Below are 72,089 nucleotides of genomic sequence, written 5' to 3'. Positions count from 1 at the left end.
GAGCAGATGCGACGATAATCTTGTTTCCACTTTGCTACTACTTGAAAGGAAGACGTACAATTATTTGTGACGTGATGTAATGGTATTTCTTTTATAAAATAGTTGATTGCTTTTGAATTTACTAAAATTTGCTTTATGATTCAATGGCTTATGAATAATTCTCAATGTTACTTAAATTTTGCCCCAAAATAAACTTTTTTTTATTTGTAAATTAAGTCTGAAGTATATTCCGCTAAGGGGCAAATTAAGTAACAATTTAAATTACTTTGAGTGCAAGTTAAAGCAATAATAAAATTAAGTTCCCAGTTATAAAATAATTAGCTATATATAGTACGCGGATAACTGATACGAATATTTTTGAATTAAAAAAAGAACGTTATTCACGAATAATTCAAAACGTGAACGTGCAATTTCAAAAAATGGTATACGTAGGTAATAACTGCACCGATTAGAAATGCCATGTCATGAAAAAGCGAGGAATCGAATGACGCTCTTTGAATTCTTACAATACGTCAAAGTGGACGCTGTCGAATAGATTCCATGTGTTACGTATCTACAGATACCTCATAATTTAATTAAACATACATTCATGTAATAATATAGAGAATTTTTCTAATTATTTCTATTCTACGGAAAGAAGGAAACTGTAAAAACACATATTCAAAACAAATTGTTGTCTTTGTTTTTCCAAATATAAAAAGAGGTATGACATTAAGATTTTGTACATGTTTCGTCAGTGAAACACACAGTAACTGTGCATTACGAAGTTCAGCTTTTATATCTCAACTTATAATTAAATCTGACTAAAGGGTACGTTGTGTTACACAGAACCGTCACCGCATCACTTATGTAGAGCCACCCTTACTTAAAAACAACTTCTTACAATATCTGAAGTGAGTACCTAAGTCATACGTTATATTCATTTATATACCTCATGTCTTTCTTGTTATCATACATTTCATTACAAGAAATAAGCATCAACAAAAGTTCTTAGTATTTTCTCGTACTGTGATTTATTGTTCTCTGTCAACTTCGGAGCTTAAACAATATTTTCGTGAAGACATACAAAGTTACAGATAGAATAAACTAGCTGTCGACCGCGACGCCGTTCGCGCGCAATAAAAAAACATAACAAGTAGCCTATGTGGTCTTCACGACTATGTTTTACATCTGTGCCAATTTTCGTCAACGTCCGTTGAGCCGTTTCGGAGATACCTTCAAACAAACATCCATACATCCATCCATCTAAACATTTGCATTTATATAATATTAGTGTAATTCATTGATAGTTAACATCACGCAGACGATTTTCCAATAATGTGTAGCTATCAAACAAAATAATAAATAAACATTATTTCGTATACTAGATGACAAAGCTTACTTTGTTTGATTTTTTATTATAGAAATGTCGTGAATATATTAGATTTTACTATAAAATTAAAAAAAAATCGTACACTAATTAACATTCTAAAGATCAATTCGAGAAACGTATTTAAATTACGGTTAATAAGTTTTCACCTTTTTATAAAATAACTGCGTACCTAGTCGATAATTGTATACTTATTCAAAGCAAAGTAAAACTAACAACGCGTCCGTATATAAATTTAACTTAACTATACAAATATTTAACATTAAAACTAGAACTAAACTTGTAAGTTATTTAACAAGTTACAACGGCGTTACTGTGTGTTAAACGTAGTTCCGTTAAAGCAATATTTCAAATTAGTAAAGTTAGTGATTCTGTAAGTTGTCCAACTTCACAGCATCCGTTTGAATTGGGATAACCCGGGGACGTGTTTGTATCGCTTCGTTATAAACTAAAAGGGGTCGCGTGGTCATTCGAATTATACTAGTCGACCGCCCGGCGTTGCACAAAACAAAAACAACATAGTATAAAGCCGGTTACACATCTACAGTTTTAACTGCACTATGTAAACTAAACAGTTTGACTGTTCAATTAAAACGTATGTATGTAGGCAATTAATTGTCAGTTAAAATATACAATTCTCAGTTTTACCTTAACTGAATTAGTCTGATTGTTTAGTAACAACTGTTCATAAACTTCATAAATTTTAATTGTTTTAAACTGTTTGATTGTATTTAATCATTATGTCTCAACTTAATTGTAGTCTTAATAATAATTATTATTGTTTTCTTTCCTTTCTTTTTAGTTACTGTAGTTGTGAACAACGATGTTGGGTACATAATTACATTGTATCTGTTATATTTATATTATAGACATGTACCTATTATGTAGTCGTTAGTTGTTCCAAATAAATTAAAAAAAAAACTGCGATTAAAACGAAGTGTGTGTAACCAGCTTAATGCTAATTTTGAATTGTTAAAATAATATTTTAACTCTTCTTTCATTGAACAATGGATCATTATAAATGAAAATATGTTGGTACTTGTTTCGATATTTTTATTAAATTCATCCAAATATTTAATAAAAGAATATCCAATTTTTCGTAACAGCTAATTGGCTGTTAGGTAAATAAAAATTGTAATGCTGAAAAAATTGCTCGAAACAATATTAAATTGCAAATGTAACCTTGGATTTATGTATAATTCTGAAATTGTTATTACAATATATTGTGTAGGTAAAAAAGTATATTCATATCTATTTCGTGATAATCTATATATTAAAAAAATGGAGTGTCTGTATATAATACAGAAAAAAAAATCATACTTCGTACACATCTTTGCGTTGCTGAAAACGTAAAACCATTTTTTTTTCTGTCTGTCCGCAAGACCGCGTTTGTTCTGGGTAATCTCCGGAACGGCTGGACCGATTTTGACGCGACTTTGTCGGGAATGTAACTGGTACATGCGGGCATATTCGACGACAGACGAAGTCACTGGTCATCGCTAATTATATAAACACTCTAAAAACATTTAGGAGTCGAATACATTTTTAAATCCGATGCAAGTTAGCATTATACAACTAGTTTATAATCAAAACTAGCTTCCTACCGCAACTCCATTCGCGTAAAATTAAAAAAAAACTTAATAAGTTATGTGTTCTTCCAGACTATGTTCTACATCTGTGCCATCATCATCATCATCAACCTGCCCTTATCCCTATGGAGGGTCGGCACAGTATGTACTACTCCTCCATACATCTCTATCAGCCGTCATATCTGAATTTACCCCCTTCTTACGCATATCCTCTTTCACACAATCCATCCATACTTTCTTTGGTCTTCCTCTACCTTTATAGCCATCCACATTCAATCTCATTACTTTTTTATTTATATGATTATCATCCCTCCGCATAACATGTCCAAACCACGCTAACCTTCTGCTCCTCAATTTCTCGATAACTGGCGCTACTTTCAAACTTCCTCTGATATGCACATTCTTAACTTTATCTTTTCTTGTCACACCACACATCCATCTTAGCATACGCATCTCAGCTACATGCAATCTTCTTTCATCCGAAACCTTGGTGGCCCAACATTCAGATCCGTACAATAAGACAGGTCTTACGATTGACTTGTAGATCTGTCCCTTAAGCTTGGGTGGCATTCTTGGATCACAAGTCACACCGGTGACCTGTCGCCATTTCATCCAACCTGCATTTATTCGGCTTTTCACATCCCGGTCAACACCACCATCGTATTGGACGAGTGAACCGAGGTACTTAAAATCGGAGCAGGTTGGTAGGTCAACACCATTTAAAGCGATTGGAGAAAAGCTGGTCGGACCACCAAAATCGCAGAATAAATGTTCAGTTTTGGTTCTGCTGATTTTAAGACCAGCTCTCTCCAATTTATCTCGCCATTTTTCCAACCTGCTCTGCACCTCGCATTCATCCTCCCCGACAAGCACGATGTCATCAGCATAAAGCATACACCAGGGTGCTTCCTCCTGTATGTCTGACGTTAGCGCATCCATTACCAGGAGGAAGAGATACGGACTTAAAGCCGAACCCTGGTGTAGGCCTACCGAGACACCAAACCTGTCACTATCGCCAACAGCGGACTGGATGTGTGTATTGGCTCGACAATACATAGCACGAATAAGCTGCAGGTATTTCCCAGGCACTCCTTTCACTTTCAAAGCCCACCACAAAACCTTCCTCGGAACCCTATCGTATGCTTTTTCGAGGTCTACAAACACCATGTGCAGGTTTTTATGCACACGCCTATATTTATATTTAGTTTTTTTTTTTTATATTTTTTTTTTCAGTTCTACATCTGTGCCAAATTTCATAAAAGATCTGTTCACCCGTTACGGAGATATCTTCAAACAAACATCCATCCTTTTAAATTTTCGCATTTATAATATTAGTAAGGTAGAAACGAAACAAAAAGAGAAAAGTTTATATTCACATCTTATTAAATTAAAAATTCTTTGAAACACATTTTATAACAAAAGAATGAGGAAATCCTTTCTATTCACCCTTTCTCTTTATATTCACAGCTAACAGTAAAACAGAGTCGGAATACAAGAGTCAAAGGTTTGTCGTAACAAAATAAAGTACATAAGAGGCAGACAAAATATGCGGGGACATAAATTTAAGTTGAACTTGGCGTTTTTACGTAGGCACGTACAGAGAAAAGTTTTCGTTCGGGTTATAAACTGGTTTACACCCTGTTTCGTTTACGTTCCCTCCGTGCACAAAAAATAAACAGTACACAAAAATAATTAACATCGTACTTTAGTTTGTTTCTTGTTTAGTGCTTATGATTATTGGATTGTTTTAACAATAGTATTTTTAAAACCTTAAAATAATAAAGACATTTTCGTATCAGTTCTCTTTGTTTACTTTAAATTTAGTTACTTTTTTTGAGAAATTAATGTCAAAATATTAGGCCTTAAATATATTAAATCCTCGTTTTATTAAAACGAATATGTTGTACCTTCGCTAGTAATTAAATTACTAAAAATTTCATAGACATTGTATAAAATTAAACGTTTTGGTTCATCCTTAAAAAGGACCCCCGACGGGTTTAAATCTAGTCGGTACCTAGACCAAAATATACGTGAGTTAAGCTGTGATTTTTAGTTACTGCTTCCTTAGTAAGTTAGATAAGCGAAATACCTTTACAATTCAAATTACACTTAAAGTAAAAAAACTTAACAGCATTACAACATTGAAAACTATTTAGCGGTTTTAAAAATAAAGTTTTGCAAAACTAAAATACAACAATAGCGAAACTTTGCTTTACTTAGCGTTCGGATTTTATTTTATTTTTCAACTTTAATTCCGATATCAAGAAAATTTAACCTAAGCAAAGTTAAATGCACTTTTATTTGTTTGTTCCTATTGCGCTAAGTAAAGTTTTATGTTCCGCCTAATTTTATTTCAAACCCTACTATAGTAGTTTTAGTCGCAATTAGCCAAATAAAAATTGTGCTATCCACAAGCTGTAATAAATGTTATAGCTCAAAAAAAAATAATTAGTAAAAAATTTAGTTTATAGGAAACATAGTCTATTGAAAACATAAGGGAAAATCCTTTGTTGAATATAAATAAATAAATAAAATTTAGAACCATTTTATTTTTGCTGACCTTAGGTCGTTATTTCTAATACATTTGCTTCAAATTACGTTTCATTAATTCATTACAGTGTCCTAAAAACAAACAAAAAACGAATCTATAATTTACACGCACATTGACCGTTTTTTTATTTCCTTTCATACAAAATAATTATTTATTTGAATCTCTGATTTATTTGATTAATTATTTCATTGGGTGAGGGTTCGCTCGTTACTAAGAAGGTAATGAATAGATCACTGTAAGTTTTCAACTAAAACACTTTATTGGCAGTAGTATTAATATAAGCGTCTCATTTATTCTTGCCATTTCAATGAACATTCGTTCCGTCCATTTACTTCTATTGTCTTAGCCTTTCTTTTATTAAACAAAAACTTTTGTGGGTTAATTTAGCATTAATATTTCTCAGTATTACGAGTTTAATATGTCTATTACTTATTTTCCCTCACAATAATTCACTTTTCGTAATTATACCTAACCCAAATGTATGAGAGCCTTAACTTTTTTAAAATACTTGTAGTATTAAGAATAATTTTTGTCGTCCTCTGCAATACTAAAAAAAAACTAGTTTGAAGCGAATAACATTACCTTCTTTGAAATATGATAACGGCATCTTGCAATCTAAAGTCCAACCAATCCGCAATGCAGTTTGCAATTAAAATTCAATCTTGAATACTCCAGGTCCGGTATAAATCATCTTGCGAATTCAAAATGCTATGTAAACAAGTTATGCATCGTTACACTGTTACAGAATAATTTTCCCGTTGCCCAAGTCCATTGCTTTCGTAGTTATTATTCTCTTTACATCTCTTTTCATTACGTTTGCTATGAATTTCACTGAAAACTTCGCACTGCCGAATGAGTCACAAAAATATGCGATCTGCTTAAATTTTTTTCAAAGATTAGTAATGATTTTGTGTGTGTTTTTTTGGCTCGTTGAATGTGTTTCACACACATTATATTAGATGGGTTTTCACTGCGGAAACACGAGTATGAATTGATACATCACTTGTTTTTAAAGAGAGTGAAAACCCGCAGAAACATTCATCACTTTAATGTCACATAACTAAGATCAGGTTGATTTCCTTCATTACAAGAAACTTATTTTTAATTTCAAATAAATCTTGTGATCATATGAAATGTATCTCTGCAAATAAAATAAAAAAGATGAAAAGGCAATACAGGAAAGAACAAAAGCTACGAAATATATTACAATGCTCATGTAACCTTTACTTGACCTTTGCCTTTGCATCCCAAATTAGTTTATCTTTTTATAGGATGTGTCGGGTGAATTTTAAACGCAAAAGTAACTTAATTCTACTAATTTGTTCCTGGATTTTGTTACCGTTGTTTGTAGCTGGGGTTTACTTAAGTTGTTTTAAGTTTAAAGACAAAACAACAAAATAAATACTAGAGAATGGGTTTGCTTAATAAATACAAGGCTCTATTTTTTAAGTTAAATACTATATTTTACTAAAGTTTATTTTTGAAAATTTTTAACAAAGTATTTTATTTTTCAATTTAGTCTACTTTTATACACCAACCTCAAAAATAATATGAACACAAGTTAAAAAATTTATAGGAAAATATTTTTATTCCGAAGCTAATACCAAAGGGTGTATGAGGTTAAAAAGAAGAAAGGTGCTACTGCCTACCCTAAATAGAAGTATGTTTTATACAAATAAATATAGACAGAATTATGAGAGTAAAACAATTCTGGTATAGTTAATTTTACATAGAGATTTAACTAATATTGTTTCAAAATGTAGAACAAACTTTTATATTAAATGAACTTAAAGTTGGAACAGTTAACTAAGTATTCAAAGTTAGCTGCAGTTCTACAGTTGAACAAATTTCGACCAATCAACTTGTACTTTAACAAAGTTTTAAACAAGATTTCTTGTTATCACTCAAGCCGACCATTTCAAAGAAATGTCGAACCTCGACCGCTTTGGGCGTTATAATTAGAAAATATTAATCTGCATTTTACTATCAAAAAGATTTACTTATTTCAAAGAAATACTGACTAATATTTAGACAGTTAGTCAATTTACAACTTGAATACTTAAGTATCTAACTTGAACTTACAGTGTATTATGCAGGTTAGGTAAATCATCAATAGTTAATTTTTTTTAGCATCTTGATAATTGCCTAACATCACAAGTGCCACTTTAATAACCAGCAATAGGTTTACGTTAAGGAAAATCCCACAAAAATATCATAAAATAAAATATTAGTAAAATGTTATCCTTTCAATACATTATCAAGAATAATAGTAACCCGTAGAATGGAGGATATGCAAAAGTCAAAGGTTTTTGTCACAAAACATATGCGAGAACATAAATTCAACCTTAAAGTTGGCGTTTTTATGTCGGCGCACAGAGAAAACTTTTTGTTTGGGTAATAAACTGGTTTACGTCCCATGCCGTTTACAAGCTCGCTGCGAGATGTAACAAGATGGACGGAAAATATAAATATAAAAATAAACTTAAATTATCACATTAAAATAAGCAATATAACTATTGAATAAATTACTGAATAACTTTTTTATTTACATCAGTGTTCTACAAATGAAACTTTTTTTTTTATAATATTTGTACACTTGTATTTGAAATTATGGAAATAAACTTTCTGGTCAACGATTGTTGATAGTTGGCGCTTTATCATCCATGAAATTCAGTACCGTTTTTTCGTTTTGAATATTGCCACTGTAATTGCAATCATATGTTTTGTTACAGAAGATCCCATTTGCATTGTATTTAGTCTCAGCTTATGAGATTTGGTTTTACAATTCCACACCATGTGATCATCATTCTTTTAAATGGTGTATGTTTACTTGATTAATGTGAAGTCAAGAAGTTTGACGTCGTATGTAGAAAAAAATCTCCTCCAAGTTAAATATTCAATCCCCAAAATTTTGACGCCTTTCAGTATTTGTATAGCAAGAATCTTTTTAACGTGTATCCATGGATACCAAGCTATCGAAATTTACAATCCATTTTAAACTTTTTAAACCCGGTAACAGTAACCGTAACAAAAGAGTCGTGCAGAAAACTGCACTCGTTGAACTTTTGCACTTTTTTAAATATGCTTGAAAGCTCTCGTGTGCAGTGAAGGGAATAATTTAGTTAGCTACTTCTACCGTACGTGTTATGAGTGTACTCAGCTTATGATCTACTCTACAGTGCATAGATTTAAAAAAAGAGTTAGATTATTTTTAGCAATAACCTCTGCGATATTCGAAAAAGAAAAATATGTAACGTGAAATTCAAATGTGTCTCAGAATTCACCATTTAATAAACAAATGATATTAATAAATCAGAAAGTCGAATATAATTATTTTTTTTAAATTGGGCTTAGGAAAAACAATAAGTACTTTTATCAAAGTATGATCATTAATTTTGTGTATACGATTAATTTACACAGTATTTTAAAAAATCTACAACAATATTTTCTTTAAAGTTAAATAGAAAATTTGATAAACAAAAACACAAAAAAAAATCGGGAGAAAACGACTCTTATAAATTTTAACTACCTTTGTATTGAATTTATTTCTCTTGTCATAAGATAATATCTGCCACAGCGGGACTCACCGTATCCAGCGATTTCCTGATGTCAGTATTCGGTCATCAGTATACCTGGAAATTTATGCACACGCTTCCTATTTATTTTTCAAATTTTAATTAAACTTAATAAAAAAGTATTTTATAAATAAAACTACTTACAAAATAACAAATAAATTAGATAGCAATACCAATAAGAGAATAAGCCGGATATCAAATACAACCACGGACGGAAATTAAAATGTCTCGGATTATAGTTGTGTGGCAGAGAGGCGAAGATAAATAGTGTCCTTTGTCTTCGCAATAGTACTAACTGCTGCTTAATTATTTAATACAAAAATATACAAAATTAAATTACATTTAAAAATGAAAATCCGTTGTCTACTTAATCCTCTAAGTTATGGTAGTTGTGTTGTTGTTTGTTGTAGGTTCCATTTTGCAAGAATAAACCGGTTAGAACAGTTAGAAAGGAAAGACTTCTGTCATCAAAGCTGGGAATTTGTCAGTAGAAAGCCCTAATAAGAACAATGTCCTAGTTATGAAAGTCCAAACTTTGGTCAGAGTTACCATTAGACCCCTTCTATTTTTTGCTGGCTATGGTAGCGTCGGCTGAAAATCGACATTTTGGCCTTACAATATGCGTAGGAGCCATCGACTTGCAACAGATTGTAATAGTTAACCTTTCTAACATTTAAAAATGTAAATGTACTTGCCCCAGTTGATACTTAAGGAGCTGTTATAAACTGTATAAAACAAAAGTAGGTGCTTCCATTGTGAAGAGGCAATGGAGTCCACTCCGCATTGTACTCAGAATAAACCGCGGAGGTTTTCCGTGAGAAGGTTTATTAGCGCTTACGTTTCTATAGCAACAATAGTGAAAGAATATATTAGCGATGTTAAATAAAACTCATTCTTCGTTCATTTTTTAATGTAAAATAAAAGCTTGTAAAATGTTACCTTTCAAAAACGGAAGAAAGAATTCTAATTACGAATATTTTTAAAACTTATCAAAGCGTAATGAAACTTGAAAGCTTATATAATACTCGAGTCATTTTTTAAATAAGCTTAATATAGTTAGGAGTCAGTATGTCTCCAATAGTTAAAAAGAATTGACGCAAATCACTGAAGTAAAAATCTTTTTATTATTTAATTTCCTAATAAAACTGAACAAATATTCATAGTGACAATTTAAAGTTAATAAAGTTGAAAAGTGAATTGAAGTCATTTTGCAAGTTAATTAAACGTTCATTCACTGCCGGCAGATGGCGTTGGCCGCAAGACATAAATCCGTTTTGTCGCCGCGCCTCCGCTTTTGTAATCCACCATTTTATTTGAAACTTAAAGTTATGCTTCAAGCATTTAATATACAAAGGAATAACTGAACCAGAAATATTTCGCAAATATTTTAATATTTATTAACACTTAATGCTAACATTATTCTCTCTTTTCCCGTTTATTTCAAAAATAGGAATTTTTATTTGGTTCATATTGTATAAAAGAAAATGTAAGCTTTATTTTACTTGTTTTTCAGTGGAACCATTGATAACTTACAATTACATACAAAAACTTAAAAGTAACCATAGATAGTCAAAGGTGTCTCTCTCTGGTTTTTTTTTTTTATATTGAATATTTATATTATTTTCAATACATTGAATGTAGAATTCAATTGTTGTACGAAATTGCTAAAAGAAATAAGACCATTAACACGAATAAATGCACATGTTCCCATACATTTTATTACATTTTTTATTATTATTTTTGATCCTTTTGCATCTTTAAATATATAGCTAACAGACATTAGAATTATTTAAAGCGTTGTATTTTATGATAATATTTAAGGGCCGGTTGTTTTAACAATAAATCGAGAAGAGAAATAATTTATTTAATCGCTTCCGCGACTTAGCGTACAATTAATTCGAGCTGTCATCTCCACGCCCTCATTGTATGGAACTCTTTGGTGCGCGAATGAATTTCAATTATAAATGTAAGGATTAACTTGACTTGTATAATAAGTAATTTCCATTATATGAGTCAGCAGTTAGAGAAGTTTTTATTTTTTTTTTATAAAATTTTTAATTTAATAAAAATTGAAAAGGATTAGAACATGAACTGTATCAGTATTTTCGGACGTACGCGTCCTGTGCACCCGTGAGAATCACATATATTGATGTCCCAAATCTAGACAATGGCAAGTCTGCGAGCTATAAACTAATTGTTAAAACAATCGTAATAGTTTTTAACAACCATACAGCAATGGACATCTATAAATTATTCACTAAAGTCTGTAAATTGAAAGAAAAAAAAACTATTTTGACCAGCGTTATTAACCGTGGATTTCTGACACCAAAATCCCCGTTTAAAACATATTGTTACCTCTATTTTTCAAAGATAATAATAGGGACGACGATATGTTTTATACAAAGTTTTTGGTTACAGTAAACAACGGTTAACAATGTAAGCCTTAAATGAAGAACCGTGGACTAAATTAATGAGCCATTAAACGTCCAGTTTACTACGTTTTATCTCGTCTTCAGAAAACAAATAAGATATTAAAATAGACCAAAGAAAGTATTATACATATTACGATACATACGATTCTTTTCAAATATCCATATTACATAGCTTATGGATATTTGAAAAGAATCGTAGATTGTGAAACAATCTTGAATCTGTAATCTTCGAAGATGATTTTAAATAACATAAATTGCCTTCTTCATAATTTAAATTGATTTATCCGATATTTAATATATTTTTAATTGAATATAACTTATACTTATTTCAACTAAATAAATTGAAAATTAACTTTAAATAATTTGATATCTACTCACTAAAAACTTGTCATTGAAAGTTCAATGTTTTCGCGTGATTGAATTTTAGAGGGCGCTGATGTCAGGTGAATGAGCAGTTTTATGGCTTAAATGTGTTTTATTCAAAAACATTTTGTAAGGGATCGTTTTAAAGATGTAATAGAAGCCTCATTTTGAAATCCAATTTAATCTAATGCGCATCGTTGAATTTGTTCTCTATATCCTTTGATAAGTTTTTAGTAGAAAAATATTTTATATTGAACCATTTTGTAACTTATATAATGTTATTATTTAAACATTCTTGAGACATCATAAACTAATATATAAACGGCTAAATACTGACGTATTTGTCCAGTGTCGGCACCGACTAGTATCGAAACCATCAGGGTGAGTGGGACTGGTATTATTTCGAGGACGCGGCCCGTCTCTCACTCGTCGGTGCCGACACCGGACAAATATACGTGAGTGTTTATCCGTTTATATATTAGTTTATTATATGCTTAATAAATATTAATATTAAATCGCGCAAAGTATTTTTAATAAAATTTACGAGGATTATAAAATGTTTAGTTTTATTTCATTTAAAATTCATCGAAAAAAAAAATGATGAGATTTTCATTTGAACTTTGTAGTCGTTAAATTTGAGACCCAATAAATATCCACTATAATTACTTATAGTCCATACCAAAAAGAAAAGCAAAACAACATTTAAACTCGAATAGTTATAATAACACAGAGAACATCCAATATCCGATAGGGGAGCATCGCCTAGGGATATCAAATCAACTCAACTGACACCGATTGTATCTTTGTATCCATAAATAGTTAAAGAATTTAATTCGCTTCCCACTTACCATCGAATACTAAATCAAACTGTCATTCAAAGAACTATAATTTGTACACATATGTTGCTACATGTTTCCGTACTTCTTTCGTTATGTATATAAAATGACAGTTCACTGAAATGGGTAGGAAATAAACTTCCTCAGCTGTACCTTTTGTAGCGCCGTCGGATATCAAGTACAGACCGCGATCGGAAATGAAAACGTCTCGGATAATCTTCAAGCGAACTAATAACGATATAAACCTTATTTTGTTGTTGGATCAAATTGATATAAGCTATTGCTCAACTATATTTTTTTTTTTTGCAAAAAAGATATTTTTAAAAAAATAAACGGCGATGAATTGTATTATAACTGTAAATTGGACATACAAACAAAATAAGCATTCAATATTCTTACTTCTTACTTATGACTAAATTATAAATGAGAAAGTTTAGATGGATGCATGAATGTTTTTTAGAAAGAAGAAGGGCTCAACGGTTCCCATTGAAATTTGGCATAGATATAGAACATAATCTAGAAGGAGGTCCTAATTGAGTATTTTTTTAATTATGCAGACGGAGTCGTCATCGTCAGTTATTAGCAAGTAAACCGGAGATAAGAATATGATTTTTTTTTCCGGCAATGAAATATCATGTTTAAACATATCTCAGGTAACTTTATACAATACATCAAGTTATAACGTATTAAGTTATAAACGCGTTCCAATCTTAGCCATGTTGCATAAGACCTCGTTAATTAATCTAATAAACACAAAGGAAGATGTTTGAACTCCGAGTTCTAAACTCCTCTATATGTTAGGTTATAAACATATAAGGTGATTAGCTCAACGTCAAATACAAGTTCTGGCCATAAAAGAAATTTATAAGTTGGAAAACAAAAAAAAACTGTTTAAAGGGTAATAAGTAATTAATTAAGAAACGGCTTAACTCACGTTTGATCGTCCGGTGACGGCACCGACTAGTTTCGGACCCATCGGGTATCTTCAGGGCGAGTGTTTAATCCGAGGACTTCGCGGTCTCATTTAATTATTTAAAATTTCAAAAAAAATAAGTATTTTTAAATAATTAAATATAAATTTTCACTTTACATAAATTACAGTAAAATTCAATTAAATTTAAAATTTTCTTCAGCAAATGTTATTAGTCTAAGTTTGTAGACAACTTTATTAACAAACTTGACGTTAGGTCATTCAACTAGTAGACTAACGTATTCCTACTGAGGATTAGTATTACCTTTGAGAGCTTAGTTTTATAAAGTCGTGCTATAAGACAAGCTACTCGACTGCTTGTAATAATATATTCCAGTGGCGTAACTCTACAGTCTATACAAATGGGAGTAAATACAAGCGCAAAATACAAGCTGTTAGAACAACGCTCTGTGGATTTACTTTACAGGTGTTAACTTTTTTAAATTTTCAGTATCTTAATAACGCTCATAGTTACTTAACATGCTCAGTTCTACAGATTCATCTGGCGAGGTTATGTATGTATTACATTATCAACATAATCATCTGCTCTACATAAATTTTCACGGTGACTGCATACAAATATGTGGGAGAGCTTATGAAATTAGGTGGTTAGCTTTTTTGTATTTATATTAGTTTAGTTATTACATTGTAAATACTTTTCTCTGTCTAGATATACATTTTTTGTATCAAACTAGCTTTTACCCGCGACTCCGTTTGCGCGGAATAAAAAAAGCACACAAAATAAAAAAGTTCCTATGTCCGTCTCCTAGTTCTAAGCTACCTCCCCATAAATTTTCAGCTAAATCAGTTCGACCGATCTTGAGTTATAAATAGTGTAACTAACACGACTTTCTTTTATAAATATAGAAGTTGGCAAACGACAAACTGCCACCTGGATTCTACGAAATAGTATTGATGCCCATAGACATCCGCAAATGCAGATGCGTTGCCTATCTTTAATCAATGGAGAAAGGGACACATATAAAGAGGATATTTTCCCTTCCTATGTGTCCTCTCTTCCGCCAAAGCCACTTCCCCATCCCATCCTCTTCTAATAAGTAAGGGGTGGGAAGGGAAAGAAAACTAAAATTAGGTCTCACGCACCAAAAATGATTTTCAAGTTATCGAAATTGTATTTTATCGTTTACTAGCTTTTACCCGCGACTCCGTCCGCGCGGAATAAAAAATAGAAAACGGGGTAAAAATTATCCTATGTCCGTTTCCTGGTTCTAAGCTACCTGCCCACCAATTTTCAGTCAAATCGATTCAGCCGTTCTTGAGTTATAAATAGTGTAACTAACACGACTTTCTTTTATATGTATACTAGCTTTTACCCGCGACTCCGTCCGCGCGGAATAAAAAAAAAAAAAAAGAAAGAAAACGGGGTAAAAATTATCCTATGTCCTATTCCTGGTTCTAAGCTACCTGCCCACCAATTTTCAGTCAAATCGATTCAGCCGTTCTTGAGTTATAAATAGTGTAACTAACACGACTTTCTTTTGTATATATAGATATAGCATCGAATTGGAATTCACTCTGTAATTATGGTATATTTTTATTAATAAATATTTTTTTCTAGCTGTAAACAAATCTTGTTATACAATTTTCTTATATCAATCTACTTCTGCAGTCTGGCTTAATAGACGCCATGATGAAGCGTTGAAATTTTAGACATCATTCTTAATACACGTTAACAGTACTATTAAAGTCCCTAATCTTACATGTACTAGTATCTTAAGTCATTACTTTGTCGTATCTTTTACCTGTCTGTATTTAATTCAGTGTACGTAGCGTGCAATAACGAGTGCAGGCAACTCCGCAGTTACTGCAGGACAGCTCGGCAATACGTGCCCGCCTCAGGTGCAACCCCGCGCTACCAACTGCCAAATGCGTCTTGCCCACTCGGGGATTTTAAATTCAACAAACATTTGACTGTAGATATTTTTATAATGATTATAGTTATCAATATTATAAATATTTCTTGTATAATATGCTTATTCTTATTGTTACTTTTTGCCCGATTTATAATTGAGTAAAGTTTATATCGAGAGCATCGGTGGCTCAGAGGTTAAGCACTTGATTTGTACTCAGGTCCTGGGTTCAAATGCCACCAAAATGTGTATTTTGATATACATATGTACTCGTACATTTATCCGACGTTCTTACGGTAAAAGAAAACATCGTGATGCAACCTAAAAATATCTGCGAAGTTAAATAAACCTCACTGGGCCTGATTGACTAAGGCCTAGTCACCTCTAACTTAGGGTAGGCTCCAAGCCCCTTAGTACGGACGTATAGTCAGCTGATGATGAAAGTTTATATCGGGTGTTGGTTTTTTTTTGTTTTTAGTTGAATATTTAAACTAAAATATTTTTATTCAAAAGAATATTCAATAAAACAATTTATTAAGGTGATTATTATTTCAGAATGTGAGCTTATGTTAAAATACCAAAAATAATTAAATAGTCGCATTAAATCGTCACGTTCAATTGTTTTACGAGCTAAATTTAATATTAATATTGAAACAGATTGCTGTTAATGGATGTTTTATGAATTTATTTAATGGCACTGTATTGTTATATAAGTGATTATTAAATTAAACGTGAAAGCTTTCAGAATAAATTAAAATTATATCAAGTTATTCGTTTTATGTGATACGAGTATGTACCAAATATGTATATGTAAAAATGTTCTCACAATTAATACTAAAATTCATAAATTTCGGAATATTTTCTGAAATCAATTTTAAGTTAATACTAGCTATTGCTCGCGACTCCGTCCGCGTGTAGTTAATAAACAACTTAATTAGTAGCTTGTTTTCCAAGACCTTGTTCTATGTTTATGACAAATTCATTTTATATATTTTACTTCATGTAACAATTTTGTAAAAAACTACTTTTCCTTTTTTTTAAAAAAAGTGTGTCGCTTTTAAAAGTTAATGCTGTTTACTTGTTTAAAAACGTACTTGTTTAGAACGTTAGTTGGAATAAACTTTAATCTTTAGCATTAATCATTATAAAATTCGAATAAATACCAAGATCTATTTTATTGATACTGATTCTTTTTGCGTTCCATATTTACTATGAGAAAGATATATGCAACTGTTTGGAACAATTCAATGAGTTTCCCAGCTACTCAACACAACTCTAAATTCTCTGAACACAATTCACTTGTTCTGTTGTTGTTTAGTTTGCACTCCGAATGCACGTTTACAGCACACCTTATGTTTCCTTGGTAATATATCTTTTAGTATACGAGTATGAAACTTTAAATATAGTTCCAAATAGACTCTAAAACAGGTAAAATTAACATTATATATTAAAATACAATAATTCAACTTATTATAATAAAGATTTTTACTAATACTTCTTAGCGTAAATAGGCTTAGCTGATTTAAAAAAAGTTACCTGTAACTTAGAATGTACAATATAATTTATAAACGAAAATTGAACAATGCCTTGACGATAAAGCTTTGACGGCAAGGATTTACGCTTGCGGTCTCTACAGCCTGCTGTTAATTAGCAGCTAAACTGAACTAAACACCTAAATAATTCCGCGCACGATATATCGTGTATACGTGTATAATTAATACGTATACGTGTATACGTATACATTTCAAAACAGTTATGAATACAATCAATAATTTCAGAATCTAGTCAGAGTTTGTATTACATTTTGATATTTCGATTCCTATCAGATTAATCTAAAAGTTTTTTTGTTTACAAGCTGCTACTTTAGAGACTCACAATGATTTTCTAATGCCAAAAAATTTGTTTGTAATACTACAATTTTTTTTAACCATAGAGTGACAAGCGAGCGGTTATCTTGATTCGTAGAAAAAGCGAAGCACCAGCTGCCCAACATCCGCAATTTTAGATGCGTTGAACTCTAATCGACGGAGGAGGGGACGCACAGAAAGAGAATATGTCCCCTTAATATGCATTCCCTCATCCGTCAAATTCACATCCCATCCTCTATAAGAAAAAAGTGAGAAGGAAAAGAAGACTAAAATTAATCCTCCAGCACGCTCATCGGACGGTATGCAGATTGCTTCCATTTCACGCATGTCTTCTGTGTGGTCGTATTGCACCGGGGGTCCCGGCCAATTCGTGCAACATATGTTATCGCTGTTGTCTATCCCAGTTAAACCATCGCATTCTCTCTAAATTAATAGATAACATAAATTAAGAGATGCAAACTGAACCATACGTTCAATAAAACTCTTAAATATACTTAAAAATGAATTCGCGGAAAATAAGCTTGCGTAATATATTTTTGTAGTTGGATTATATTTCTTTGAACGTTAACTCGCGATGTTTTTACAAACAACTTTGTACACGAGAATAAAATAACAATAATTCAATAGATATGCAACAAAGGAATATGGAATTGAAAATAAAGGAAAGGAAATCGTAAGGCTCTCGGAGTTCATCTCGATAAGATATATATCTCCGCTTGTCGGAAAACGTCGGCCGACGTGTTTCCTCTTCTTAAAAGTTTCCTGAGCCTCACAGTTTATGGCCGAATTGTATTTGAGTACTCGTATTTATAAATATAAACGGTTCTTATAAAACGTATGTACGTACTCTTTGTTACGTAGATTTTACAGCATTAACAACTACATTTTATAATCTGTGTTTAAAAATGTAGCAATGGCTTTTACATCCATTACAGCCTCAGTCAGTCGGTTTTTTTTTTTTTTCATTTAAGGTTAAGTTACATACAACGTTTTTATTTTAAATTTAGAAAACTATTTGTACAAATTTATACAGTTTGGTGGGCGTTGCACCTTACAATTAGGAATTGAGCAAGCAAAGCAGAATGTAGCACAGCGTATGCCGACGAGGTACGAGACCAGCCTGGCTGAGACAGCGTAAAGCCGGTGCCAAGAATTTATACAACTAAGGCTAATGCATTAAAACTTAAATACCAGTACAGTCGAAGTGCACACAAGTCATAAATCAGGTGTTTAATGATCACTAATGGTCACCTTAATCCATAGAAGACGGCAACATTGCGTGGTCCGATGTTGCCATGTTTGTGAAGGCGCGAGGAATTTTTGTCCTGAAATTGTGCATAAGCATCTCACATAAACCCTTTCTTTCCCTCAAAAGGCAGGGTATCTGCGGAAGATTTACACTACCAAAAAAAATTTCACCCTTAGTTTAAATGCTACCTTTATTTGATATCAAATGTTGCAAATTATTTCAGAGATGTATTAAATTATATTTTACATAACTATATCCCTATTTAATAGTCTTAGCAACTGATATGTTACATATGCCACTGACAACGGTTTGCACACTTTATATATCGTTGTACAGTGTTCGTTGTTAACGCAGATGACGACTGGATGCGGTGGATGTTTGAACGTGTGGCGAATTAAATATATATCAAGAGACATCTGTTAGTTATATCTGTGCACTTAGTTTTTATATAACTACTATATATTAAAGGGTAAAGAACATAGGCGTAAGGTAAACTATTTGATGGATTACTCTCTTATTTAGTAGACCGAAGTAAGTATAGATTGATCGTAGATTTCTGACACCAAAATCTTTAAATGAAATACATATATCGTCATCCCTGTCATTATCTTTGACAAAATAGAGATAACAATATTTTTAAACGGAGGTTTTGGTTTCAGGAACCCACGGTTAGTGACAAGAAAGTAGTAAATATTGTACACGCAATACGTAGGGATGAGGGTAAGAAGATACTTCATTAAATCTATTTTAAAAACAAAAAAAAAACATGGGATGGAAAATATTCTACAATTTATGAACAAGATTTATTAACGTCCTGAATCATTATAAAGTTAGTGTGGTAAAGTTATAACGTAGTCTCAGTATTGAAGAAAACTCGAATTTGTCTTGAAGTATGTTAGTAACAAGGTAAGTTGGCAACCGCAGCTCAGTTCACAACTCAGCCTCCGCTACAGCAACGCCATCTCGATGAATAAAGAACAAAGTTTCATTGTTCAACTACCTTTTACATTATTATATTTATATAAATAAATAAATAATTAAAGAGAATAACTCTTAGGGACTTTCTCTTCGAAACTAATATTGTATCTTTGCGTTCGCAAATATCGCGTTTCATGCGCTCCGTACACACAACGTAGAGTCGTTGACACTAATCGCCTATGCAATGAGTACGGAGCAACTATATGTATACATCACCTGTATAAATTTGCTCAACTATCTTGAAAATGGCAGAGACACAGAGAGCGCACAGAGATAGAGATGTCGGTGACTAGTGCTGTGTACGAAATCCTACGATATTGTAAGTCACTTAACAAGTGAAATCAGCGGGTTTCTAAGACTTAAGTTGCCTTATATACGAAGGACCTAAGTAATTTAGAAAAATAAAAAGTTACTTTTATGTGATAATTGTTTAAAAGAATGCAAAATTTAGATGAAGAGTAGAACTTAAAGAATTAAAGGAAGGCGTTTGTTTCTGTGGCATATTGCCAATTTAGGGCACAGATGTTCAAAGTTTATTTTATAGCGGAAAGTTTTTACTCGTACTTTTATTTCGACTTGCGTAATATTTTATAAAAAGTATCTCTGAATCTTTACAAACGTCAAACTTTGGTCATAATAAATAAAAGTTTTATAATCCACCAGCCTTAATAGTATTACCAGTGAAGTAGCCTTAATTCTTATTTAGTTAAATTATTAAATATAATTAAGTATATTTTTCCCCATAACAAATTCTCTTGCATTAAAATCATAATATGAAAATTTACGGTTTCGCCTAACTTATAGCACGCTTACTCCCACACGAGTGCATTAGCGAAAGCGAGTAAGTTAAAAAAGATATTTTTCAAAGTACACCCATCGTGAAAGCAAGTCTGAGCAAGTTTGTAAAACTGTAAAATAAAATTTTATGAGGTCAACGGTTATCTCGCCCCCTAGCTACCGTTCGGTGCAGAAAGTTCCCGGCTGACGGAAGCTTCGAGCAAATTGTATTGGTTCAGTTATATTACAAGGAAATAGCTTATAAAGGAAATATAATTTATAATAAATATTTTTTTTTATAATACGTAACACGAAGGTTATAGGTCGACACTGAGATTAAGGTACGGAATTTAATAAGCCCACCTGTAGCGAATATATACGTCATTTGAAAATAATTCTTAAAAGTTATAAATTATAAAGCGTTGTCAACTTTTGTGTTTTAGATTGACATGGTTCATCAAAAAAGGCCTACCATACTCATAACCTTTGTGAGACTCTTCAAATAAAAGCTATTAAGTTTGTGTCGGAAACCGATTCAGAAATGCCTAGAACTATTTCATATTTACAAACAAAATTAATTTCTAATCAGAATACAATTTTAGATATTTAAATGCTGTATTCTGATACTCCTAAATCTCCATTCATAAACGCGCCAAAATATTTCTGTTGCCGGCATGAGGATTATAATGGGTCCCACAACAAAGCGGCGACAGCGCGGATTTATACGCGGTCGCATCGCCGCTGTCCGCCAATGAATTAACATTAAAATGACTCACAAATTACGTACTAACAACCTAACTGATTTAATAGCACAAATCCCCTGACATATCAGCATATTTTTGTATACCTTTTAACCCCATTTCTATTCCTTATTTTATGCGTTTTAATTTAAAATCGTAATATTTTCTGTAATGAAAAAAAAAAACAATTGAAACAATGTTTTGGCTATACAAATCTTTATTTAAAAAGAAATTAAAATTATAAATTTTGCATAAAAGTCGCACAATGAGGCAAAATTAATCGTTTTTCTTGATTGTAGGTAAAATGGTGTGGAAGTGGATTCACAGAAGACCAAGCAGAGATGTACGATAGCAGGAAATTAAATTAAGGTAAAACAAGTTGAAGAAGAGGTATCTATCGAAACCAGTAAAATTTTCAAAGGGCGACAAAAAAAATGGGTATCAGATCAATATTTTCACTGTCCACAATTATTAACATCTACGTTCTAAATGAACCCACGTTCCTCCTGCAGCTTTAAGATTGAAGTCACTAGGGTCCAAAGTAATCGGATCTGACGTCTTCTCACATTTTAATATATTGAAGTTCAACACTATGTCGTACATCAACACTTTAAGCTCCAATAGTGCAAATCTGGACCCTAAAACAAAAGTTCTACAGTTAAGATCAACAATTTTATGAGATTACTTGCTTATTTACTGTTGCATTTCTCATAATAGATCTACATTGAGGTGACCACAAAACCAATAGACGGTGGAAATTAGTCATTTATTTTTTTTGGAAATTTCTGGTTTTTACTTACCAATACAAAGACGAGGTCCAATACCAAATGGCATAAAAGTGAAAGGTTTGATTTCGTGCTTTCTTTCGTCACTAAATCTGTCGGGATCAAAGACTTCAGGATCAGGGTAGTGCTGTGGGTCTAGGTGAATGGAGTTCACCACGTTATACACTACGTCACCCGGATTTAACTGGAATATAATATGAAGTAGAAAATGAATAGAATGAACCATCGAGTATTTTGTTGTTGTTTTTTTCTCAAAATGCTCAAATTTGCTTATACAAGACACAAAGATTTTAAATCTTCACAGTTACATTTAGGTATTATTCCTGCCAATCTCATACCTTTGTGTTTTGATGTTAACCTTTATGGTTTTATCTTTTCATTTATAAAAAATATAAAGTACGTACTTTACAAGGTTTCCCTCCCTCATGCGGTGGCGGCAGCTCGTAAGCTTTCGTACATACTCTGTCCAGAATCAAAGCCGGCGCCCACCTCCGTAAACTCTCTGCAACGATAAACAACAAACATTTATACCAGTTAAAGAAATTATCCTGTTAGATAAACAAGCGACTATTAAAGAAATGTTAGCTTAAAAACCTCCAACTCTTTGGTGTTATTTTTAAAAAGTGTGTATGGTTGACTGTGGATTTTAAATTGATGATCTTCATGTCCTTATCTCTATCAGTTATCTCTATTTCCTCATGTGAGATTGGCGCAACAGGTTTTCGTCTTCAAGATCTATTTATCTTCCGCCATCTCAGTCGTCGCTCCCTCTTGTTCAAATCACCTTTCACGCAGTTCATCCAACTTCTCCTTGGCATACCGGTGGACTCCTCCACATTCATAAATAAAGTTCTGCTTGTCACATGAGATTCTTCCCTCCTCATAACATGTACATACCAAGCTCACTTTTTGCGTCTTAACTACTCAACCACTAATGCTGATTTCAGACTTCTTCTAATATAATTACCTTACAGATCTATATTTATATTCACATTTGAATAGAATAGAATGTACTCTCATTTCATCGTTCCCTTTAACAGCCTAAAACTTGGATCCATCAAGACAAGTCTTACGTTGGATTTGTAAATTCTCTTTATTCTAAGGGGAATTTGTGGGTCCCATGAACTGTCGCCATTTTTTTAATTCCTTTAAATTGGTATTAAAAAAGCAATATTACATAAAAATAAGAGTATTATAAAGTATTTACATTTTAACCAGTAATATAATAATCTCAAATATACAATCATACCGTTAATGACGCAATCCAAAAATTTCAAATCATTGATATTGTCGTATGTAAGTCGGTCGTGTTTTTCTTTGAATGATTTAATCTCTTCATACAATCTATCCTGGATTTTTGGATTGATCGCTAATTCATGTATACACATTGTTAAAGCGTTTGCTGATACTTCGAAGCCTGCTAGGAAGAAGAGAAACACCTGGCTGACTAATTCTCTTTGCGTCCATTCTGTAAAAGAAAACAAAACTAACAAAAAGTACAGGACATGTTTTCTCTATGTTCCAAACGAGCAAGTGATCACTTCGCTAAAACAGCGAAGTAACCTTTCCTCTTCTTACATATTTCCTGCCAAATTCACTATTGATTATTTTTTATAAGAAAAATGTGGGAAGAAAAGGAGGAATAAATTTTTGCATCCGGTACATGCACACATCAAACGAAACGCGGAAACACTTCCATTTCACGCCTGTCTTCTATGTGGTTGTGGTATTGCACCGAGAGAGCCGGTATGTAGCAGCTTATGTTGGTATGAACTGTATCACTATTATGTCTACCATGTCTTTCAGCATTACATCTTTCATCAAGGTGTGTCATAATTTTTAGATTTTATGGCGCGTAAAAATAATAAAAATATTTTATTTATTTACTAATAATGTTCAATTTCAACATTAAGTCATATTTTATGCTTATGTTTATCTGTTATTTCAAATATATACTCCTAAATGTATGAGTTAATTGGTTGTATTGTTCTATTGAAACAAAATAACATCACTTACGTTTATCAGAACTTTGATGGTTCAGTCTATCTGCTTCTATTATAACATCATCATTGCTATCAACATCCTCAGCTTTTAAACTTCCTAAAAAAAAAAAACATTTTTATTTTTCATTATATGGTGGCAAACGAACTACGTCACCTGAATTCATCAAAATAGCCGTGAGATCGCTACCTATAAACATCTGTTATTGTAGATGCGTTGCCTACCTTTAATCTATGTAGCCTTCGCCTTCCCATCCCTTTCTTCATTTCAACGCACTATAGTATAGAGTATTGAAAGATTGTAAGGAGATTTCGTTTAATTCAATTAATTAAGAATGGCTTAACTCACATGTGATCGTCCGGTGACGTGTTTATTTTGAGGACTTCGCGGTCCTCAAAATAAACATTCGCCCTGAAGACCCCGACGGGTCCGAAACTAGTTGGTGCCGTCACCGGACGATCACACGTGAGTTAAGCCGTTCTTAGTTAATTAATTATTATATCTCACGAAAGTTTAAACAATTTATTTAGAATTTGTTGGCGAGCAAAGATAATATTAAAGATTAAAAGTAAAGTACATACTACGTACCGTTATAAGCCTGCATTAGCAATTGTATCATGTCTGGTCGTTCTATATTGTTTTTATGTCTATGTTCCATAGTATTGGTAACTATGTTTTCGAAGAATGTCGTATACTTATCATCAAATATTTTTAAGTTCAATAACTGTAACAAAATAACATTTTTCAATACATTTTTTTCCTTTTACTTACTTTCCTTCATAGATAATCCATAGACTTTAGAATTTTATTGATGAATTAACTGAAACATGTGATGTACCTTGGAAAATGCTGGAAACTGATTCACGAAGAAGAACTTAAACCTTTGTAGCGGTGACATTTTGAACATCGATTGTCCTGTCTTGTAGAATTCATTATCTTTGTCTTGTAATGAATTCACTTGGATACCAAATGCAGTGGAAGCGATGACGTCATTCGTATAGCGTCTCATTACATCACACACATCAATGTCCTTGTTGGTGTGATCTGAAATTATTATATCACTAGTTACCGCCTGAAACTTCGTTAAGGGGTTCGATCGCAGCGTCAATTGTTGTCTCTGTGTTGTTCATAGACAATTTGCGGGATGACAATACAAGGCAGGCAGTTGCAACACACACTTACAACTTTAAAAATGTTTTAACAAGGTATACATCAGACATTACAAATTTAGACAAAAGACGTAAAATTTGAAAAAAATCGATTACCAGACACATTGCTTCCTCTTTTTTTTTGTTTCTTTTATAGGAGAAGGAAGCAAACTAGCAACGGACCGCCTAAAATTATTTGATCCGGCGCCCATGGACATCCGTAACGCCAGAGGAATCGCAGATCAGATCGCCTTTAAGGGACGTGTACGCTCTTTTTTTTTATTACATAAATTAACTGTTTATATGTTTGTAGATCAACTTACCTTTTAAGTAATTGACAATGTTATTGCTTATTTCAACCATGAACGGCAACATGTGTCTCATCTTGGACCCAGTGAAAGCGGGACTTAAAGTTGTTCGCATATCCCGCCATTTGTCACCTAAAAGGCGATATCTTTAAGAATAAATATCGTAAATAAGTTTCCACTGTGCAAAATAATTTTCTTTGTAAGAAAGAGACAGTAACATGGACAATTGAATTTTAAGGTAATTTTACATTGTCATAGTTATTAAAATTTATCTTTAATAAAGTATGCTAAGTCGTCTATGACTATTTTCATATATTCTTAGCTCACTATACATCCCCACTGAGGGGCTCGGAGACTACCCTAAATTAGGTGTGATTAATTTCTTCTCAGATATGTGCAGGTTGCATCATGATGATTTCCTTCACCGTAAAAACGTCGGATAAATGTTCAGATGTAAATTGAAAACCATATTGGTACATGGCGAGATTCGAATCTAGGACCTCTAGATTATAAGTCAGTTAATTCTGTTGTAGGTAATAATCATCTGCTTCTATAATTTGGTATACTGTTTCTCCCTATTCTTATCTTTTTAAATGTATCCTTCCATTAATTTCACTGTCACGGTATATCTAATATATAAAATTCTCGTGTCACAGTTTTCGTTCCAGTACTCCTCCGAAACGGCTTGACCGATTCTCATGAAATTTTGTGAGCATATTCAGTAGGTCTGAGAATCGGCCAAAATCTATTTTTCATACCCCCCCCCCATTTTTTAACTGCGCGCGGACGGAGTCGCGGGCAACAGCTAGTTTTTTTATAATATTGTTTATTCCATCATGCAGTCAAAACACTTCATGTGTCAGATAAGATAACATTTGAATACAAGTATATAAACAACGATGTTATCTTATTGTGTTTGGTCATTAAAGAGTTCACTACTATGTCAATGTACGTAAACGTAAAGATAACAGTTCAGTATTTATCATAACACTAGCGAGTGCCCGCGACTTCGTCAGCGTAAAAAAGCCAAGTTACTCTCGCACAAATCAGCTATCATCCAGTAAAAGTTCTATTAATATTGGTGCAGCCGTTTAAGATTCTCGTATTAAACATAGATTTGTAGACAGAGAGACAGATAACAAATTAAAAAATTAATTACTAATATTATAAATGCAAGTGTTTACATGGATGAATGTTTGAAGGTATCTCCGGAACAGCTCAACTGATCTTGGCTAAATTGAACACGGTTGTAAAACATAATCTGGAAGTTCACGTAGGCTAATTATTAAGTTTATTTTAAATTCCGCGCGGACGGAGTCGCAAGCGACAGCTAGTATATTTATGTACGGAATAGATTTTTTCGAAATTACATACAGTCGCTCCAATTTTATAAATTGTATAGATCTGCACTGGTAATATACGCAGTAGACATTACAAGTGTTAATAATAGTACAGTTTAAGTGGACAGAGATAAGACTATTTACCCAACTGAGTCAGAAATGTAATGTTTTATGTATGTACGTTTGTATGTGTTCTGTTTTTGTAAGTTCCTTTGTGAACACCTTGTACCTAAACAACTGAATCGATTTGCAGAGGAAAGATGTCATTCGATTTGTATTTTTTTCCCCGGCTTGTCAAAAAGACTAGCACAATACACATAACATATGGAATAAAATTCTATCTATCTTATATATATAAAAGAAAGTTGTGTTAGTTACACCATTTATAACTCAAGAACGGCTGCATCGATTTGACTGAAAATTGGTGGACAGGTAGCTTAGAACCAGGAAACGGACATAGGATAATTTTTACCCCGTTTTCTTTTTTTTTTTATTCCGCGCGGACGGAGTCGCGGGAAAAACCTGGTTTATATATAAAAACGAGTTGAAATCCAGCTCTACATAATTGGTTTTAAGCCAGTTCTTTTGTATTCATACTTTTTTCTACTGGTTGATATAAAAATTAAAAAACAAAATAGACATGATGAAAATGCTGAAGATGATGTTAAAATTAAACTTTACCTTTCATCAATAACAAACTGCTGCCAAACAAAGGTTCAATTTCCGAAGGAAAGAACTCCTTGTGATTAACAAAGTGATCGAAATCCTTAACTGTAATACGTTTTATAATCTCTGGATCTCTTATGAGTACAATAGGCGAAGTAGCTTCAATGTAGCCAACATATCTGGAAAAAAATAATAATCATTAGTGTTTTATTAAGGACTAACGTTCGCCAGCGACTTATAGTGCGGAATATAAAAGTATCCTATAAAATAGCTCCTCCTTCATCAGCTACAGTCATGAAAAAATCGGTCCAGCCGTTCCGAAGATTTGGCAAAAACCTCTGGAAAATGATTGAGAGAAACATTTTGAAGAATTGTTTTTTGTTAACAGCATACGAAATATGTTTTTTTCTCGTACATACGGATACTCTTATTTTATTATTATGTATAAGTTATTTCTGTTTTTGTCTAAAACTAGTACAAGAAAATTTGTTTAAAATTGTTTTTTTCATCTTTCAACTATTGTAACTAATAACTTCTTTTTTTTTCACAATATTTATAAAAAAATCAATAAAGTAATTAATATTTCACATCGAAAAATCATATAATAGAAAAATAAGTTGTGCTTAAATGCATGAATTTATTAAAGAAAATGTCTCACAACAAGAAAAAACTGTAAAAGAAGTAATTTGAAAGATTTCAAGGTTTCAACATTCATGTTACAATTCGTAAATTTTGAAGGAACACAAAAATTATTTTGATTACTTTACCCGATAGCTCAAGTATAATCAGTAAGCTTGCGTTCCCATTGCCGAAATACCTATACAAAAACATATTTGTATCCCTCTCATTAACTTTGAGAAAAATAAAAACAACAATAACGATAAGTTTTTGTAAAAATATCTCCGACTACGAGTACAGTGGAAAGTCACCGCTACTAACAGATTTATTTTTAGAACAAAATGATAGGGACTCGGTTGACCTCTAAAGTCATTGTAGTAACCGACTGCCTGTTATCAATGCTTGTGTGATTCAAAATAACTAACTCTTCAAAACATCACTTTATTGATATAAAGAATAACAAACAAAATATGTAAAAAAGATCTTTTCATATTAATTTATAAATATAAAGTTAAATGAATAAAAACATATTTCGTACACGTGTTGTACTTTCGTTGGTGATAATAAAAACCGATTTTTAAAATTAGGTAACTGATGCACGCCGGCATATTATTGAATACTTTTTCAAATCTGCGCTAACGAAGTCGCGGACGACTGCTAGTTAGAAATATAACAGCGTTTTTTTACAATTAAAAAACTTATAAAATACTTACATACTACATTATGTTTGTATATATACTAACTTTTGGCCGCGACTTCGTTAGCGCAGAATAAAAAAGGCCAAATGTAACTCTTGAAATTCGAGACTATCTGAATCAAATTTCTATAAGATATTTTGAACCGTTGCTTTGCGTTTTCGAGTAAAGATGTAATCAAAAGTGACCTAAGGTATCCTAGGTATTCTTCCAGACTGTGTACTACATTCATAACAAATTTCATCGAAATCCATGGAGCTGTTCTGGAGATTTTTTCTAACAAACATCCATCCATCCATTCATAAAAACTTCCAAACATTAGCATTTGTAATATTAGTAGTAGTAAGATTTGTTTATTGTGATCGTAACTTAAATGACTTGGCTGATTTTGGAGAATGAGGTGGCATTCTATTAGGTCCTTACATATGAAATTGGCGTTTTGTATGGGAGGAACAAGAAGTCGAATATTTTTTAATATATTATATTTAATTAATCAAAGTATGAACCATTATTTTCTATGCACTTTTGCCATCTCATAGGTAGTTCATTGATCCCTTTACTAAAAAAACCAGTCGGACGGGAATCAATAAAATCTTTGAAGACGATTTGGACTGCCCCATCGGAGTTGAATTTTTTCCCTTGCAAGAAGTTATCCAAATTTCGAAAAAAATGGTAATCTGTTGGAGCAAGGTCCGGGGAATATGGAGGATGTCTTAGACTTTCCAATTGAAGCTCTTCTAATTTAGTAGCCGTCTGTTGCGCAGTGTGTGGTCTAGCGTTGTCGTGAAGCAGCAGTGGCGTGGAGCGATTGACCAGCCTAGGTTGTTTAGCCGCTAGCTTTTCCATCATGGTTTGCAATTGCTGACAATAGACATCAGCCGTAATAGTCTGGCCAGATTTGAGAAAACTGTAATGAACAATACCGGCACTAGTCCACCAAACGCTTACAAGTAACTTTTTTGGGGTTAATTTTCGCTTGGGGCAGGATTTGGCTGGCTGGACAGGATCCAACCATTGCGCTGAGCGCTTCCGATTATCGTAAAGAACCCATTTCTCATCACAGGTAATGATTCGGTTTAAAATACCTTCATTATTGTGCCGGTTTAGTAATGTAACGCAACAGTCGACGCGCGTTTGCCGGTTTGCTTCAGTCAATTCGTGAGGTACCCACCTTTCAAGCTTTTTAATCTTCCCAATTTGCTTCAAGTGAATTAAAACAGTTTTATCACTAACATCGCAGCCTGCAGCTAACTCGGACGTGGTTTGCAATGGATCCGCTTCCACAATAGCCTTCAACTCTTCATTATCAACTTGAGTCTCAGGCCGTCCACGGGGCTTGTTCTGCAGATCGAAATTTCCAGAACGAAAACGTTGGAACCAAAAACGAACTGTGTTTTCTTTTGCAACACGACCGCCATACACATCATTCACCCTTCGAGTCGTTTCCGCAGCACTAGTGCCACGGCGGAACTCGTACTCGTAAATAATGCGATATTTTAAGTTTTCCATTTTGTAAAATGAGTGACGCAAACAGAAAAAAACAGAAGAAAAAAAAAACAAATGAATGACGGTCATCGAACCACAAATACATGAGTCTATAGCTGTACAAATTTGAATTTGGAATTCCTTACCAAAGAGGAGAAATTCGTGCTTAAAGTGGCCAGTACGAAAAACGCCAATTTCATATGTAAGGACCTAATATTTATGTTATACCCCGCTATGTTACAATTAAGTCAATCGAGTATGTTGTTATTTAATAGTCTAAGCTAAAAATAGTTTTGTTAGTTTGGTACACTTACTTTTCGTTCGGAAATTCTCTATACACCTTGTCAATGTCTTCAACAAAATGTTTCCTTAAGAACGTACTGCGTATTACATTGCCAAATATTGGCAAACCTGGATTATATTTCAAGCCTTTTTCTTCAAAATAGCGATGTAAACGTTTATGAGTGTATATAAAATACACTAGTATAGATGTTAAGATGAATATTAAAATCTCTACGATCATTTCGCTTGATTTACCGACGAACACTAACGTACTAAAACGAAGTCGTAGTATTGAATAAATAATTCTCGTATCACTCCCCCGAGTTGTGATAATGGATTACAATTTACAAGCGATAGCGGAAACAGGTTTATTTTGTAAACAGAAAGCATATGAGTAAGGTAAGCCCTTTCTGCTCCTCTCTGCTCGTCTGACACAATACCTACGAATTATAAATTGATTGGATTGATATTTACTTTGGCACTTTTACAAGATTATTTTGTGTTCTGATGTTACTGTTTTTATTCCTCTTTTCACTTGTACCACAACAATTCACTCTGATACAGTACGGTTATTAGTCAATTCATATAATGGCCGATCCACAATCCGACATTTGACTGTTACAGAGATGGAAAATTTTATATTTAATTCATTAAATGTCACGATTGATTAAGATTAAGATTTTAACAGTGGTAGACGCCAGCAACAACAACATCTGTTGCACGAATTGGCCGGCTCGCCTGGTGAAATACCACGACCACACAGAAGACACCCGTCAAGTGGAAGCATTTCCGCGTTTCGTCTGATGAGTGTGGTGCCGGAGGCCAAATTTTAGTCCTCTTTCCCTTCCCACCCTTTTCTTATAAGGAAAGGATGGGAAGGGGAGGTGGATTTGATGGAGGAGGAGATGCATAGGAAGGTTAAATATTCTCTGTTTGTGCGTCTCCTCCTTCGTCGATTAGGCAATGCATCTGCAATTGCGAATGTCTATGGGCAGCGGTCGCTTCGCCATTTCGGCGAATTCATGTGGCCGCTAGCTCGTTTGCCACCTTGTAATATAAAAAAAAATTGAAATCTTAAAATTATCGTAGCATTATATGCTTCTCTGTTTGATCGTTTATATATGTTATTAACTACCAGCAATTAACCCAGTTCAAGTTACTACATTAACAATTTACATTTAATAGTACAAATTATGAATTAGAGTTGGTTGTTAATAACAAAATAAAATAAAACACAGAGTTAGAGTTTTGTAACCTTTATTTATACTTCTAACAAGTTGCAAAAACAATGCAAGTTATCATTTATTTTATAATCATCGAATCATTAGCATCTTAAAATGTCAGGTTCTTCTAAAACATCATGTTCTTGTTTCCAATTTTACCCATGACCCTCCTAAGGCAAAAATATTAAGCTCGTGTGGTTTTAAAACTATTGGATCTGTAGTTTTTTCGCATTTTAATATCTTAAAGTTCAATATGAGATTATAAAGTAAAACCTTTATTTCCAACATAGCAAATCTAGTTCCTGAAACACAATGAAACAATTTTCTAACTTAAAGATAAACTCGCCGACCTACCGGCCGACCTAGATACCGCTGTAGAGCTAGACCTGCTGGAGCTACAAGCGATGGACTGGCAGGAGAAGGCACAGTATAGACAACTCTGGCGATCTCTTGTGTCAGAGGCCAAGACCCACTTTGGGTCGCTGCGCCAGCGGAGTAAGTAAGTAAGTAAAGATAAACTAGTTGTCGCCCGCAACTCCGATTGCGTGTCATCTATACAAAATTTCATCGAGATCCATGTCGCCGTTCTGGAGATACCACCTAACAAATATCCATCCATCCATCTAAACATTTGCATTTATAATATTAATTAAGATAACAAAATCATTTTGACAAGATTGCAGTCTCCTAGAAGCATTAGATGAAATGAGGTTTAGTTTAATTCCCCGAAATAATTTTAGTTTCAGTCTTAATGTAGTTGTTGTGTTTTGAACAAATAAAATAATCATTTATGTTTGCAAAATACTTACCAATACAAGTACGAGGACCGATACCAAAAGGCATAAACGTAAAGGGTTTGATTTCGTGTTTATTTTCCTCCGAAAATCTTTCGGGTTTGTAAACATCTGGTTCCGGATAATGTTTCGGATCAAGATGAATTGAGTTTACCATATTATAAACGAAATCGCCAGGATTTAACTGAAATTATTACAAAATACTATTAATTCTTCTAAAGATAATTAAAATCATTCAGAACTAAATATCGATGGCTCCTATGAATAAGGACCTCAAAGAGGATCTCAAAGTCTAAATTTTATGGTAAAATAGGCCGCATAGCCCCAATTACTGCAGCCAAAAAAAATTACATTTCACCTATAAATTTGTATTTTGTTTAGTGCATGTTGTTAATTGAATTAAGAGGTAGCTTTTAACACAAAAAAGTAAAAATCATCAATTTGGTACTTTTGCGTACGCAGGACCCATCGATATAATGCTGCTCAATATGATAGGCCTCTTGGATAAGGAACACATTAAGAAAATATGACAATACTTACTTTGGTCGGCTTACCCCCTTCACGCGGCGGTGGCAATTCATACGGCTTCGTACAAACTCTGTCCATTATTAAAGCTGGTGACCATTTTCGTAACGTTTCTAAAATCATTAAATAGTCATCAATATTTGATGATAGTTTCTAAAGAATTTTTAACTTTATTATAAAGTATTGAAAAGTCCAGATTTTTACCATTTATAACACAGTCTAAATACTTCAACTCATTTATGTTATCGTACAACAATTTGCCTTTAGTATCGTGAAATGTTTTAATTTCTGCATACAATTTTTCTTGCACCAGAGGGTTAACAGCCAATTCATGGATAGTTAGAATAAGAGTCGTTGCAGATGTTTCGAAACCGGCTATAAAGAATATAAAAACTTGTGCCACTAAATCTTGTTGACTCCATTCTGAAATATTATCACCATTATTATTAACATTCACTAAAATATCATTATCATCATCATCTTTATTCCCAAAATTATTTTACTCACCTCGTTTTATTTTCTCAGTTTTTATATCTGCTTCATCCGAGTTCAAATTACCTGCAACACCAGATATAAAATTATTGACGTTCCTTCTTTCATTTCAAGTGTGAAAGTTTAAACTCGTAATGACAACTTTACCATTAGATGCTTGTATCAGAAGTTGTATCATATCTGGTCTTTCAATTTTATTCTTTTCTCTATATTCCATAGTATCTTTTACTAGATTTTGAAAAAAACTTAGATCTTTTTCTTCAAAAACTTTAAGGCCGAAACTCTGGAAAATAAATTGGAATTTTAATTAAAATTAATGAAAAAATTTGCACCAGATTTTTGGCGTACTTTACGGCCGCTAAATACCTAAAATAAATCTTTACCTTTGCTATACTTGGGAAATACATTGCTAATATAAGCTTCGTTCTCTGTAAAGTTGACAATTCGAAAAGAGATTGGCCGGTTCTGTAGAATTCGTTCTCTTTATCTTTAACGGAATTCACTTGGCATCCAAAGGCACAGGAGGCGATCACATCGTTGGTGTAGCGATGCATCAAATCGCATACGTCAAGATCCTCTGATACGTGATCTACAAGTAAAAAATGTATTCGATCAAGTAAAACTTTTAGTTTTCTAATATGTCAATACATAATATGTTCAATGTACTAATTTCTTTAGACCTACTAACCTTTGCAATATTTTACAAAATATTTCTGATGCGTCTAAAGGAAAATTAGTACTGAGAAAAACATGCAATGATTTTTGTCGTTCTTATAGAGGTAGAAGATATTCACTGAAAATTATATTACCTTTTAAATATTCCACAATACTTTCGCTTATTTCTGTCATAAATGGCATCATGAGTCTCATCTTGGATCCAGTGAATGCAGGACTTAATGTGGTTCGCATGTCCTTCCATTTATCACCTGATAACAGTAATAAATTTACAATCGCAAAGGAAGTGGCTATATCCTATTTCTGTGCGTCCCCTCCTCTTTTGATTAAAAGTAGGCAACGCATCTAAAATTGCGGATGTCTATGGCCAGAGGTCGCTATTTAGGCGGACTCGGGTGACCGCTTGCTCGTTTGCCACCTTATGATATAAAAAAAATCGGGTCTTATTTAAAATATATTTCTAAATAGCTCGGTGTCAAACAGGATATTGAAAGTGATAAGTTATTACACGGAGTAAATATGCATCATTAATCTTCTAAATTTGGCTTCCAAATGAGATATTTACGAAAGAGGGCGTTGTAACCAAGTCACAATAGTCCATAATTGCATAAATCGGCTAATCGGTTATAATGGTCGCTTTCGGCTTTAGACGTTTCGTTTATGGATATCAAAAGGCTGACATACCTTTCATAAGGAAAAGGCTGGCACCGAGCAAAGGTTCTACATCTTCACTGATGAATTGTTTGCGATCGACGAAATGGTCGAAATCTTTCACAGTAATGCTCTTTATTATTTCGGGATCTCTGATGAGTATTATCGGTGTTGTCCCTTGAGTGTAACCAATGTACCTTAAATTGAAACTGAATTGAAAGCTTTATCATAATATAAATTCTGATGTATTGAAGAACGAAAAAAAAAATCATGCAACATATCTAATATATAAAATTCTCGTGTCACAGTTTTCGTTCCCGTACTCCTCCGAAACGGCTTGACCGATTCTCATGAAATTTTGTGAGATATTCAGTAGGTCTGAGAATCGGCCAACATCTATTTTTCATAACCCCCCCCCCCCATTTAGTTTTTTTTTTTAACTGCGCGCGGACGGAATCGCGGTCGACAGCTAGTAATAAATATAAGTGGCTTAAACACAGGGTACTTTTCGATAATCGCAGTCGTAAATAACACAATAATAAAATGTAGAAAACAACCATATTCACATATTAAACAGATTGTCTATGACTGATAGAAATAAGGAAATCTGACTCCAAATAATCGGATAAGGGAAGGAAAAGAGAATTTGAACAAATTCATAATGACAATATCATTTGTATTTGATCTAACCATTCCTAAATTGTGCTATGATTCGCATAAATTAAACCGTTCAATAATTTAGAGTTGTCATTCACAGTGAATGAACTAAATACGCCTTTCAATCAAGTAACGTGATGTAGATATAATAATTAAATACATTTTAATTAGTGATGCAACGGAAGTGTCTTACCGGAACCAGAAACGGAAATAGATGTCAAAAATAAATTTTAGCAGAAACGGAAACGGAAACAGATGCGGAAACGGAAGTGTAAATAATAAAAAAAAAACATATTTACAATTTTTTTTGTAAAATCAGTTTGTATTCGTTTTTAATTTTTTATTTAATTTATTAACAGAAGCAGACACGGATGTTGAAAAACGCGCGGAACTTCCGCACTTGCGGAAACGGAAACAGACATCCGTTGCATCACTAATTTTAATGACATTTTAATGATATTGATATGAAACAAATCGCTTGATAAAATAGTATAGTGTTTGTAATGTTACCTTATAAAATTTAATAAGTAAGTGTAACTCTTTGGTGGGAAACTAAAGAAAAAAACATAGTAGGAAAAGGGATAACTTACCTTTCATCAGGGAATTGTTTATAAACTGCATCGATATCTTCAACAAAATGTTTCTTTCTAAATGTACTATTTAAAGCGTTACCAAAAATTGGTACACCAGGGATGTATTTTATACCACGTTTTCTGTACCAATAATGTATACTTTTATGAACATAAATAGAATAAATAATTAATGATGTTACAAGAGTTATCAAAATCTCTACAATCATTTTTCGTGTGCTGTTTTTGGGCCGGTCCGTTATAAAATGTTACATCCAGACTGATATTGCGTAGGAGGTTAAAATAGATATAAGTCATAAGCGTAAGCGTTTTTTTTTATTTTTTTTAAAATGTTGTCTTTATGTTCGTTTTAAATTTTTACCAACTTTTTTTGTCCAACATGTTCTATTTTTTTTTAAATGTATTTGTAAAAGAGGATATGTGGAAGAAGGTGGATTGAAGGTGTAATCAGATATGACGGCTGATATAGATGTACGAAGGAGTAGTTCGGCAGGTTGATGCTGATCCATTTTTTAAAGGTAAAACAAGGAAAATGAAAATTAGATTACTATTAAAATTACCACATCTATTGGTAGACCTATCTAAGCTTTACAAAACACGATCACTTAATTTCAAAGGATCAAAATAAGCTTTATTCATAACGTAATGTATCTTGTAACATAGATCTTTATGCTCTAGTGTAAGTATACATTAGGTAGTTATTCAATTGATTACAGCCACTGTAACCTTGTTCGTGACCTCCGAAATAAATTGAGCGATATTGTCTTCAATTGTAAGTTAAATGAACTTGTTTTTCAGTAGCATTCGGTCTATAAATCGTTAAAAAAATCTAATGTTTTTAACGAGCGTTTCCACTGCTTGTACATATAGAAAAAGGATGACAATATAATTAAGTTGTGATACACTAGTGAAAACTGACTACAATTTCTTACCTAGTTTGCTAGTATAATTTCACATATATTCATTTATTAGATTTCCGTACATTATGAATGCATTTTCTTTGTAATGCGCAATATATTGTACGTTTGTGCAACGTGTAGTGAGTCCATTGTGTACATTTATTTATGTTAAGAGCTTTGTGTGCGCTAATCTGTTTCATCTAGATTGAAATAGAACTGATCTTACAGCTGTGATAATACTATGGTTTACAGACATTGTGGTACATAAAACACATCAAGTAGATGCAGAAACAGAGAACTATGAAAACATTTATATTTATACTAACAGCGCAGCAACCCAAAGTGGGCCTCCGACTCAAGAGATCGCCACCGCCGCCTATCATGCACCATTTCCTGCCAGTCGAATGCTATAGATGTTGCAGATCCAGATTTAGCAGCAATAGCTTTGTTCAATATGGAATAAAATACAGTACACTATTTTTTTTTTCATTTAAAAACACGAATATATATTTTATATAGCACAGGGTATTGCGTTTTGAATCTTGATTAATATCAGAATCAAATACTTAATCCACAAATAGCGTGAAACAGCTAATACCGAGAAAAAATCCTAAGCCTCCGGGCTGTAGATAGAAGTGCAATAATCCTCGTTCGCAAAACTTGATAAACATGAATAAGCGTCGTTAGTCTCGCGGGGCCGAGAACGATAAGGCAATTCTACAGCTTTGTTATGATACCCTGGTACCCGAGCCACAATATGTTACCTAAAATGTGGTCTTTAACAACTTCTAAATCTTATTTTGTGGTTTTGTCAATCAGAAGTAACGATTGAAGATAGAAAAAAATAAATAATAATAATAATGTATAATTAAAAAAATTATAACAAAGATAGTATGTATATTAAAAAAGCGTGAGAGTCAAAAGACATTACACCATTATTTTTTTAAAAAATGGAACCCAATCTGCAAGCACTTCCTTTCGATTAAAATATTTTTTATCAAAATCGGACCACCAGAGGAGGAGCATCGCGGTAACACACATAAAAAAATAGAGTCGACTTGATAACCTCCTTCTTTTTTAAGTCGGCTCTAATGAGTAAAACACGTACTCGAATGTACATATATTATTATAGAGTGATATTTCATAAGTATTTAAGCTTTGAAATTACAGCTCTGTCTCGCTACAATTCCAATGCATCGGAATTACTACACGTAGTCTATGAATATATACATGAGCTCTCTGCAACGTAACGCCGTTGTATTTCATTGTGCACGAAACTTCACAACTGCGAGTGTGGAATACAATGATACTATGGTTTTACGAAACGCGACGGCCACATTAAACTTTTAAAATATTTTATTTAGCAAAATTTTGTGAAATTATAAGTTCTACTTAGAGGTCCAATCTTTACAAGCTAGCCCATCTTTTTGAAAGATCATGGTTCTTCTTCTATTTTCGAAGGTCGGCGATGACAACGGCACCATGGTTAAAAAATGGAGAAGATTTCAGCCTTTTTAAACTTTTAAATTATTTAAACTTTCGTGAGATATAATAATTAATTAATTAAGAACGGCTTAACTCACGTGAAATCGTCCGGTGACGGCACCGACTAGTTTCGGACCCTTCGGGGGTCCCCATCTTCATCATGTTGATACTTTATTCTAAAAATAAAATAAAATAAGGGCAGTAAAGTAAGACAGTACCGAGAATTAGGGTGAATTATACGATTCATCGAATCTAATCCGTCTACAAAAGATTGTTGCATTAAGATAGGTTCTTCTATACTTTGCAAACAAACAGAAGAAAGGCTTACCTTTGGTCTTGTAATTTTCTGCTCGACGTAATGTTTTTTTTTTAACAAGAAAAATGAAAAGTTGATCTCTGTCACTCTTTGTCATCATTTATCTTATACTGAGACGTGCAAGTATTAGAAAGCAAGTCACGGGCTGACGGTGTCGCGGTTATGTGAGATTATATAGTGATTTATAGTTATGTCTCTTAACGTGATCCTATTAAATTATAGCCTCATATTTATATGTGGACTATAAAGGTGGATACAATTTCTTATAGCCGATGCTACTTACAACGCCATCTATCTGTATTATTTTATACTTCTGTAAAATATAATGTAGATTGTCTTTGTTCTTTTCTCCTACGTGTTTCCAGAAGTTTATTTTTTACTGATTTAAAATTCTGAATATATTCAAAATGTTTTCGAGATATGTATAAATAATGCTTAAAACTTAATTTATAAGTAAGGATTTGAATCGATTAATCGACGATAGAAAACAATCATCTCACTGAACTTATGTCGGCGGACAAATTTTTTATAAATCTTAAGATTTTGGCATAATTTTTACGGCCGTCCGCTTATCTGTCACCAACCCTACTTGAAAACACAAAAACAATGTCCCGTTAAATTATGTTTGGGTTCAAATGTCAAAACTATGTTACATATAGTTTCAAACTATGAGTTTAGCTTCAAATATCTCGATCCTAACACCGTTCTAGTTGAAATATTTTGATCGCAAGCTCACGCTCAGTTTGACAAATGTCCTGCAACCTGCGGCAGTCACAGATTACAATTTCATATTTTTGTAACCCGTTTCCCGTTTTTCTGTCATATGTCCGTCGCATCGGTAACTTTTGACGGATAAAATTTTATCAATAGATTTTTTATAAACGGCTTAAATACGTTTGCAGTTCACTGATGATGGATCAAATTCAAAAAGGAATGTTAGTTAATGTAAATATCAATAACTAACCTATCATCCCTTTACAACACAAGATTATCTATAACTAGCTTTTACCCGCGACTCCGTCCGCGCGGAATAAAAAATAGAAAACGGGGTAAAAATTATCCTATGTCCGTTTCCTGGTTCTAAGCTACCTGCCCACCAATTTTCAGTCAAATCGATTCAGCCGTTCTTGAGTTATAAATAGTGTAACTAACACGACTTTCTTTTATATATATAGATATATATAGATATCAAGGGATCTATCACTTTAGTTCATTGCTAGATGGAAAAATCTGTTATATGTACTTTCTGATTCGGTGCGCGTTTCGTTGCATAAATTTCTTAAAAAGTACAAATTAAAAATTTAACAAATTCAAACAAAGTAACCAAACTTAAAGCAAATCTGGGAAACGCTTTGCACTCTTTGGAAAACAGAAGCGGTGCGCCTGAATAGACCCGGATATTTTCATAGAAAAAACAAACCGAGCACCACGTTACGGTAGCAAACTCTATCGATGAACATTTTTCTTTTGTACCCAATATAACTTTCGTATTACTTGATAGAATATCATAATTGATTAATTCAATTGTTTTGTTTTAAAACAGAAAAGAAACATCATTGCAAATAATTATAATTACTACTAAACATTGAACCAGTCTTGTTAAAGTAACAAGACAGGCGCATCTTTTTACCTTTAAACAGCAAACCATCTCCATATTTCTGAATCTCAAGATAATTTTATTGATACTTTGCTGTTATATTATCCTGCAGATATATTTAAATTTGAATGAATTTCTTAACTCAATAGCTTTATAATTAAAATATAATCGCAACAAGTAAATTGTTTTATACCAACTCGTATTTGTACATCTCGAGTAACCACGACGAGGTAAAACTATTGTGACCGCATGAATTTTATAACTTTATCTAGGAGGCCTTCATAATTCACATGCGCTGAAAACAGATAAACTGTCACACTGCAAATGTTTAAAATGTTAATATTTTTTGTACTTTTAAAAGTGTAAAAATTTTAAATATTTTATACCTACATTACTAGTCTTTTGCCATCTTTCTATTAAAGATTAAGAGAGATAAATCCACACTAAGCGAACTAACATGCTCAAGTAATAATTATACTTCTCTATCTGGTAGTAAAGTATTTAAAATAAATAGCACTTGTTAATGTTAAAATATAAAAATCAATTTCTCATTAACTACTAACAAATAAACTGCAAACTATTAAACTAAAAACAATAAAAAAAATCTAAATGTAAACATAAGACTATTTAAAAATCTATGCTACCTAAAACTAAAAAAAAAAAAAATTTGCATAATTAATGTATTGAATGTCACACTGATGTTTCATATCTCGGTTAACTCAACAATGATTCAACTTATTTGTGTATAAGTTTTGTCACTACCTGCAATGTGTACAAAAACAGTGTACGCTTGCAATACTAATTATAGACGATTAATTACCTAAGTAAGTGATTTGTATTTTTTATTAAGGAAATAAAGATTTCTTAAACCATTTTTAATTTGAGTACACACACACATCGACACACATACATACACACGCGCGCGCTCTCATGCATACATATAAGATTAACTTAACAAAAATATATAATTGAAAGATTACCGCGTAATAATTCTACATAATACAAAAGCGAAAAAAAAAACGGTTATTAGAACTCTAACTTTACAACATAATTAATAACGTAAACATTTTCTAAAGCAGTAAAGCATAAAGTTTTATAAAATCCCGCTACATCTGCGAAGGGATGAACGAGCCGCATTCTGGTGGAAAAGTCGACGAGAAATTTCCAATACGCCGTGAAATGAATCCTTATTAATGAGCTCTGCATGATTCACTGGCAATGCACAATCACCTCGGAAAATTGCAAGCATGTCGAATTAAGCAGTATTAATTTTCGTTCATTATAATAAAGTTCGATTTGAACTTTTAGATTGTATAAATAGCTGTCGCCCGCGACTCCGTCCGCGCGCAGTTAAAAAAAAATGAAAAATAGATGTTGGCTGATTCTCAGACCTACTGAATATGCTCACAAAATTTCATGAGAATCGGTCAAGCCGTTTTGGAGGAGTACGGGCACGAAAACTGTGACACGAGAATTTTATATATAAGATATTACGTTGTAGGTTGGAACCGTATAAAGTATATCGAGAGATAAATACTTTCATGATCTTATAATAAACAATTGTTTAAAACATACTTGCATGTAAATTACGTTACATCTGTTAAGTAAAATTACGTCTCTCTGACAACATAGTTATGTTTTAAGAATTGGCCCTGATCTATATTTTACTGGACAGGCTTTAAATCGCGGTACATTGTACCATTTTAATTTTCACCATTTTGACACTGACAATAAGAATGACAGATAGAATTACCTGCCTGTAATTTTAATTGAATCTATAGAGATCATTGCTACTTGAAGATGTGTCGTAAAAAAGGCAAAAAGACGTCTTTTCGATGACAGTCGTATTCCCGTTTTGAACATTTGATATCGTATGAGAGGATCTACGAAATGCTTGAGTTTTAGGCTACGACTGACTTTACTTAGCAGTAAAATCGTATGTTATCCTATTTTAGAAATAACCGAAAAATCTTATAAGAAATTTATACTTTACTTCGTAAAGAATAACTTTTACAGAAATGATGCGTTAGTACCTCTACTTCATTTAATTAAAAAAATTACTTTGTTTATTTGTTTAATTATATAGTGATACAATTTTTACAAATTATAATGAATTTTTTTAGTTACTTGCCATTCTTAGTGATTATTACGTCATGTCAAGTCATAAAAAAGAAATTTTATAGTTAATAGTGCCATTGAAACATAGTTTTTCTATTTTATTGAATTCCTAGGTGATTTTGTTTATTATAGTAAAAGATGACAAACGAGCGAGCAGACACTGAAATACTAAAACAGCGAAGTGGTTGCAGAAGACAGATGATTTGCCTACCTATAAATATCAGAAGAGAGGATATCTATAAAGAACTAGCTGTCGCCCGCGACTCCGACCGCGCGCAGTTAAAAAATGAAATGGGTTATGAAAAATAGATGTTGGCCGATTCTCAGACCTACTGAATATGCTCACAAAATTTCATGAGAATCGGTCAAGCCGTTTCGGAGGAGTACGGTGACGAAAACTGTGACACGAGAATTTTATATATTAGATATACCAATTTCCTATATAACCCCTCCCTTTGTAAAACCATTTCCCCTAACTATAATTGACCTTGGCTCACATTAGTCAGACGAAATGCGGAATTATATCTCAAATATCTGAGAAAAACTAAGTAAAACTAGACGCAAAAATGTCAACCACCAAATGTAATTTGTAAGTAACGTTATTAAACTTTTGACAAGTCACGTTTTTTTGAGCGTTCTACATTGATATATCAATGATTTTTTCTCCTAACAAAATAAATCAGTATCAGAGACATTTTCAGAGTTCGGGAGCGTGACTCGACTGTTAATACTTTCACGTTAGGGGTAAAAGAAATTACAACAAATAGGTCGAGGAGAAGCGGGAAAGTAACGTGAGTCAATGATAAGATCAGTTATTTTATTTTTGTCAACTTTATTTATAGGACCGCGTAAAGAGGAAAAGTGTTTACACTTACAGAAGTGTTCACTTTGCACGTAAAAGTGTTTGTAATACAAGAGTTTTGTATATTTTTTATTTAAAACACGCATTAAATCGTGTATTTTTTTAAATATTATTAATTTTAAGATTGTAAATTAATTCGATAAATTATATTTACCAAATAAATAAATGAATAAAATAAAATAAAATAAAATAAATATTTCCGTCATCCACAAGAACAATCAAAACAAATTCCTTAGTAAGTAAACAGGATGACTTAATTAAAAACATTCATTAATTTACACTTTTACCTTAAACGTGAACATTTTAAATAAAAATATGATTTGGGTCTTCAAAGGAATCAATCAAAAAAACAATTCACGAAACGATTCACATTTTTATGAATTTATTAACCACAATGTTGGACCGTTTGCAAACAAAACAAAGACTAAATATAAATTCTCGCTTATTGTTTTATTTTGAATTCGGTCAATGGAATTAGAGCTATATCAAACTAGCTTTTACCCGCGACTCCGCCCGCGCGGCATAAAAAATAGAAAACGGGGTAAAAATTATCCTATGTCCGTTTCCTGGTTCTAAACTACCTGCCCGCCAATTTTCAATCAAATCGATTCAGCCGTTCTTGAGTTATAAATAGTGTAACTAACACGACTTTCTTTTATATATATAAGATACTCGTAGATAGATAACAGGCGTCTAATATTGAAAAGGGGGATTACAAAATGTTTAGAAATTTATATTTATTACTTTATTATTTAGCTACATAATTATAAGAGTATGTCACCTGTACATTTAACAACATTGCATTTTGTTCCTTGTCTCTTAATTTGAAATAGACAACCGTGCGTTTCCACTCCCTAAACACTGAGTAAAAATATCGCCGTCTTTATATTTTCAAACTAAATGTTTTTTTTTCATTTATGTACAAATATTTTACCAGTAAAAATCCTCGATAATAAATCGTTAAATTGGCGATGTAAACGTCAAAGTTTTGAAACAAATAAATATAGTGCGATAATGTGAGAGAGGCGTGCAATCCGTCATGCTGGCTTGGCCTATGAACGTCGCCTTTACATTTGAATAAGTTATTGCCTCCGGCAGCAACATATGATCGTGTAACCACAATATATATAACTCTTTATTTACATCCTTATTACTTCTCACGTCATAAAAATGTAAAATAAAATTACACTACTGTTACATAGATAGAGAACGAAGCTTTCCCACTTTAGTCACTTAAGAATAAACTTTTGAACAGTACGAGTTATAGAAAAAGCTTTAATACTTCATAAAATAAACGAATTTTATTTAAAAGGCAACTGTAAATTGGAAGGCATGGTGACAAAGCAAATCCGATTTCCGTCCGTTGTACAAAGTATTTTAATGATACCTTCCAATTCGCTCCGCAGATCAAAGCTCCAACTTTGCTACAATGGAAATTCCAAGAATGTTGTCAATAGCTATGGAAAGTTATTAAACGAAAAATCTTAAGTAAGTTAGATTGTTCTTGAATTTGTTTGGAAAAATTACGAAGCTCTATTTCTACGTTTAACACTATGTTTATAGCCTTTCGAACAAAAGCAACGTAAATCGTCAAAACTACTGTTGCGTGGTTGCGTCGCGAGAATCGCGTTGTGCGCGCTCCATACACACAATGTTGAATCAACGACGCGAGTTGTCTATTAGATCAGTACAGGCACAGCGTCAACTGTATCGATTCCACTATAATGAAAATTACAGCGATTTTGTCACGACAAACATGTTGCGAGCGACTGTCTAGGCGATGACAGAAAAATCTGCAACGCGAGCTCTGTAAAAACCTCTCTGAAATTATATTGCATAAGTCGCTTAACGACTAAAATAACCGGGTTTCGTAGAATTAAGTTGCATTGTGTAGGATTAACTCATGTTAAATAATTTTGACTTATCGTTCTAAGTTTCCGTAATGGTGCATAGAGTGTCCTCAGTTCGCCGCCATTTTGCTCTCGATGGGAGGATTATAGGAGTAACATACAAGTGTATAAATACTCGTAATATTGAAGAAAATAAATAACAAGAAAGGTGATGAAATTAATCAAGTCAATAGAGAACTAAGTTGCAAATATCAATTGTAAACATAATAATGGATAAATATGACTCTATGTGGGTTACAAGTAATTAAAACATATTGTGGGACTTTATCAATAGAAAACAAATCATTGCCTAATACATAAAACATTGCAATTTGCAATCTATTATTAAAAAATAAATAAGGCAACAAAAAAGCTTTTTATTCAGGCTACGTTTACAATTTTTCTAATCAGAATCTATTCATCGTATTGTATTTAAAAATGGTTGTGATTAGAAATAATTTAAATAATAACAGTCTTTGTTATAATTTAAAATCATGTATCATATTTTAAATGTGAATGTATTCGTAGAAATTCTAAAAAGAAAAAAAACTTGAGAGGTGTCAAGGGACACCCGGATGGAACGAAGTTCCTTTCGATTAATTAGTGAAGGGACCAATGTTTATTCTATGAATAAAAAACTTAAGTCTTCACAAGAAGTACATTTTATTTCTATGAATTTTCGTTATATATTGTCACGTCGTTGCCATGGTGAAGTAGCGCTCATTTGTCTATAGCAAAAAGTGTCGTGACAACTTTTCGTAAGAATTTTTTCCGTCTAGCCCCCTTTCACAACGCGCGATAAGGAACTTCGTTCCAAAAATATAACAATAAGTTAAAAAAAAAACAAATACCGTGTTGTTATAAAAACATATATTTTGTTTTTTTATAAACCCGGTTTTAAAAAATAATGGGTACTAAAAAATACACTGAAAACATTTTCCACGGCCGGTGTTTTAAACGTCAACTTGTGGCCAATTAGAGTTTTTAACAATTAGCTAGACGCCGTGACGTCTATTTCAACACTTCAGACACTCGTCGTTTTATTTAACGGGGTGTTTTTAAAGCTTTTAAGTTTTAATCTCAGTCCCGTCTCGGCATTCGTACGAGGTGAGCGTAAATAGTGTTTAATATTAAACAATAAATCCGTGAGTCATACCTTTTGTGTTGCGGGCGGTGGTGTTTTACATTCGCCGCTCGGTACGTTTAGAATGACAAGTAGTGTTTACTCCTTATATAATGGACGAAAATAACGACATGGCTGAAGATGGTATGTCCCTTGAGAGTTTAAGCGGGTCATTGAGCGAAAATAATATGTTTTTAAATAATTTCGAGGAGGAGGGGACTTCAGAATGTACTAAGAATTTAGAAAATGATATCAGAGCTGTTAAAAGAGTTACAGAAGTAGACTTAAATGCTTGGACTACGGTGAGTAAGAATGGAAAAAAGATGAAAGACAACAATACTCAATTCCAAGTTTACATATCCCACAAAGAAAAATTACCAAAACAGTTTGCTTTGGCCAAATTGTTTAAAGAATGTAAAATAGAAAATATAAACGCAGTTAAATATATAAGTCCATATAAAATACGTCTTAATTTTGAGGATGAGTTAAGTATAAAAGGATTATTTTCTTGTAAAAAAATATCTGACCTTGGATGGAAGTTACAACGGGCTATGGAAACTAACTTCTCATATGGCGTAATTAAAAATGTTGACTTAGATATATCCGAAGCAGAAATTCTGAAGAGTATTACCTGTCCCAATTCCGTTGAACTGGAATCATTGAATCGTCTGAACCGTCGTTGTGTGGAAAAGGAGGGTTGGTCTCCAAGCGAATCTGTTCGTTTGTGTTTTAAGGGTCCCTTTCTACCTGCCTATGTTATAGTTGATGGTTTAAAGTTTCGCGTTGATCCATATGTTTTTCCTGTATCGCAATGCTCACGTTGTTGGCGGATGGGCCATACTTTTAAGAGATGCCCTTCATCCAAAATTGTTTGTCCAAAATGCGGTGACAATCATGCAAATTGTGACAGAAAAATATTTAGATGCATAAATTGCCGAGGAATGCATATGGCCTTAGATAGAAGTTGCCCGGTTTTCATAAAGGAGAAAAAGATTAGGAAACTTATGGCGGAGTACAATATTCCATACAGGAAAGCCTTGATAATGTATGCCCCCAACGAAGAGGTTCCACAACCTAAAGAAAATGTGACTGATTTAAGCAACAACCCTACTCAACCGACACCGACAGCACCTGGGACTAGTGCAGGGATAACTTATGCTGAAGTGGCTAGGGCTAATACTAGCTCGAAGAACAAAAAAGGATACAAAAAGCAATCTACTACAAAAACAAAAAGAAAAGACGATATAATTTTTCATGCGGAGGTGGAATACCCGGATCAAACATACAACCTTGAAAATGAGACAGAAAGGAGGGAGGGGAACGATAGTTTCAGAGAGTTATTATCTAGACTAAAAGAGATAATTTTTTTGAAAAGTGATACTATTCAATCTAAAGTTAAAAATGCTTTGAAATGTTGCATTGAGTGGTTAATTTTATTTTTTGTTGATGATATTACTGCTTGGCCGTTGTTAAATGGCTAGAAACGCTTACAGTAATGTACGTCTGAATATTATACAATGGAATGCACAAAGTTTACAGCCCAAGATAGTGACACTCGCCCAAGTTTTAGACCAAGAACATATTCACATAGCGATAATCAGTGAAACGTGGTTGAACAGAAACAACAATCTTACTATATCTGGATACAACATTTTTAGGAAAGACAGGTCGGATTCTTATGGAGGTGTTGCCATTTTAGTTCATAAGTCTATTCAATGCCACCAAACTCCCATCACTTTAAATAATTCAGGTATAGAAATAATTTGCGTTAAATTATATAACTGCGGTGATATTGAAAATGTAGTGGGTGTCTACTGTCCATCCTCGGTTAGTACCCAAACGCCCGATTGGGATATTATATTTAGTAATTATTCTAAGTCGACTATAATTGGTGGTGACTTCAATGGACATCACACGAACTGGTCCAATAAAACTGACACGCGAGGCTTACAAATTTTTGACGCAGCTCTAGATAATTCATTTGTCTCGCTAAATAATGGCCTACCTACCCGAGTTAAATTAGTTAATCAAAATTTACAACAAACAGCACCAGATATTACATTTGCATCAACTGACATAGCTATTAAATTCAATTGGTCAGTATTAAATGAAAATTTAGGTAGTGATCACCTAATAATTAAAGCAATCATTAGTACCAGAAGTAGTGTCAAATCAATTAAGAAAAGAAATTTTAAAAAAGCTAATTGGATACAATACCGAGAAACATTATCAAAGAATATAATTTTCTACACAGAAGGCGATGTGCAAAATATGTATGATTTATTTCAAGATAAAATTAATGAGGCGGCCGATAAACACATTCCTTTTGTTAAGTGTTGTAAAAGAGTCGAAGCTAATTTTAAACCAAAAAATTATTGGACCCCTGAATTGTCTAAAGTTATAGCACAAAGGAGATTAGCCCTCTCAAAATTTAGACGAAACCCAACGCCAGACAATTTAAGTAATTTACAAAATAAAACAAAAGAATCAAAAATATTAATAAGAAAAGCAAAGTCCATATGTTGGCAAAATTTCTGTAATAATATCGATGAGGTAACTTCGGCACCTGAAATGTGGCGGAAGATGAAGTGGGTCAAAGGTATAAAACAATCACAAAATTGCGCATCATTCGATGACCTAAACAACTTATTGAATTCTCTCACCCCAGACCATACTACTAATAATATGCCCTCTTTTTCGTCAAGTAATGAAATACTTGAACGAGACTTTTCCTTACAAGAGCTAGAAAACTGTTTAAAATTTAGAGACACCGCACCTGGTGAAGATGACATTTCCTATTCCATGATATATAATTTACCATATGAATACAAAGTATTTTTATTACGTATGTACAACGATATTTACAAACTAAATATTGTCCCTCAGCAATGGCGAAACATCCAAATAGTTCCTATACAAAAAAATAATGATAATAGTGAGGTTACAAAATTAAGACCAATTTCTCTAATATCGTGTTTATGTAAAACACTCCACTTAATGTTATACAAAAGAGTTGAGTGGTATGTAGAAAAAAATAAAATACTTTCCTCCAATACCGTCGGTTTTAGGAAATCCTTTTCTTGTGTGGACTCTTTGGTACGTCTAGTTACTTATATACAAATTGGTTTTTCCGAAAACACTCCAACGCTCGCTTGTTTTTTAGATATTGAGAGTGCATACAACAATGTGTCAGTTGATGCAGGGGTAGGTATATTAGATGAACTCGAGTTGGGATCAAGGTTTTGTAGGTACATATGGTCTTTTCTCAGTGAAAGACATTTAGTTATAAGACCTCAGAATACTAATGATTTATGTATCAATAGATGGACTAATACAGGCTTAGCACAGGGAGATCCGTTGTCACCATTACTTTTTAATTTAATAACTTATAAGTTAAGTCAAGTCCCAGTAGGGGTAATGATTTCACAATATGCGGATGATTTTGTTATATTCATAAGAGATAAAGAGTTACGGAAATCTATTGACATAATACAAAATACACTAGAGAACTTCTGTGTACGTCTACATGAGATAGGTTTACAACTGTCGACTAGTAAAACCAGATATTGTGTATTTAGTCGCGGACATAAAAGAAATATTCCTGAATTGATAGTGAACAGTCGCCGTATACCTTATTCGACGTGCAATAAATATTTAGGCATATGGTTAGATGGTAGTCTGCGATGGGGACGTCACATAAATGAATTAATTGTGAAAAGTTCAAAACTTTTAAATATTCTAAAAATTCTTTCTGGCAAAACATGGGGAATACACCCAAAACATCTACGAATATTATATCTTTCCTTAATAAGAAGTAGATTAGATTATGCGTCATTTATATATGATTGCAGTGCTAAAAATCATACAAACAAACTTGACATAATACAGAATCGCGCTTTGAGAATAATTGGCGGATTCATTAAAACGACTCCAATTCATGTTATGGAATCAGAGTTAAGTATTGTACCCTTGACAGTTAGACGACTTTTCCTGGCTTTTAAGTATAGTTTGAAAGCTAATGCTTGGTCCGATAATTTTACTTGCGATCTTATTACTAAATTAAGCTCCTTGAGTAATATTAGATATTGGCAAAAAAAAAGAAAACCTTTACTGATCAAGACATTTAATGAAGTGAGCCAAATGAATATGATCAGATCTGACATTTTAAATATGTTTAATTTAGACTTATGGGTTACGGCATTAGACATTAAATCAATAACACGTTTTAATCTTAATTGTATAACTTCCTCTAAGACATCTTACGATCCTAATATAATTAAAAACATCGTTATTGCTGAATTGAACTTAATGTATAGTGGCTCACATAAAATATTTACAGACGGTTCTAAAAGTGATCAGGGTCTTGGAATAGGCATTTATGACCAAACTTTAAACCAGACATTTGGATACAAAATAAATTCGGAAGTGTCAATTATGACGCTTGAACTCATTGCAATATCACAGGCTTTGCATTATTCTATTCACTGTCATGTAAAGGATCTTGTCATTTTTACTGACAGCAAAAGTGCCTTACAACATTTGGCTCGTTGCGCCTCTGGTTACAGAGGATTAACGATAGCCTACGAAGTTTTAAAATCTATTATCACTCTGTTGAATAGTGGATCAGTTGTAAGACTGCAATGGGTTCCGGCTCATGTTGGTGTAAAAGGAAACGAGCTGGCAGATCGCATCGCCAAGCGAGCGGCTGACGGTGATAACGTTATCAATTTTGTTCCAGATCATAGTGAATACGTTTCTAAATTCAAAATTTCGTGTATCAAAATTTGGAATAACATGTTTCAAGAAACATCTAAAGAAAAGGGCATTTGGTATAGGATTTTACAAAGCGAGCCACTAAATTTGCCTTGGTTCACAGGCGGGTTGACCAGAAGACATATTAGATCAGCGCTGAGACTTCGGTCTGGCCACTACCCAACAGCAAGTTTTGGATATCTGATGAAAAAAACCACGTCTCCTAATTGTGAGACATGCAAGAAGCCAGAAGATGTCCAACACTTGCTGTTGGAGTGTGAGCGAAACAGACGGGATCGCGAGCTGTTGTTTGCAGAACTAAAAGTTAATCCCATTGATGTTGGTTTGATTTTTACAATTTTGTCAGACCCGACTTCAATTGCGGCGATGCGATTATGCCAGCTCGTTTATTAAAAAGAAAATAGGGACTATGGGATTGGCATGTCCTCAAAGGACAAAAATCCTAAAAAAAAAAAAAAAGATTAAAAAAAAAAAAAAAAAGTTTTAATCTTTTTTCGGATGAAAACCGTTTGATGAAAATTACAGATCGTGTTGTTTTATTTTTTATTTTATACATTTTGTATTGCTCAACAAATATACATAATATAAAACAATGACTATTAGATCATGATTGCAAGAGAAATATTCTGTTTGGCGATCCTTCAGAAGTCCCACATTAGAACAACTTCAAAGAATTAAAAAAATATATTAAAGTAAAATTTGATCTGGTTTAGAATTTTTAATTTATATAGGACTCTCTAAATAAGTAATTGCGACTCTGAATAGTCGAAAAATTAAAGTTCACTTATAATTCGAGATAATTGCATAATCTAGAACATTCCGCTCGTGTGGAACAAATTTCCAATATTGAGTGAAATAAACCGGCTAGCACTTTATTGCATGTCACTGATCTAGCATTTTCCGACCCTAAACTTTTCAAATAGAATTAAAAAAAAAACAATCTAAAGAACGTATGTGCTACTTACGATTCTTCATTGTGTGTGAAGTGATTGATTGATGGATGGATAGATGGTTCTGTTCTGTTCCGTTCCGTTCCGTTCCGTTCCGTTCCGCTTAGCTCCGCTCCAATCCGTTCCGTTCCGTTCCGTTTCGTTCCCTTCTCTTCTCTTCTCTTCTCTTCTCTTCTCTTTGTATGTTTGGGACGGACTCTGGAACGGATCAACGGATTTAGGTGAAATTTGTCAAACATGTAGAACATAGTCTGAAACGACACATGGGCTACTAATTTTTTTTTTAAATTCCGCGCGGATGGAGTCGCGAGCGACAACTAGTACGTATATAAATGTAACTTAGTTATTGTAATAAAGAGAGTGAAACTCGCAAATGACATCGTAACGCCCGCACATACAACTCATTCTGTCTCCGAGATAATTTGGTGACACATTATCGTGATATCCATTTCATTTGTTTTCATTACTGTTCATTGGTAGTCATCATTAACGGTGTATTTCATTTTTGTGTTCATTACAAGCTTAGCTAGATTACATACCTTTAATATATTTACTTGGGTAAATTGATAACAAGCGATTTGTGTTTGTAAAAGTTTCAAAAAGAAAGTTATTTAATCGTTCGTTAGTTATCGTTTGTAAACTGGTCACTGAGGGACACCTTTTTACTCGTAGTATAGATTTGTCGTACCAAATCTTTACTAAGGAACACTTAACGATTCCTAGATGCAGTGTCGCATTAATAAAGTATACTGTAGTTAAAACAAAAGCATTTGTACCTTTTTCGGCTACTAAAAATTATAATGTAACAATTGTATGACTTTAATATTACAGTAATATTTTTTATAAACTGAAACAAAAGAAATTGAAACAATTAGTTCGTGGATTTAAAAGAAAACCTTTAATCTTTTGAAGCGTTTATTCGTGTCGATAGTGAGAGCGCGGTCCACTTTGCGTCATGTTATTTTTCCATTAGTGTGAAAGGATGACTGTCATGATATGATACTTGATATGATGTATAATCTTTTAGACTAAAGCTACAACAATATTTATCCTAAGCAAAATATTGTTGTACATTTCAATAAAATACTACATTCTCAAATAAATTTTTTACAAATCAAACTTGATTATAATACGTTGGTTCAAGATTATTATTTCTTAATAAATATTATCTCTCATAACTCTATTTCTATATCCAATAATTAAAAAATATTCTTATATGAATACCAGTAGAAGCGTCGATGGCTCAGGGGTTAAGCACTCGATGTCGACATCGTGATGCTGCTGCACATATATGCGAAGAAAGTTATGTGTAAAGTCAGCAAACCAGCACTGGTCCAACGTGGTTGACTATGGCCTAATCACCCCTAACTTTAGGCTCTGAGCCCTCAATGGGTACGTATTGTGAGATGATGTATACCTGTAATGTTATGCTCTTTTCTTTAGTCGAAAAGAATCAAATTAAGGCATCTAATTTAATATTTCCTGATCCATTATTGTTCATTATTGTGTCCTAATGCAAACAATTTTATGAAAGAATTTTAAGCATAAATTCTTGATGCAGTTTCCTTTACAAATGTAAATCGCACAATAACGGGCGATGGGATTGATCAATACCAGTCACTTAACTAGCCTAGATTATTCCGCTCGCGTGAAATGTTCGACAAGAGAAATTTCCAATATGGCGTGAAATGGAGCTGCATTAATGAGGCACTTTGTTGCAGCTCGCAGACCGATGACCGAGCTATATGCTAAACTACAATCAAAATCTACAATAAACATATTATATAATAACGCAATTAATTACCTCAATAAACCTAATGAGTATTGCTAAATACATAATTACTTTTGTTATATTAACTGTTTACTCCAATACACTGTTTATTCATTTTAAAACTCATCTCTTATTAAAATGTTAATAAAAGTCTCTATTATTAAAACAAAACTTTTGACTTCTTGGAAAAGAATCTAACATAAAGTTGTATTATTATATAGAGATAGCAAATTGTTATCAATTTCGTAGACATATATTATGTATTCTCAAACAACTAATATTATTTTTATATGTCTTATGTTGTATAAATTAAATTAAATTTATTAAATTAACACCAGCACAGCAACCAAAAATGCTTTATTCGTTGGTAAAATCTAACTAAATACAAAAACTAAATACATTTTTACATTAACATTTCTTAAAACTCTATTATCCTACATCACGTTGTTAACACTCCCACGCTATTCTTTTTTTTCTTTTCGCCCATGACGCAGACTATAGTCTTTCGACAATACCGCCTAATCTTTCGTAGAACCGCGCTATTCTATTTTATTTTTCGTCTATATTCCATTTAACAAAATAGGCAAAGGTTTCGGTGGCCAGTATGCCACCTCTTTGGCAGAATGTTTAATTCTCTACTGAACATATGTAACCTTAAAAACCTTCAAACCAGCACACCTAATAATTTAATATTATAAAATAAAAAAATTCATAAAACGCCATAGCTTGTAACACGTAAGGCGGATGCTATAATATAATAAAAAAAAACATCATTAAGCTCTGTAAAGTAGCGGAAGTCGAGCAGTAATCAAAATAAACGACAACGCGCTGGCAGCATAACGTTTCAGTGTGTGATTCCACTGTCGAAAAAACCGTGAAATATATAATCATCCCTTTTATTCTCTTGGACAAAACAGAGACAACAATATGTAATAATACAAGTTTCACTGCAGTGGAATTCTACGGTCAGGATAACGTGTCGGATATTACCACATCGTGAGCTTTACGAGTAAGTGCTCGGAATGTAACAGTATATCTTACTAAAATATCATATATATATTCTTTATACGTTAAACATTCACACCACAGAATCAGAATCAGAAATATGAAGGAACTTTTGACTCATTTCATTTGTTGTCATCAGACAAGACCCTACACTACTTTCTTATTGAACTACGTCGTAGCGTAGCGGCATGTAGCGTCTGTGGCTCAGGGGTTAAGTACTTGACTTGCAATCTGCAGGTCCAGAGTTCGAATCCCGCCATATAACAATGTGTTTTTCGAGTTTCGATTTACATATGTGCATTTATCCGACGTTCTTACGGTGAAGGAAAACATCGTGATGCAACCTGCACATATCTGAGAAGAAATTCAAAAGACATGTGTGAAGTCAACCAACCCGCACAGGGCCAGCGTGGTTGGCTATGGCCTAGTCACCCCTAAGTTAGGGTAGGATCCGAGCCGATGGGGACGTATAGTGAGCTGATGATGATGATACGTAGTTAAAGTCCAAAAAATCGTAAGTGTGAGATAGTTAGAGGGCCACACTTCTTTGAAAGATGGTAATGCATCCAGGTCTTTAAGAATCATAAATATTATGCTTTAGAACCGTCATTGTTAAAATGAATTAACGACAAAATTTATGACTATTGTTTGTAGGCTGGGTATTTAAAAATCGTAAAATTCGGCTTTATTTGATATCAATCTGGCTCTGGCGTCGCGTGATCCGTCACAATTCATTCTGAACAATTGACTTATGAATTTTACCTGACGTTTGTACGAGTTATTGTCGTAAACCTGGAAATATGTGACATATTTAAATAAAATGCTTACAATACGTTCCATATTTTATTATTTTATTCTGAAACAATATCTAAAATATATAAAACATACTTAGGCATAGAAAATGCCATAAAAGAAAAAATACAAGACAGGTACAGTACGACAAAAACTTTTTTTGACATTGACTGGGGTGGCGCTTGTGAGCCATCACAATTTAATATACAATTTGAATTATACCGGGTCAGTGTGCCTACCACGAATATTAACGACAAGCGCCTCGTATCGTCATCATATTATGTCAAAATTAGTTTAATACATTAAGATTTTTAGTGTACTTTAAGCCCGATAGGGGCGCTGCATAAATTTACATACAAATTTTGTCATGACAATACGATATACTATTTTAGGCGTATTTTCGCTTGTTCCCCAACATTTTAATTTTGCAGTTTTTTTTATTCTGGATGACTAAATCATACCTTGGCTATAACTAAACTAGCTGTTGGTCGCGACTCCGTCCGCAAGCAATTAAAAAAGAACATAATAAGTAGCCTATGTGTTCTTCCAGACTATGCTCTACATCTATGCCAAATTTCAGATCCGTTCAACCGTTCTGAAGATACCTTCAAACAAATATCCACCCATCCATCCCAACAATCGCATTTATAATATTAGTAAGATATATTCAAGCACTTAGTCAATTTAAAAAAAACCTCACATAATCTGTTCAGGTGATAGTCCTATAGTGCGTGCATCTTGCAGTTAATTCTAAGTCGGTATCACATAAATCTACCACGGGTATTGACTACAATACACGTTAAAACGATTTATGACACCGCAACAAACTGTTTCATATTAAACAGCGAAATTTTTTTTCAGAATAACAAAAACTATAAATTAATTAGTTTTTTTATAGTAAAGAAATAAGTGTCAAACATTCAGGTTCAACAAGTATTTTCAGATAAAAAGATTATCTCCCTGTCTGTTTAGTTTTCGATTGATTTGGGGGTGGACTTTTTAGTTTAAAGAAACACCTAATGTGAACACTCCAAGTTACAAACTCTGTACTAAATAACAACATACTTGAATTACTAAAGGTTTGTTGAAACCGTACATTTGGACAATTATGTCAGTTCTTATTGGCTAGTAATGACTTTTGTTTAAACTTTCCAAGTTTCCGCCAACTTTCGGTAAATTGAATGAAGTAAGCCAATAACTTCGAACTTATCTTTGCTCTTAACACTCCCCCCGCCGATGGGGAACTATTTAACCATCTGAAGTGAACTTGAGCAGTGGCACCGACGGCGAGTTAGTGTTAACTCGAACTCACTTCAACTTTGAACAACTTATTCGTTCAGCTCCAACGATATAAACATGAATTTTGATCTTTACCACGATCACTATGAACTTATTTAAATTTTTTTCACGCAACGAAAAAAGTTGGCGAGATTATCTACAGAACAGTGTAATAATCGTATGCGTTTATACTTACATTTAATAAAAACAAATTTAATGACGGATTAGAAATGGGATAAAGTTTCGTATTAGTATCATATCCCGAGTTACCCCCTCTCGAGTTACGTCCGCCTATTTGCAATGAAGTTCTGTTGCAATTTTAACCATTTATAAAAGATAGGGTAATTTTATGTGAGAAGTTTCCTCGTTTCTTATTTCCAATGTAAAACTATGAGGCAAATAATAATAAACACCTAAATCAAAAACTATACGAAGCATCGTAAAACTGATTAATTGTTAAAAAATTTAAAACAATGTCAGAATAAAACAATGACCACTAAAACTTTTCGCTTACTGTAAGAAATATTTTAGAAAGAGTTAAACTAACTCGTGCATTTTCAAAGTTCGTAACCGAGCAAATTCTAAGAATGCTGTCAATGGCGCGCAAAGAGAAGTTGTTTTACCGAAAATCTGAAGAGAATTAGATTCTTTTCAAAGTTGCCATCTCCAAAAAGTATTCACGGAATTTATATTGCTTCAGTCATTTGTATGGTACAAATGAATATACAAAGGTAACAAGGAAAAGTAAAAACTCAAATAACAAAATAATTTTTTATGTTTCCGTAGTGGAACAACATCTTATTTTTTTTATACGTCGTAATTCCGACTCAATTTACAACGTTAATTGTTTTCACAGCAATTTAACAGAAAAAGTATCGCAATTTCAAACGTAAAAACAAAAAGCACACGTTAATTGCTAAAAAAACCCATCGCTCAAGGCTATAATTAGAAAAAAAATCAAGGTACTTGCAGCACAATTTCCCGGGAAATTTGTTTTTTCGTCAACCCATTTAGGCCACTTTGGTAGAATCATACGTCACAATTAATTGTAAATGAAGACTGATGTTGGGTTTTCAGTTGAATTTAAAATGTTTTTTTTTACGAAATAAAAGGGCTTTTAGGTCGTGAATGTTAAAAACACTGATTTATATTTATTTTTTCCAATTTCTTGTTAAAATGACAAACAATTGAAAAATTGTATTGTTGCTGTCATACTTTGTCATAATTTATTATGATTTTAACTTAATTTCCTTTGCAAATGATTTCATTGAAATTCCAAAACTCCAAGTTTTAATTTAAATCTCTTTCAAATTACTTCAGTTGTCTACCAAACATCTGCTTGGTAGACAACTGTTTGACAACATTACAAGTTTTCATGTCTCTTATTTTGGGGAACCAGAAATATTTTGTTTCTAAATAACGTAGTAAATAAATGTAATTGTTTATTTTTTCCAACGATACAATAAATAGAAGTTGATTTTTGAGGTTTTTTATAACGATTTTCTTATTAGCCGACTTAAAAAAAAGGATGTTATCAATTCGACTGTATTTTTTTTATGTGTGTTACCGCAAAACTCCGCCCCTGGTGGTCCGATTTTGATATCGATTAAAATAACTAGAAGACTAGTAGATTTTGAATTTAGCTTCAAAATTTGTTGCGAAAATTAGGGACAATTTTGCTTTTAGCGCTTACATAGGCTAAACTATAGGACCTACATAAAAATGATGTATGGAAGAATTGTAGCTCTTTAAATGTCCTAAATAAAAGTCCGCGATAGCATATATCTATCTTTTATTGTTTTCTCACAATAACCATTTTTTTCTTCAGAAACATCAATTAAATTCATGCCCTATTTCCGACGCTATTATTCGAGTTCAGTATTAACCCTTATGTAAATAAACATGTTCATTATCAAGAGAATTTAATGTAGATTATATTTGCAATTGAAACTATATCATTCTGTCTAATAGTTTATTTTAATTGTTAAAAATGTGCACTTAGATATATCACTCTGGGAACATTAAACCCGTGATTTTGTTTAAATTCAACCCAGACCCCCGGGATGTGGTCGGGATTACCGCAAATCCTGTGACGTCATCGCCTACTAGCTTAGTCCGGCGACGTAGCTTATCCCGGGAAATATTTTACCTTAAAATATTACACACAATTTTCTCATGAAAACTAATTTTTATTAAGTTACTAGGAACGCTTTTTATTAATTTTTTATTAAGCTTGCTGCACACGAGGTGTATTTCAATGGCACTAAAAGTAAAAAATGGCATCTTCAGAATATCTTTCGTAACATTTTTCGAAATCTGTCGTGTATTTTAGGAAAATACAATGAACGAAATACAATTTTTCTGACCTCAGGTAACGTTTTTGCGGGTATCCATTTTATTGTGACCGAGACTTGACATTTTTTAAAGATCGTCATTTCATTTGACACATCTTGTTGGGTTTCTTAAATTAATTATTATTTAAGTTTATACAAAAAAAACAAGCATTTTAGGTATTAATTGAAATGTGGCGTTCTATTAGTTATTACACATTAGATCTATACGGGCGCTGCAATTCATACGAGGCGGTTACACGTCTATGAATATTTGATGAGCCACAGTTAGCGGTCCGTTTGCCTCCGAATTGGATAAACATTTACATTGCTACCTATCTAAATTATGAACTATTTTAACATTACCATTTCTATAAATCAAGGGAAACTAAATCTGATATTAAAATTATCATACCTTCTCAAGATTTTATCTTTTTTATTTAAAAGGTGTGACAAAGTGATTAAAGCTCTAATATTAACTAGCTTTTACCCGCGACTCCGTCCGCGCGGAATAAAAAATAGAAAACGGGGTAAAAATTATCCTATGTCCGTTTCCTGGTTCTAAGCTACCTGCCCACCAATTTTCAGTCAAATCGATTCAGCCGTTCTTGAGTTATAAATAGTGCAACTAACACGACTTTCTTTTATATATATAGATAAGATAATTTTAAATGATTAAGATTTTTACACATATTTGTAGTAAATATTTTTCTTACATTTTCTCAGCAATATAAAGGCGTTTCTTAAAATCTCTATCGCCTTTATAAAGCAATAAATTTGTTACGTGATATAAAGAAAAAAGGAAAATGATATAAAACTTTCCACGGAAAACATTTACGGCATAAAACCGTGATAGTGGTCTAAACCATTGTACGATAACATATAAGGATTTCTTGTAATCCGGTGGAAATGGAGTTTGCGACGAATCTAAACTAGCGTCGAATCACCAGAAATTTCGCCTCAAAACTTTTGTCTTTTTATTTCCGCAGATCATCAAATGTTTACAACTAAATCGATTTTTTTTTTGTTATATACATTAAAAAAAGAAATAATTTATACATTATAATAAAACTAGTAAATGTCTTTCTTCATTCTCAATTCTACTTTTTTATAGTCAATACTTTATTTGCTTCTTCTTCGGATGTCATTTGTTTAAATATAATTTAAAAAGATAATAAACTCTTCAATATTCCCCTTCATCTACAACACTGTCCACAATCCTTTATCATACACGTCAACAACGCGTTCTTTTACGAATAATGGTCGCCACAAAATCCACCTCCGACCTGTAGATTAGTTTTTTAAAAGTTTAAACCGTACGCTGAACCGCATTCAACTGACCTAAATTCATATATCGTGAAAATATCGACAAAGGGAATATCCAATGATGCGTGAAATGAAGTTGCATATAGGATTTGCGAGGCGTGCATTATTCAAGAAGAAACTTTTGAATTTCTATATGTTTTTTGTTCGAATACATAGAGACATGAGTAATGCATGTTTTCACTCATTTTCATATGAGTACATTTCGCTTTGTATACTTTAATGAGAAGTCAACTATTCAAATGTATTTGTCAAAGATAATAATGACTTGATCATTAAAAATAAAAAAGATATGAAGGAATTTCTAGCTTACAATATTTTCAGCTTCTCTAAAGCTGGTGAACAAGCTTTAATCTGAATTCATAATTTATAGATACGTATAGAGTACAAACGTATAGAGTTAATCAATTAGTCAAGTTTTTTCTTTTGTACATTTTTCAGTATTCCTCAAGTCTAGTTAGGTATAAAGCTTAGTTTGCTTTAAAAGGTGCCAGCTGTAAACCAGCGCAGGGGCAGTTTAGTCTGTCCCTGCTTCGCTGAGCTGGCTTCCTTCTGCCACACTTTTGTATCAAGTTTGCGCCTTGTATGTGATTTGTGTTTTATGCTCTTTGTGTGGTAGTAATAAAAGTTTTTTCTTTCTTTCTTTCTTTCTTTCTTTCTTTTTCTTTCTTTCTTTCTTTCTTTCTTCCTTTCTTTCTTTCTTTCCTTATTTCTTTCTTTCTTTCTTTCTTTCTTTCTTTCTTTCTTTCTTTCTTTCTTTCTTTCTTTCTTTCTTTCTTTCTTTCTTTCTTTCTTTCTTTCTTTCTTTCTTTCTTTCTTTCTTTCTTTCTTTCTTTCTTTCTTTCTTTCTTTCTTTCTTTCTTTCTTTCTTTCTTTCTTTCTTTCTTTCTTTCTTTCTTTCATTCTTTCTTTCTTTCTTTCTTTCTTTCTTTCTTTCTTTCTTTCTTTCTATCTTTAAAGAGCTGACTTAAATTTGGCCATAAAGCATTTTTCAGAAATGCTTACCGTATCATTTACGTTAGTCATATTTTAATTATTAAGCCTTCAATTCGAGCCTACGGTAAACTACAACGTCTCGTACAATATGCCTCTGTATTATAGTGAAATATTTAATAGCTATCAGGGCCGTATCATTCGTCTACGCTCACACCACCGCAAACCTAAGCTCTTCAGTATTACGCCTATTGTTATGCAAAACGACCACATCAAAGGTATAGTAATGTGATAAAAATATCATTAAAGAACTTAAAATAAGCAAAAACTAAAGTTCTAATAAATATTCATAATGTTGATCTCGGCAAATCAAAACATCAAAAGATTTTTTTTGTTATTCGATTTTTTAAAATCCATTAACTTTTTTGTTAAATTAAACTCGTGAAAAGAGGTATCAAAACATTTTAACTTACACCTTATTTTATTACTAAAAATCTCTTACAAAATACGTTTAAACTATGTTGATTTCTTTACAAAACATGAAACTACTCGTAGAAGAACCGCCGCCAATTATAAGTTCGTAATGATTAGTGGAAGTTACGGTTTTTTTGCGTAAAGCCATTTTGTGAACGGAACTTTAAGCGTTCATTTTTAATGAAGACTTTTATAAATCGTTTGTACTTTTAAAACATTCCTTTTTCTTCTAAAAATATGTGAGCATTAAAAGTGTTTCATTTTTATGTGTGCATATGCTTTTATTGTTAGTTTTCTTAAATTAAATTTAAAAAAAACTTGAGAGGTGTCAAGGGACACCCGGATGGAACGAAGTTCCTTTCTATTAATTAGTAAAGGAACCAATGTTTATTCTATGAAAAAAAAACTTAAGTCTTCACAAGAATTACATTTTATTTCTATGAATTTTCGTTATATATTGTCACGTCGTTGCCATGGTGAAGTAGCGCTCATTCGTCGTTAACATACTTACTATAGCAAAAAGTGTCGTGACAACTGTTCGTAAGAATTTTTTCCGTCTAGCCCCCTTTCACAACGCGCGATAAGGAACTTCGTTCCAAAAAAAAACCTGATGGTTTATCCAGATAGTAACACCGTGAATGTCAAGTCCCGAAAAACATGTACAAAAAAATATTATTATCCCTCGACAACATGTTTTTATATAATGTAACCAACCAATAAAAACAATTGTCTTTGTACCCTGTACTTACATTATAGTAATAAAAATAAATACAAATTATTGTGGTGGAAGGTTCGAATGGAGTTGTAATAAGAATTAATGCGACGTTGCCGCTCCGAACATGTTTCACGACATTAACCTAACACAGGATACGCTTATTGCCCTCCGACACACATTTTTTACAACAAACATTTTATAAAATTATGTAAAAAGGCATTTTTTTATCAGGTAACTGCACATCAGCTAAACAGATTTGGATTTTGGCCTAAAGATACAACATATTGTAAAAAAAAGCGATTTTTAATCCCTATTGTTTACGTGGGATAGTTTTTTGTTTTCTATAAATCTTACTAGTATTATTATAAATGCGAAAGTTTAGATAGATGGATGGATGTTTGTTCAACGGATTTTGTTAAATTTTGGCACAGATGTAGAACATAGTGTGGAAGGCATAGGCTACTTATTAACTTTATTTTTATTAATTTGCGCGGACGCAGTCGCGAGCGACAGTTAGTTACTTAATAATTGCCTTTCAAAATTCGACGCCTATGAAGTCACAAGCTAATTCATATTAAAATAAACTAGTTATTGGTTAATAATCAAATCATATTAGTTTGCAAACAGTTTTAATTAAAACAACTGCAGTTTTTGAATGTGGTAGTTTATACTGAGCTTGAAAACGGCAACCGACGGCCAATTAAAAGTTGTTCATAATTAACTACTCGCTGCAACGCGACGTTTTGTTCGAGTCGCGCTATTTTGTGAACGGAACTCTTGGTTTTCATTTTTCGAATAACTTTTAGCGTTACGCCTTTTCTAACATAAGTTTAATATTTAAAATCTAAGCGTGTTTAGGCAAACGTTTTACCAGACTTCGAGGGCGTGTGGGTTTTTGCTGTACCATCTTTTCTAACCTTTAAAGATAGCTAACTTATGGTAGATATTTGAGCAGCGGTTACGTTGCTATAAGCGATGTTAGATAACTGCTTGCACGTTTGTCATCTTTTTTTCTAAAATATATACATATATATATTTTGAAATAAGAATATTAATGAAAGCAGGAAACATGTGAATTTTCCGTTAAATAAAGTATAAAACAACCCTAATGCAGAATTCCCGCATGCCTCGTGACAAATCACGAGCGATGAGAAAAATTCTCGCGTCGCGTCCGCAAACATTAGTCGTTGGGAATGCGAGGAGGGTAGTGACGGGAAGAGGTGAGATGGGGAAGGGGACGAGCGTTGAGATAGAACGCGCAGCCAATTTGCGGGGATGAGTCGACAGCATTTTCATGTCGTCAATGCCTATCAATTTCGTTCATCTTTTTTTTGTTTTTGTTGTTACTCTTCATCATGGCAGAGATTAAGAGACATCCCCAATAAGTTATACTAATAAATCTTTATAAACTATGTCATATATTTATATATCTATATATATAAAAGAAAGTCGTGTTAGTTACACTATTTATAACTCAAGAACGGCTGAATCAATTTGAATGAAAATTGGTGGGCAGGTAGCTTAGAACCAGGAAACGGACATAGGATAATTTTACCCCGTTTTCTATTTTTTATTCCGCGCGGACGGAATTGCGGGTAAAAGCTAGTTCCAAATAATTATCAAAAGACAAAATTAACCACGATAACAGAGTCTAATCGGGCAATATAAGTTTTTCGTACTACACTTTAATTTATCTTTAACTTACTGAGTCACAAAAGTTTCTTGCATTATAATCGTGTGTGATTTGGCAATCATTTCAATAGCGAAGAATATTAGACGCCCCAACATGTCAGCAACAGCACTGATAATAGCTCGGTGTATAAAAGCCAGCTATTCAAAGTTTCCACATCGCTTTATCTATCATCTCTGTGTACCATTTACAGATATAATTTTCAACGTTAAACTCTTAATATTGCAGTGAATAGACGTTATTATATAATTTTTGTGTTATTTTCATACAGAAAAGAATATCAGGAAATCTAGTTTTTTATAAGATAATTCATATTATGTAACAAGAGATAAAGGAAAGAATTAAGCAAGATATTAACATAAATTTTCCTTCTATGTTTTACCTGATTTGACTTAAACTTAATTTTAAAAAACTCAACTAAGACTGTAATTAATGAAATAACGCCATCTATTGGCTGCATTATAAAAAAAGATTTAAAAACTTTTAATTTAAACTAAACAAAATCAAATTATATTTGATGCAATTTATTTGACAAAAAAACGCTCATTTTTTGGCGATATAACATCTATTATGACACATAGGGGAAAAAAAATCTAATGACACCTTACACGTAAAAATGGCTTCAGTACTTTTAAGCTCTAGAACGTCACATCAGAACTTGTATACATACAAACCCACATACATAAAATCAAACTTACATGCAGGCAAAAAACAATAACATTACTTTTCTTCATTAATTTAATCGGGTAGAAACTTTACAGTACATGTACTTTTACACTTGTTCATTCATCTAATGTATGTTACAATTTTATTCGTATGAGATGTGTAAAAGTGAAGTTCGCGGGTGTTCGCGTAATAAAAGAGAGAAACGGCTCCTAAACTAAATTGATTTCTCGTAAAATGAATTGTTAGAATAAACTGTTTTACTATTTGCTTCTGTTTTGTTTTGTAACTTCAGATGTGTTTCAATTATTTTTAAGCGCAATATATTCGCGATAACATAAGGATGTAATCATGTTATTCATCCGGCTACAGGAATTTAAATATTTGCTACAAAAAAACAATAAAAACTTACTTCTCTCTTTTGTCTCTTCTCTTCTCTGTTTAGTAGAATAGATTTGAATTTGATTTGAATAGAATTGTTACTTTGTTACTGCAACTCAATATACAGTATAAATTAAATGACGATTTAAAAAAAAATCATAACATAGCTGCATATTAACTCAGTTTTTCTTACAATATAAGTACTGCCTATGTTGGTTTCATTATTAAAAAAGCCCTCATACGCACAGGCGCTTTTTATCGCGCGTTAAAAAATCTGTCAAATAAAACAAATGCGTTCCATGTATATGTTTATACGGCAGCGCTTTTAAAACGCAACGTTTTTTATCGCCCAGTGTTGCATTGAACGCTGGATGAACGAAAAAAGAGTGATTTTAAAGCGTTCGTTACTTGGGAGCCGCCAACGCCGTGTCTTAACGCGGCGTTAAAAAAGCGCCCGTGTAGTTTTCTCTCAGTAATTCTAAACTAAGGGTCTTCTTTAGTAACCAACGTGTCTGATGTGCTTAACCGCAATGGAATAAGACTTTATATAACATCAAGTAACTAGCTTATATATTCATGTGACGTGGGATAACAAGGGTCCAAATTATTGAAGGACTGTCCGCAATCGGCCAGAGGAAGATAACGACAAATCAAATATCCCTCATCCCCCCCAACCCCTTTCGGATGTTGAATGATCATTTCACTGCCGGATACTATCCTTATTTCAGCGGCTCCTACGTGTATAGCCGTAAGTTAAAAATTGCGATTTTTCAAGAAATTTATTTCAAATTACGTTAATGAACTAGAAATGTTTTCTATTCAGAATATATTAATATTCTATCCATTAATATTACATGGTTTAATAATATAAGTATTTTGATTATGTTTCAGTTTTTGTAATGTTAAATCTTGTTATCACAATACGAAAGCACCTCAAGTAATTTTGCTCAAAAAACGAATTTCAACCATTCGCATAAGATTAAAGATCCATCAAAATTGTCTGTTAAAGAAGTTAAGATTTTTTCTCTCTACTTCTAATGAAATAATTTTGGGTTTTAAAACACACATCTGAAACTTTGTTATGTTGTATATTAACGAGGATTTCGTATTTTTTCCAAAAAAATAGAAACATTTAAATTTTTAATCTATTCAAAAAAACAATAGAAAATTATAAAAACACAAACAATGCATGCAATTAATTTTCATAAGTGTAGTTGCACTGGAGTTTTGGCACAATGAAATACAACGGCATCGCACGACTCCTCATGAATTTATTCATACATTTTAACGTTCACATCTATACGCGCCAAATTGTGAATTAGGTTTCGTACTAAACAAAGATATTTTAATAATATATTCAGTCTGTTTGTATATATATTTATATAATTTTCCAACCACTTTTCAGAAATATCTAAAGAACTTAAAAATGAAAAAAAAAATTGGCTTACCACATTCATTAAAAAAAAAGTACACAGTAATATGAAATATTAATTCCCCAAATATTCACTATAAACACTGCACAAAACATTTCCCTACTAATAGACACAAACGTTAACGGAGTAATATTTAAATCCCAGTCTCATAATCATCATCAGCTCATTATACGTCCCCACCAAGGGGCTCGGAGCCTACCCCAAGTTAGGGATGACTAGGCCATAGTCAACCACGCTGGCCCAGTGCGGGTTGGTTGACTTCACACATATCATTGAATTTCTTCTCAGATATGTGCAGGTTGCATCACGATGTTTTCCTTCACCGTAAGAACGTCGGATAAATGTACATATGTAAATCGAAAATCGAAAAACACATTGGTACATGGCGGGATTCGAACCCAGGACCTGCAGATTGTAAGTCAAGTGCTTAACCCCTGAGCCACCGACGCTCTCAGTCTCATAAGATTTGGTAAAATTCGCCAAAACATGTCTCCTCTCTACAGAAGTCATAAATTTATTCATTCGCTTTAAATATTCATTTCCCTACATCGCGGTTGTTAGTGGAGTTTGCTTTAGGTTTTACTTCTGTCTGATAACTTACTCTTTATTTGGAAGTAGGCCAACGTTTGACCGAAACATGTGTAAACTTATAAACTTAACAGTTACATTGCAAGGGTTTAAAAGGGAATAGTCATAGGAGATGAAAGTTTGTGTGGACAAACATTGTACCTACTAAGAAGTGTTTCAAAACTAAAAAAAAATTGCTTCAAAGCAAAAAGTAACATATTTCTAGATATTAAAGTAAGCACAGATTTGAATGGTTAAATAATTTCAACAAGTTTAATACAGGGGGTGTAACTCAGCGGTAGAGTGTCTGCTTCGCATGCTGAAAGTCCTGGGTTCAAATCCCAGCACCTCCAATCTTTTTTTCTGTTTTATTGATGTTGTTAAATATATAATTGCATTATTATTAAATTTTAAATGATTTAAGTTTTACAAAATCAACACGAAAGTTTTAACAATTCTTTTTTTTTTAAGTAAAACAGAAATTACTCAAGCAAAAAGCTTTGCAACCCTTCGCTTTGTCATTTCATTTGTAACTAGTTTCCACTACCGAAACATGTATAGAAACATATATTGTTTACTCTTTTACTTTAAAGATAATTAAGTGAAATGGCAACAATTTTCGTACCAGTGTACATCAAACTTGTTCAACAAAATCATGACTTATTAGTATGTACTTAATAAAAAAAAAAAATTCAAAAAAAAAAAAACAGTAAAAGCTTTTGATTTAAAGTCCTCTTTTACGATTATAAAACACTAGCTTTTACCCGCGACTCCGTCCGCGCGGAACAAAAAATAGAAAACGGGGTAAAAATTATTATCCTATGTTCGTTTCCTGGTTCTAAGCTACCTGCCCACCAATTTTCAGTCAAATCGATTCAGCCGTTCTTGAGTTATAAATAGTGTAACTAACACGACTTTCTTTTATATATATAGATCTGCGACGATTTCAATTAATAACACTGGTCTGCAACGAAATCCTCCTTTGAATAAAAGTATGATCCGTTTAAAGAGTTTACCATCCTCAATCTATATCTGCTTTTCGTTTTATGCTATCACGTCTATTTTTTTTTTAATGTTGATTTTAGATTTTTAGAAATTATGGGATTTTTAGCTATACTAATATTACTATACTATGTTATTCTCGCGTTAAAGCAACTTTAATTGGTTGAGATTGTATTTGCACACAAATAAACGATGTGCAGTGATAGAAAGAGAGAAAATAATATTATCTGACGCTTTTTTAAGCGAATATGAAAGAAAATTATATGGGAATATGATGTTATTACTGCAAGAAATCAAAAATTCACAATACGCTTAGAACATTTGTGTTGATCTAAAAGTTTTAGCAATTTTAACTGGCCTGCAAGGAGGATGTCCTCATTGCAGTCCAGTTAAAATCACCAAATGGTAAATACCAAATTTTGTGGTTTTTTATGTGAGTGGACAGTCGCGCAAAAGATAAACACAACATAGTAAAAAGCTGACCACAAAGAACGTTTTTTTTTTCAAAATCAAAACCTCTCTGAGTTTGTCTCCTGTATCTAAAAATGTAAAGGAATATCCTTTCGTTCCTAGTGAAAAAAAAATTCCACCACTTCATATAAAGCTGGGTCTTATGAAAAACTTTGTGAAAGCCCAGTACTTTCAGTACTAGAAAACAAAGTTTCCCCGGATCAGGCGAAATTAGAAGAAAGAATTTTTGTAGGTCCTCAAATACTCGAGCTTATGAAGGACTCAAGTTTTAAAATAAATTTAAATCAATTCGAAAAAAGGGCGCAGACTGCTTTTGTAGAAAATTTGTGCCAAAATTTTCTTGGAAAAAAATCAGAACTATCAGGAAATCAAACAAGAACTTCTCATTTCCTACAAGGCTCAAAAAAGTAACATGTTTCTTAAAATTCATTTTTTGCACTCTCAATTAAAATTTTTCACACCAAATCTCAGAGCAGTATCTGATGAAGACTGTGAGAGGTTTCATCACGATATTTTGCACATAGAGAGGACACAACGGGAAATGGTCCGAAGCAATACTTGCAGATTTTTGTTGGTCGATTTATCAGGAAACTCCATTATAAAATATGAAAAAGAAAAAAAAAACGACTAAGTAAAATAGGATTGACAACTAGTAATGATATTGTCATATGCGTTTTAAAGGTTATGTAATAGTGTACATCCAACATTATTTAAGTAATTAAATGAATGATAAAAATTTCATATTAAAAAATAGTTTTTCTTAAAAATTCCATCCCAAAGAATATAGACGTGCTAGAAAACTTTGAATGATATATTTATGTTCAGTATTGTTGTATTAGACAAGATAACTGCATAACATTTGAAGGAGAGAAAAAAAAAATTTTTTGCAGACCAGTGTAATCGTTACCTTTGTTACTCTGACAGGGTTACAAATCTACTAAAATGTTGTAAATATTTTACTTGATGAAAACATACTGCTGCTGTGTTTTAGATAACATACATTTGTTCAACGAGTAACATTTTTTGACATCTCGTAAACATTAAATTACTCTTTTTTGTTTCATCGCTACAATTTTACGTCCGAAAACAGTGTTTAATCTGAAACCATTTTTACATATTCGTGTTATTTTTAATTGTTTTACTTCAAATTTAACCATTCTTTAATATATCTTACTAATATTATAAATGCGAATGTTTAGATGGATGGATGTTTGTTTGAAGGTATCTCATAAACGGCTCAACGGATCTTGATGAAATTTGGCACACATGTAGAACATAATCTGGAAGAATACATAGGCTACTTATTAAGTTTTTTTTTAATTCCGCGCTGATGAACTCGCGGGCGTAATAATTTTCAGATCAATCTAAAGGATCGAATTTTAATTTTAACCCATCAATGTAATGAATTGAGTCATTCGTGCTTTTTACATAATTTAATTTATAAATTTAATAAAGTGCTTTGATCATTAAAATTATAATAGGAGGCGTTAACTGAAACATAAATTACTGATGTAACGTTCATTAAGTACGGAATACCAAAATGTAAATCTGAGTCATTGTTTAAAGCGAACTCCATTACCGCTAACCATAAATTCAGACGACGCGACTTCTCTGTCATACACTTTAATACATCTGCTTATTAATTTAAATACTTTTTATGTTGAAAAATAAATAAATACATTTTAAAATTCATGACCACTGAAATGGATAATTTTTTTTTAATTATATGTAGTTATAAACAGGTTATAATTATATTATACGTGATTTTTTTTAGATTCTACGATGTTTGGTGCCTTTGGCAGTATTATTACAAAGAAATACTCTTTAGAATATTTGTAATTCACGATTTTTCTAAAAATTAATCCTAGACGCGCACACTGGCGAGATTCAGCAAATATTTAAATACGAAAATAGATAACTCGATTGAATTAGTCTCTCTTAGATTTTTGTGCATTCATCGTATTTCTTAATAATTTAAACAAAAACCTTTTTTTTTTAATACAACCTTATATTAAATTCTTATTAAATTAAAAGAACTAATAATTAAAAAGTGATAAACTATTCGCCAACGATTCAAACGAGTCCAAACTCTATGAGGTTATGTTGTTTCATTGCGAAGATCCTATGGGGTGGCCATAGGATCTTCGCAATGAAACAACATTCCAGCTCCATCATCAGATAAGTATCATGTCAAAATAACATTACATTGTCACACGATTTACACATGTTACCTAAAATTCAGCTCAAACCGGAAAGTGGGTCAAATTTTATTTGCATCATTTTGAAGACAAATATCGAGACAGTGAAACCTTTTCAAGTTTATATGACATCTCAACATACAAGACTCGGATCTATAGCTCATTAATTTAATTAATTTGTAACACGCTTGTTATGTAATCGGAGTGTGTTTGCGTGCGGTATTGACGCAGCCAGCCTGCCTCCCAACGAGTTTGCCCACAGCCTACACATTACGGAAATACACACTTCACGTAGTGATAACCTAGTCATACTTGATACTAAACAGATTAGAATGTATTTTATTATTGCAAAACTAGCTGGATGACAATAAATAATGACATCTTACTAGACACAATCGTTTCAGATGTTAAGACAACATCTGAAACAACCTGTACACTGAAAGACATTCATACAATCACTTACACACACATACACGCAACAAACAATACCGTCCTAACAATTGGGGGTTGACAATGACCAAAAAAAAAACAAAAGGTTCCTTAGGAAAAAAAAAATACAAACCTTTGTATCATAACTATTAATTTCCTATGCAATTCGAAGTTCTGTTGCGAGCAGTTTTTAGTGGAGCACAAAGCACGTCGACTGATCGTTCGTTATACTTCGATCCGCAGATCGACAGACGTTCCGTTTTTGATGGGAGCCAACAAAAGGAAGCTAATCGAATTTCAGAATACAGAACATTTCCTCTGTCATGGAAATTTAATCATTGATATTTGCTAGCAATTATTTTTGCTTGAAAATGTCTAATTACACAAAGAAAACGACAAAAAATACCTACTCATGAGCTCTAAAAATCATCTCTAAACGGAGTTCTCTATCTTGTTATTTTCTTTTCTGGAAACTGGAAAATCCATCTCTAACGTATTTAAGATAATATAACTGGTATG

The 72,089-nt window shown here is 32.7% G+C and overlaps 3 protein-coding genes and 1 non-coding gene across 4 annotated transcripts; 2 read left to right on the top strand and 2 right to left on the bottom strand.

Moving 5' to 3' along the window:
• Window positions 1-21,373: 21,373 nt before the first annotated feature.
• LOC106707995 (probable cytochrome P450 9f2) lies at window positions 21,374-30,775 on the bottom strand. Its single transcript, XM_014499446.2, has 10 exons — window positions 30,529-30,775; window positions 27,432-27,595; window positions 25,426-25,542; window positions 24,793-24,998; window positions 24,543-24,678; window positions 23,970-24,053; window positions 23,203-23,421; window positions 22,358-22,455; window positions 21,969-22,137; window positions 21,374-21,806 (listed from the first exon to the last, which is right to left on the bottom strand). Exons 1-10 carry the CDS (start codon window positions 30,735-30,737, stop codon window positions 21,640-21,642), a joined length of 1,569 nt encoding a protein of 522 aa, XP_014354932.2. The 5' UTR covers window positions 30,738-30,775; the 3' UTR covers window positions 21,374-21,639.
• A 983-nt stretch (window positions 30,776-31,758) lies between these two features.
• On the bottom strand, window positions 31,759-36,336 carry LOC106707994 (cytochrome P450 9e2). The gene is made up of 10 exons (XM_045679870.1): window positions 36,104-36,336; window positions 34,890-35,053; window positions 34,340-34,456; window positions 33,914-34,119; window positions 33,678-33,813; window positions 33,546-33,596; window positions 33,243-33,461; window positions 33,054-33,151; window positions 32,529-32,697; window positions 31,759-32,021 (listed from the first exon to the last, which is right to left on the bottom strand). Exons 1-10 carry the CDS (start codon window positions 36,310-36,312, stop codon window positions 31,855-31,857), a joined length of 1,536 nt encoding a protein of 511 aa, XP_045535826.1. The 5' UTR covers window positions 36,313-36,336; the 3' UTR covers window positions 31,759-31,854.
• Window positions 36,337-46,505: 10,169 nt separating this feature from the next.
• LOC106719734 lies at window positions 46,506-47,873 on the top strand. Its single transcript, XM_014514175.2, has one exon. It carries the CDS (start codon window positions 46,506-46,508, stop codon window positions 47,871-47,873), a length of 1,368 nt encoding a protein of 455 aa, XP_014369661.2.
• A 19,878-nt stretch (window positions 47,874-67,751) lies between these two features.
• On the top strand, window positions 67,752-67,823 carry Trnaa-cgc. Its single transcript has one exon. It is a non-coding gene; the product is annotated as a tRNA-Ala (tRNA).
• The last annotated feature ends 4,266 nt before the right edge of the window (window positions 67,824-72,089 follow it).

The sequence above is a fragment of the Papilio machaon genome, chromosome 10 (genome assembly GCF_912999745.1).
Source record: "Papilio machaon chromosome 10, ilPapMach1.1, whole genome shotgun sequence".
Lineage (NCBI taxonomy): Eukaryota > Metazoa > Arthropoda > Insecta > Lepidoptera > Papilionidae > Papilio > Papilio machaon.
Note: the sequence above shows the minus strand (reverse complement) of the source record. Positions and strands in the feature narration are given on the sequence as shown.

Excerpts from the sequence above, each read along its gene's own strand:
- LOC106707995 (XM_014499446.2), bottom strand. The coding sequence starts at position 30,737 with ATGATCGTAGAGATTTTAATATTCATCTTAACATCTATACTAGTGTAT. Across the intron at positions 24,679-24,792 it reads AGTTTCCAGCATTTTCCAAG|TTATTGAACTTAAAAATATT; the intron begins GTACATCACATG and ends ATTTTGTTACAG. Across the intron at positions 21,807-21,968 it reads TGGACCTCGTCTTTGTATTG|GGTCCAGATTTGCACTATTG; the intron begins GTAAGTAAAAAC and ends CTTTTGTTTTAG.
- LOC106707994 (XM_045679870.1), bottom strand. The coding sequence starts at position 36,312 with ATGATTGTAGAGATTTTGATAACTCTTGTAACATCATTAATTATTTAT. Across the intron at positions 32,698-33,053 it reads AAGGGGGTAAGCCGACCAAA|TTAAATCCTGGCGATTTCGT; the intron begins GTAAGTATTGTC and ends TAATAATTTCAG. Across the intron at positions 32,022-32,528 it reads CGGTCCTCGTACTTGTATTG|GAACTAGATTTGCTATGTTG; the intron begins GTAAGTATTTTG and ends ATTGTGTTTCAG.
- LOC106719734 (XM_014514175.2), top strand. The coding sequence starts at position 46,506 with ATGGACGAAAATAACGACATGGCTGAAGATGGTATGTCCCTTGAGAGT.